The 72089-nt window shown below is 35.5% G+C and overlaps 3 protein-coding genes across 3 annotated transcripts; 1 reads left to right on the top strand and 2 right to left on the bottom strand.

The window, feature by feature from the left end:
- Positions 1-5705: 5705 nt before the first annotated feature.
- LOC108782273 (post-GPI attachment to proteins factor 2-like) lies at positions 5706-6871 on the bottom strand. Its single transcript, XM_018550495.1, has 4 exons — positions 6686-6871; positions 6330-6597; positions 5926-6123; positions 5706-5839 (listed from the first exon to the last, which is right to left on the bottom strand). Exons 1-4 carry the CDS (start codon positions 6869-6871, stop codon positions 5706-5708), a joined length of 786 nt encoding a protein of 261 aa, XP_018405997.1.
- Positions 6872-8665: 1794 nt separating this feature from the next.
- Rbm13 (RNA-binding motif protein 13) lies at positions 8666-10721 on the bottom strand. Its single transcript, XM_018550232.1, has 7 exons — positions 10592-10721; positions 10462-10508; positions 9975-10118; positions 9425-9737; positions 9095-9343; positions 8915-8992; positions 8666-8842 (listed from the first exon to the last, which is right to left on the bottom strand). Exons 1-7 carry the CDS (start codon positions 10604-10606, stop codon positions 8705-8707), a joined length of 984 nt encoding a protein of 327 aa, XP_018405734.1. The 5' UTR covers positions 10607-10721; the 3' UTR covers positions 8666-8704.
- Positions 10722-23014: 12293 nt separating this feature from the next.
- On the top strand, positions 23015-45665 carry LOC108780574 (proton-coupled amino acid transporter-like protein CG1139). The gene is made up of 11 exons (XM_018548332.1): positions 23015-23223; positions 23356-23467; positions 26880-27055; positions 27173-27376; positions 40959-41054; positions 41474-41746; positions 42445-42799; positions 43129-43307; positions 44026-44210; positions 44614-44854; positions 45244-45665. Exons 1-11 carry the CDS (start codon positions 23015-23017, stop codon positions 45248-45250), a joined length of 2037 nt encoding a protein of 678 aa, XP_018403834.1. The 3' UTR covers positions 45251-45665.
- Positions 45666-72089: the final 26424 nt, after the last annotated feature.

The following is a 72089-nucleotide window of genomic DNA, read 5'->3' as shown; positions in this document are numbered from 1 at the left end:
TGCTCTAGAGTAAAGTCAACTCTGAATTAGTAAACAATTTGTAATCGAAAAACATTATGAAATATACGAAGAAGAATAATAGAACGCTGTACAAACGTACTCGTATATTAAAAATATTCTAAAATTTACATTTTACATGTTAAATGCGTTTAAACAAATCAATTTAAGTATTAAAATCTTAAAAAATGTGTAACATAAAAATCTTCTTGTTATTTATAAGCAAGCTTTTACGTAAAAGTAAACCAGCCTGTTTAGTCCAGTGGCATTAAGCACATATAGATAAATGTTTAAACTCGCTTCTCCAGTTTAACCGAATATTTTGAAATAAAAATAAGGAAATATATGAATATAAATATATAGTATATATATATAATATATATGTGTGTGGGTATATATATTTACAGATTTGTCGATAAAAAACAGAAGCACTCAGTTATATGATTCTCCATTATTGACAAATGTTTCGCAAAAAAATAAAGATGTACCGCTCTCGACGTATTCACGAAAAAGAACTGGATCTAAGCTTTCCCGTATCTCGATTAAATGAGAAGAAGGTTAGAATTTTATCTTATTTGATTATTTCTTTTCTCCTAAAAATGTAAAAAATTATAATATGATAAAATATGACAAAATAATCATTAGACTAAGTATATAAAAATAAGATTTAATTTTGAGAAATATAAGAATCCTCGAGAGAGAGAGAGAGAGAGAGAGAGAGAGAGAGAGAGAGAGAGAGAGAGAAAAAAAAATATATATAAATATAAAAAATATATTTTTTTTGAGAGAGAGAGAGAGAGAGAGAGAGAGAGAGAGAGAGAGAGAGAGAGAATAAAAAATGTATATTAATATAATAATTATATAATATAAAAAATAATTATATTAACATTAACTCGCTAATACTTATAAAGATTGTTTAATGTATCAAAAATATTTGAATTTATCAAAATTATATTTGTTTTAATTCTTAAAAAGATATATACATCAATTATTTATAGTTTAATGAGATTTAACAAAAACATTCTCCTGGTTGTATATGATAATTTTTATTTGACAATTCTTTGTTACGCGATACAAATAGAAGTCATTCTCCTAATTGAAATCAGTGTTGTTACAAGTCATCACATATACAGAAATACACTTTTAATCACAGTATAGGACACCCGCCCTAAACCGATTACAAGAAATATACACTATATTACAAAGCGGTCGTACATGCTCATCAGAAATACATTTACATCATATAATAGCTCGACCGATTGTGTTTACATGTGTATGTATGCGAAAGTGTAGGAAAATATAGCTATTTCTTATAGTGACATAAAATCAGTAGCAGTATATATGAACAAAACGTTCGAGTCTTCGTCCAATCTTCGGCGCGACTGAAGAAAGCGACTTGTTAAATTTCGTTACGCAGAGAACGATGAAAGTTCTCGTTCGTGTCACACGATAGCCATTTAATCACGCTCGTTTATTCCCTTACATTAAGGTCAACAGAGTTCAATTACCTTCGCGGCAATGCTGTAGATTTCAACTGGATTTGAGGCTCGATTGCTCTCACTCTGATTTATAGTACACGGGATTGTGGCAGAGATAAAAAATATATCAGAGACGTTGGGCGTAAGTTTGCTTTCGACACTGTGAATATTTTCAAGTTGGAAATTTGTCGTAGACACAACGTATACATATGCGACGAAAGTAAAATAATTGATATAATATACGCAAACTATATTCGATATTTTTTGATAAAATTTCACAAAATCAGATTGTGCGTAGGAGTATTAAAGATAGCTTACAAAACTTATAAAACTAATTAATTAGAAATTTACTACTACTTATTTACTTAATTCTTTACTTCAATAACGCGATTTGTACCTACAAAAAATTCAATTTAAATATAAGAACAGGGAAAATGAATTCTGTGATAATATACAATTAAAATTTTTGGCATACTTAAATATGTATAAATAGAGTATATAGTTAAAAAAAAATGGAGTAATAGTATTCACAGAAAAAATTTAAGAAATAAACAAAGCCTAACTTATGAAATGAAATATAGCAACACTGTTTTATGCTTATTATCACAGAATTGTTAATTACTCAAATAATATATCGGGAACGCGCAGTTCCTTTGTGAGATCGTAGCACTTCGTCGGTACAATTTTAATATACATAGCAAGTAAAATAGAAAAAAAGTTTTAGTAGCAAAATAATTTCGAATAATACAAGTCTCAGAAAAAAGATAGCTGCAACTCGATAGTGAGTATTTGTAAATATTTCACTTCAAAAGCTTGTATATTTAAATTGTCATACCAATCAAGGGCGAAACATCATTTACTTAATATGCCGTTAATTTCGTCGTTTGTATAAGATAGATATATATCGTGCTAGCATTATTTACAGCGAAAGAAGAGAACTTCAATTACGATAAAAATTCTTGAGATATGTTTAATTATTATCGCCAATGTAAAATCATGCGACGAAAATTTTAAATATGCTTCCAGAACTTTCACCCTTAAAAGCTTCTACCGTAAGTGCGTGCTTATCTTACGAAAGTGAAGAAATATTTAGAGTAGATAACAATAAATCATTTTTTCTTACACTTTATAATGTAGTTTTCTCGAACGACTCTGAAGGTGTGTTGACATCTTGACCATAAATTCATGAGTATTGATAAATCGTAAAGCGATTATAAGGTACACAATCACAATCAAAATGATAATTAATTAAATAAATGTTTTTAAAAGCACAATTCCCTTTAGAAGCATTATGTTCAACATTAGCACTTATAAAATAAATATAATATTAATAGATAATACTCTTTCCATATTTTCTAACTAAATTTTTCATTTTATAATATTTTTGAAAGTTATTTTTTTGCAAGTTAACACCATATTTAAAAAAAAAACTTTCAATATATACTATTACTTTATACTTATTTAAATAAGAGACATTCGGTATTATAACTCACAATATAACTTGCGTCATTTATTATTTACCAACTAAAACATATACAGAATGCTTCATCAATCGCTTATCCTTATCTTTTTAGTTAGAATAATAGATTCCCTGAGGAATTCGAGAATAACTTTTAAAAATAATAAATTAATTGGAATCTCTCATTTAAATCAATACAATGTTAGAGACGTAAGTATTATTACAGATTATTTCATATTTAATTCCATTTTTACTGATAAGTAAATGTGCTCATTCTGTAATAAATTTTAAACTTATGTTGGTATTCTTGAAGAGTACATGCAAAGATATAGTAAATAAATTTCATAATTTCTTGAAGGGACGATCAATTTTTATTGATAAGTAAAAATGGATTGTCCCTTCAAGAAATTATGAAATTTATTTAATATATCTTTGCATGTACTCTTCAAGAATACCAACATAAGTTTACAATTCATTACAGAATGAGCACATTTTGTTATAATCGATCTAGTCATATTAATATACTTTTCTTCTTTTAAAAATAAAATATATAATGCAATATAAAAAACATTCCACAAGATCCACATGCTACAAATATGTTTGAAGAGCAAAGTGATTGCCCAACGAAGCATAAGACGCAGGTGTGATTTATTTTAGTGCATCACTTGGCACGGCCTCTGATAATGGTATCGGTAAATTAAATATGATTGTTGAATGCATCTGCTTTTTTATCTTAGTAATACATACACGAAAATGAGATTCCAATTATAATAGGAACTGAGATATTACGCTCTTCGGTAATTGCATTTGCTGCGTGTGTAGAAAAAACAAAGCGCTACTTCTTTATGATCATTACAAAAATCACCTAAAGCTTGTAGCATATCTTTGTATGATTACTCATAATTACATACTTACGAGAAACTAGCGATAAATAGATACTGACTATTCACTTTTTTCCTTTATTCAATAATGGTATACGAGGAATCTTAACAAAAAGTTGTCATATCAAAACATGCTACAATTACAATGTTCATGTGTAAAAATGTGCAAAAATGATCATTTAACTGCAGGTGCTATCTAGAGTCATACTGACACTATCGGCCTTTTACAACGAAATCCTAAAAGACACATTGCGATAACGTACCATCTGCGCTTAGTACAATAAATCTTACTTTATATTTATTGATACAATATCAAGAGATATTCTGCGCAGATATCGCAGTCTGAATGTAATCATTCCTTACCAGTCTATTCATGCACGTATGCAACTTTGTCTCAATCTTATGACCGTGAAATTTTCTTAATAAAAAATATGCACAAGATTTCTTTAAACACTTATAAAATATTAATAAAAATTTTATATAATTTTTAACAATATTTTTAATAAAACATGTTAAATCCTATCGAGCGCTTTTTTTCATTAAAAATTACTATTAAAATTCAATTAAAATTCACAATTATAGATGATTTTAAAATAATCACATCAGAAATGTGATTTTTAATATTCCAAAATTCTACAGTATTAATATTAAGTATTGATAGCTAAAAATTAAATATCAATTTAAAAAATATTACAGATAAAAAAGTTTTATGTTCTCTGAAAATCATGTACATGTCATGTATCACAAATTATTCATGTTTCAAACAAAGAAATGAATGGCGAGATTTCAGTCATAAAATTTGACAGAAATTCTTTAAACGTTTGTCTTATAAATTTATGTAAGATACTTAGATACTGATCTTACCTTTGAACCCACACTGGTCCAAACGTAATCGTTTTACGCATCCTTGTTTACGATTATGACTGCTTTAACCGTCAACGTCTCGATTTATTATTAAACTGCCGTATACTACATACAAACATAGGAGCAGTTATCCTACGTTTGTGCAGTTACAATAATGCCAAATAGATTGGCTTGTAAATATTAGTTGAATTTATTATTCCAAAATCTATACAAGATGAATTAATCTCTTACAAGGTGAATGAGTACTAACATATACACGTATGATTTTTCATTGTAAGATCTGTTAACAAGACACAACTGTACAATATCTTTGCAATAATCCAAAATTGTATATTTCATTTAATGAACTTATGATTAGAATATCTCAAAGTTCGTTTGACATAAATGTATCTTATAATCTAATTTCAACTTATTAGATAAAATAGGAGTATCATAAAGCGAATAAAAGATCGCGACTAGAATTAACATATTCGACTAGATTCTCACCTTGCAAAAGTTTCTATAAAAGAAGATTAAAAAATCTTCACAAGTAATCTCATACGATTGAGTAATAATATTTAATTTGCGCTTAATAATAAATGCTGTTTGTATGTAGGATACTTCTTCCAACTATTATTTACTATGATTGTACTCTATTACTAACAATATTAAAAGGCCGTTACATATTTCATCGCTTTGAAAGTAACCGGTGCCACATTTTGGAAGCGCTAGATATTTCATCCTTTTCACATATCCTACTACTTGGAATTATTGGTCGAATATCGTAGGTAATATTGCGAGAGAATATAAAAGTAAAGATAAAAATGATATTGGTTTCTTAAATATTGCTGGAAGCAGATTATAACAATCTCAAGAGAGAAACACAATGTAATATTGTAAATATCATAAAACTGAGACAATCGTGAAATTGTGTATCACGTGGCATGCCAAACTTTCATCTCTTAAAAACCACAATTTATAGCACTTCCATGCAGAGGCAATAGATACTTTAATATGACGATGAGAATGACGAATTATCCTATAAGGTTAATCTATTTTCACAGCAGGTAAACCGTGACCTACGATCAGTTGTTCTTCTGGAAAGTCCGAAACCACAGTGATGTGAAAGCCCATATTTGCAAAAGCTATCACATACTCACATAGCGAAAACCAACTAAATGCTGTTCAAAATAATAATAAATATTATTGTTTATGTTTTTACTTTAAACTACATAATAAATATAACATTTAGAATTATATTTCTTACCCAAATCATGACACAGCAGTCGATGTTTTAAAAAGAAAATAATAAGAAAGATTGTACTGACGAGACTCGTCATAAAAAGCACTTGTTTGTACTGAAGACTTTGTGCATTTGGAGTTATTAGACGACCCAATCTTACAGCAGTCAACATGTATGTGAGCGAGCTAATCATGAACACTATGAAAATTTTTTCGTGCACCGCTGAAATGTTTTTTTTATATCTTTTATCAAAAGTGTTACTATTAACACTATTTATGTCATTCTGTGAATGTTTTACGACTAATGAACGATGAAATTGCGATAAATACAGAATAACACAAACAGCGCTGATAGCATCAAAAGCACCTTATATGTTCTATCTTTCAATACAACATTAGTAGCAGATATTGAAATTATGAGTTACTTACAATAATTTTCTCTGTTAGAAATATATGTTACACCAGACAGAGCTGCTATCTCAGCAATGTTTAGCCAGTAGCATAGGTTTAGGAGTCTGCTCCCTGTAATTTGTAGAGGCACATCTTCAATATTCTTAAGTATCTTGTAATAATATGAATGATAAACACTGGCGATGACCAGTCTAGGACCAATATGTAATGCTATACTGATACGCCATAGATATCTCTGTGGAGATACTCCAGTAATGGCTGAGATCGATGGAAGAATATTATAGACCTAAAAGAAAACCAAAAAAGTATTACTCATGACACAAAAATACAAGTCTTGTTTCTCATCATAACAATAACATAAAACTTTCGCTTACCCTACAATGAGTTTCATGGATATCATCCTGTTGAAATATATATGCTGTGATGAAACAGAACAACAGCGATACAAGTGGTAAGCTAACTGTTGCCAAACATAGCCTACGGAACGACAGTGCAAGGTATACGGAACTTTTGTTGCTCACAACATTATTCAGTTCCATATTGACAGCACCGCTTAACATCCTGACATTTGTGCGTGAAGCTACGAAGATAACTTGAAGAGTAGATCTCAGTCAGATAATTGTGCGATTCATGTTGCTCTCCAACTGTGCAGATCCGTTCAGTGATCCATCACTCCGCACGCCACGACATCCCTGAGGCAAAGAAGACAGCAGATTATCATTCGTTGACGCCCTTGAGTCATTCGTTCGATGAGATCACACTGTAACCGTCGGAGAAATTAAGAGCAAAAATATCAGATTTAATTCCCAGCGAGGGACAACGCGCTTGCTCTGCGGACACTTGTGAATTGCGAAATCTTCATTGATAGAGATAAATCCGCATAACAAACACGTTGATAGCTACGCACCGCCTCTAGTTTATCGCACAAATTGCTCGATAAGACCATGGGATCTGCATTGCGCGGATCGAGAGAGAAATTAAATCACATACAATAAAGCACTGTAAGATGTTTTTCAACAAGAGACACGAACAACACAATGAATTATTACATCTTTGTTGTTAGCTAATGTTAAACAAGGATGAAATGATTATTGCGTTATACTGTCTCTCGCTGGAAAGTACCAGTAACATTGTGTATATTGCAATGTCAATTTGTGTTAATTCTCACGTTACTAATCACACCGTATCATTCCGGCACCGCTCATCTCGCGTTTCACTTGTGCGATTGATTTTAGAAGTAACCTGCTAGCTCTATAAATAGCGGACGAAAGGGCAAAATCGCGGTCCAGTCACCATGCTCCTGCCTCCTGGCGCGTTTAATTTGTCCAAGTTCCTGTTCCGAATCAAAATGTCAACGTGTGCATGATGATTCTCAACGAATGCGCAATGCTGAAGCACTGCGGAGTGCGGATCGAGTGACACCACCTCGCTTTGTCTCGCGGCGACGTATCGGATTCTCACGAGTTCGATCGCGGACGACCAATGGCAGGCAAACTCGCTGAGGAAGGTTTCTCCAGTTCTCGAAGATTCTCGGCGACGGACAATTGTGGCGATTCGCCTCCTCTTTCTCTCTCTCTCTCTCTCTTTGTCTCAACTTGTCTTTAACTCGTCGCGATTAATTGTATCGTCTGCTACGCTGCTACGGAAGTTTCGATTCCCCTCCCCGACGAGATATATTTTCCGTAGAGTCAAAGAAAAACTTGAGACAGGCCATGTCGGACGTTTTCTTCAAGTAAAATTGCTCGTACCCTATTGCCAGTATATATTCATTTTCGGTTTGGGAACTACGTGGCTACATCCATTTTCTGACACTGTCGATAAAATCATAGCACAGAAAATTATACTTCAAAAGTGGATGCAAACGTATATTGACTTTAATTAGTTTGATTTAAAATTGTGCTATAAATTTGCGTAATTTATATTATAGTTCTTTCTTTTTCTTTCTAAAAAATTTAAATTGAAATAGAAATTTGTAATTTGTTTTTCCAATTTTCATCTGTTATAAATAACTACAATATCGATTCGTAAATTTCGATGAACCTACAAGCATTTAATTTTTCATAACTTTTTTTAATTTATATTTTTTAAGACTAATTGCTTATTATTTAAAAATTTAATTTTTTTTCATACAATTTCTTAAAAAAAAAAAAACCATCATTTATTTTCTTCTGGTATAGCAACCAAAAGTAACCGCGACTAAGGCTATCTTTGTTTTCAGGGATCAGAAGACAAAGATAGCCTCAACCACGGTTGCTCTTGGTTGCTATACTAAAGGCACGCCAAAAATCGCCTAATATCACAATTATTTTGTCAACCAAAGTATTGGATAATAACATATACGATATTTTGTGGTTTTATTATAAAGATAATTATATTTATATAATACAATTTTGCTATGCCTGTTTATTCTGTAGACTCTCCTCTTCCACTTCATATTCAATTTCCACTCTCGCTCGAGGTTTCTTTTGCACTTTTCCTTTTTTAACAACTTTTGGTCCTTTTGTCTTACTTGTGGATGGTATGACTAAATCCTAAGGAAACACGAGCAATTTATATACGACTTGTAGTGCAACAAACTTTACTTTGGCCTTTAAAATTCTTACCTCAATATCACTAGCTTCAGATTCAAAACTATCGGATAATTCAATTTCTTCTTTCTGTCCAGAGTCACTATCTTCATCCTATGCAACATTTATAACACAATATATTATATATTATGCAATATTTATAAAAAAAATTGTATTTTAAAACAATTGTATTTCAGTGACTATTTCATTACTTACCATAGAAAGTTCGTCAATGTCGTCATCATCGTCCTCGTAATCCTCATCGTCGCTATAAGCTTCAACATATTCTCGATCATCTTGTTCAGTTTCTTTGTCGTATGCTTCTAATTCCATTTCCAACTCTTTCTCGAGTTCTTTCTCCTGTTCTTCTTCATACTCGCTTTCTGCTTCATTTTCTCCTTCAACTTCAACAGCCTCCACAGCTTTATCAAATACTCGTTGTGGGAAATTGTAAATGCCTTCATACTGAAACATGAAAAGAACAATATTTTTAAAAGATAACTAATCTTTACATAAAATTTTATAATGAATATAAAATTCTATTACCATCCCCTTCTTTAACCTCTCCATAAGCTGCTTTTCAATTGCATTTTCCAGTTTTGCAGCAATCAGAGCCTTTTCTTCCCTACGCCTTTCTCTTCTTTCAATTTTCCTCTGAAGTGGTACAATTTTCTTCTGTCGTCTTAATCTGAATTTTCTCATACGAATAAGGTACTGTGTGATTTTGAGAAATCTTTGTTTACATTTAGCTTTTATGAAACCAGGCCAGTAAAGCAGATTTTCATTAATTTGATGAATAGCTTTTTCAAAATTCCTGGATAGTTTGACTTTCTCCCAGCTATTTTTAGGTGTATGTATTCTAAATAAAAAAAAAGCTTAATTAACACTCATATTAATACTCATTAATATATGTATAAAAATAATGGATACACATATGAAGACAAGTTTATTTTATGAATGCTACAATTATGTTTGAATTAAAACTAATCCACATACTCTCTTTTATTAATATGTTCATAAAATTTATAATTTTAAGTATTATAAAAATAATATTAATGCTATAGATTAATAACTACAATTCATATATTTAACCTACCTTTCTGCAGTTCTCATGTAGAGGTAAATAATACCATTTTCCTCTCTAATTGTAGCATATTGACTGTTTGCAAGAGGACACGCAGCTCTACTACATAAACCAGTAAGATTAAATTCATTTCTGCAAAACCGCTGTGTCTTTGTACTGCAAAAAAGATGTTAAAATTATGTTAATGACAGTAAGGCTGGTAAGGTTGTTACAATAGGCTTATTCTTTTTGCCTGCATTGTCTGAACTGGTACACACAGTGTAATAAGTTGAAATGAAACATACATACATTTGCTTCACTTCAACTTATTGCACTCTGTGCATCAATTCAGTAAAAAGAACAGGCCTAATTTATTGCTCTTCAGACGTGTTCTAATTTCTATTTAGATGCTTCTCAGGTATTATGCAATCTTTGTTTAACGTTCGGTAAACAACAAGGATAACATAACATCCAGGAGGCACCCATGTGGAAATCCAAACATGCTTAAGGATATACTTACTTTACTTTGAAAGAACAGAATGATTTATTGATAACACTCCACACAACCTATAAAATTGTTTGTTATAAATAAAATCGTAATAATTACAAATATTAAAATTGAAAACTGTAGTTAGAGAGCTTTTACTTACGTCGTCATGCTGCATCTTGTATAAGGTTATAACCCAAGTTCCAGCTATCGGACTGTGTAACTCCGCAGCGAAACAGTTACTTGTTAATATGAATGACTCAAGACCAGGCCGGGCACCACGAGGCTATCTTTTAAAGGAAATTAAAGCGTCTTCAGCTCTAACCTTTAGGAAGTACCACGAGGCTATCAGAGATTTAGAGGTTATGTCTTATGTGACGCCATAGACAAAGGAAAGAGACTGAAGAGTGGCTACTACTCCAATTTTTTCATGTGACGTGTATAACCAAGTTTTCGACATAAGCGAATTGACCAATTCACAGTTGAGAACGTAGCGGCCACCGCTTACGGTCTCTACTGCGATTGGTCAATTTGCTTACTGCTTACGTCTTCTGTCTTAAGACTAATTCTATATTATACAATGTGCTTTTTGTTTCCTGTTTCTTGTCTTTTTGCCTCAAAAAGGCAAAAGACACAAACAGCAAGAAACAGGAAATAAAAAGCACATTGTAGAATTAGCCTAAAGCCTATTTTACAATGACCGTAAGCCATAAAAATTTACCAATCGTAATCGAATATGAGGAGAATAATCGATTACGATTGGTCAATTTTTACGGCTTATGGTCATATAAGCCGTAAGTCACAAATCATAAGTCATAAGCTAGAAATGGACCAATCACAGTCGTCAATTTTTAGTTTCTTACTTCCGATTTATGACTTATGGCTTATTGTAGAAGGCCCATTAGGGTTAATTTATACTGACCTGTTAACTTATGCCGTAATCTGTAAAAATTGACCAATCACAGTCGAATGAGAGGGGAATAATCGATTATAATTGACTAATTTTTACGGCATAAGTTAACAGATTACGGCTAGTATAATCCAACCCCTATGTTTGTTCCTACCTTTTACCATGGTAAGTGAGTTACCGACTACAGCTGTGATCATCTAAAGTCTAAACGATCTAAACGATGCATAAATGCATATACATATGTAAGCAAATGATTATAATAAAATCAAGGGCGTTGAATGACTCACCGCTCGGTACGATTGACTCGCGATCTGGAGGTCAGACCGTCAGAGTTCAATCCCACCACGCGCCCACTCGCGATTTTTCGCGTGTAAGGAGCCCAAAAATTGCTCCATAATTGCTTCTGTTTATTTAATTCCCTGGATATCACTATGGTCGGTATTCATAGTCAGTTCTTATATTCAAAACCGTCTTAAGTTCAGTCTTGAAGAGTTACGAACAAATCAGAGGGCTGCTTTAGCATCTTAAGACATTACTTTTAAGACAGTCTTCAAATAAGAACTGACTATATGAATACCGGTCTATGACGAGGAAAAATCCTCATCAGAAATTCTTAAAAGAAATTTGATAATTTTAGGAAATCCGTCTATATAGGTAAGTTTCCAGCGAAGAAGAGCAAAAAATCATATTTGACTCTTAATTATTATAGTTATATCTATGGACGGATTTCCTTGAATTATCAAATTTCTTTTGTTCGTAGCAATTCTGATCTCAGATGATTTTCCAAAAGTTCAATACTTTTTGTGAATTGTCTAAATCTAAATTAAAAGAATCCATAAATTTTTTGTTAATAAACTTATATTTAACAGAAATATAATTGTGCAAATTTACTTGATTTTTATTTATATCTGAAATTATGTATATTCGTTTCAAGTATTATTTTGTTTATTTACATTTTGCTTTTATAATGTATCCTTGGAAAATGCTCATTTTTGTACATTTGTTTTTTCAGCAGTCTTATATTTAAAAACAAATGTACGATTATATATACAGGATAAATGTTAAATACCTTTTACTATATGGTAATAAGTTATCGATTGCAGCTATGATGTGCTGAAAAATAGAATGCGATGTACAGTAAGTCAATTAAAAACTATTATGCAGCAAGTTAAATATAATATAATATCACATTGATGAAGCAATGCATACTCAAATATAGCACAGATGATCATTATAAACTAAAAAATAATTCACTTTTTTAAATTCTTCTTTTACATGCGAAGTCATAAGAGTATTACATAATAGGTGTACATGTTCAAGTAGAGATGGCAGCACATGGCAATAGTACATCAAATACCGCAAATTCTCCACCATTTTGATGCCAAACGCGACCATTCCAAACTTATAATTATATGCATTCATATAAACATATTTTGTGAAGAAAAATAAAGCTGTAAAAAAAGTATGTAAATCAATTTTTTTATTTGTAATCAATTTATTTATGAACAAAGAAATGTATATTAATGTTTAATTTATATATCTATTTTTTTTTAGTCTAATACGGATTCATTTGTCGTGGTGCATGAAGAGATTATACAATACGTCTGTTTTTTATTGCTACACTTTCTGAACTGGTGCACATGATGCAATGTATTGAAATGAAAACAAACGTATATTTGTTTCATTTTAATTTATTGTACTGTTCGGAAAGTGCAGCAATAAAAAATAGATCTTATATAAGTACGATTCAAAAAATAAAAGTACATATTAATTACACATATAACCACCAAAAGAGAAAATAAATTTTGTAAAAGGTAATCATATTTAGTTTGATAAAAAATGCATAGAAAGTTTTGTATATATTGAGATAATTGCACATAATAGGTCTGTTTTTTATTCCTACATTCTTTAAACTGATATGCACATGATATAGTTTGAAGTGAAGAATTCCTTTAAATTAAAATATCTTTAATTATTTTATATACTTCGAAGAAATGCATGCCTTCGCTTAGGAAAGCTACATTAGATATTGACTAAGAGTATTTAATATTTCCAGAATATTATCTGAAGAGTTGCTTGCCAGGAAGTATCGTGTAGTCCCTCACGAGCTAAGCTAATAACTAGATAATGGAGGAATTTATATTCGTGCGGTAAGACACCCCCAGCGTTGGCGAAACGTCAGGTTGTCATCGCTTCGATATTTCCGCGACTTCAGCTACGGTCAAGTTAAATTTCTTAATTAAGAAACCGTCCATCTTGAATATTTTTGTTAACTACGTGAGTTTCATGGATTTAACACAGCAATATGACAAAGATGTAAGGATATCTTGATAAAAATCAATTCTTAAGTCACAATTCAATATAGAATCTTTGAAAAAGATGACTAATTTATATTTATTTATAATTAATATATTATATCAATATAAATAATGTCGAAATTTCATAAAATTTTAAATTTCATGCCTCAAACAAATTTTCAATTTAAAATTTTATTACTACTAAAAATGTTAAATGTTAAATGTGTAATCGTAAATGTTTTAAAATTTACAACAAATAAAAGCCAAATTTATATTTAAATACTATTTTTATTTAAAAATGAGTTTATTTATTATATGCATAAATGATCTTGTTTATGGATATCGTTTTGTTTAGTTTACAAGCATCTTCTTACATTATCTGATTATAAATTCCCGTTTGATTTGAAAATGGCTACCATTCGACGAGCGACTTTGATAGGTTGATAGTATCTAACATTACATCCACGTGTGTGGGACGACAGTAAAAAAAACCGAGGATGGAATGCATGCGGAAAAAAGACACAACACAGTGGATATTCGCGAGCCCAAAGGGCGTTTACGAGTTTCCCGCCACCCCCGGTAGAGAGAGAGAGAGAGAGAGAGAGAGAGAGAGAGAGAGAGAGAGAGAGAGAAAGAGGAAGAGAAAGAGAGAGAGAACACAAGGGAGAGCAAGAGAGGGCAAGCGCTTCCGCCTGATCGCCCACATACATTTTCGTTAAAACGCGCGTGTTCCGTCCGTTTCATTAATTTTAATGCCCGCCGAGCCCGTTCTGTTCATTTCTGCGCAACATATGAATATACCACCGTACCCTCTCTCGCGCACATTTCCTAGTGTACGTACGCGTATGCTCTCTTTATCCCTGCGAGCGACACGCGCGTGTGGTAGCGTATGTGAACTCCGTGTACCATTGCACGGTTGTGTGTGTAATCCGGGCATGGGAATGTATATGTGCGTAGGTGTGTGTATGTGTGAGGTTGCGTCCCCCCCCCCCCCCCCCCCCCCCCCCCCCGCGGGTTGGTTGATATTAATTAATAATCAGAAACAGATGCGGCCTCCGCTCGCGTCGCGCCGCTCTCTGCGCGCGCTTCGAAACGATAATTATTTAAAGTGCCTCCTTTCTCATTCTCTTCCTCTCTCTCGCTTTCGGTGCCCCGTCTCCAGTGTACCGCGGGCATTTTCTTCACTGTTGTGCTAAGCGCGGCGCATGACCAATTAAAGAGCGTTCGTCGGCGAATTTTACGAAGTCTCTCTCCCTCCCTCCCTCCTCCTTCTCTCTCTCTCTCTCTCTCTCTCTCTTCCTTCCTCCCCCTTTCTCTCCCTCTCTCACTTTCTCATTATGCACGAATCGCCATCGTCATCGTCGTCATCTCCACTTTTCCCGCGGGATTAATTTGTTTGCATAGCTTGCGAAAACACTCCGGAGACCTGGTGCCACATTTTACATTCGAAACATTTCAAGCGAGGAAGCGGGAACGAATAGTGAACGATAGGAAATGCCAAAATTTTCTTTTAACATTAAAAAAATTTATGCTTAAAATTTCAATAAATTTGAAAAGGTGATTCAGACGAATTTTTTATTAATTAATATGTAGGTATAATCTAACAATAAGATATATTGCATGCCATTATTTGATATAAATATAAGATTTATTCAAGAAACGTACTGATTTAAAACTGTATAGCTTTAATTTTTAAAGAATGATTATTTTGTTATACAGTTTTATTTAAAAAAACTTATAAACTTCATAAATATTTTTAATTTTTTTAGTTATTTTTCTGAGTTATCATTATGAATAAGTTAAGTACAAAAATTCTATCAATTGTGTATAAAATTGATTTGACTCTTACTAGTTCTTTTGTATTACACAATTGTCATTTTCAAATTAAGAGTTCTTGTATTGAGATATTATTATTATTCTATCAATCATTAAAAGTAAACTAATCATTGTTTTCAAGATTTTCAAAGATATAATATTTTTTATAAGAATATATTTTTATAAATAAAAGTCTTTTACACACAGAAAATTTAGAAAAACAGTTTGGTGATTAAAGTTTAAAAATTTGAAATTGTTTCATTTTTAATTTAAACATCTTAACTTATCAAGATAAGTATATAAACTGTTAATGACATATATATTTTTTATATACATGTATATATTTCAAATTATATATTATTTTTGATAAATTATTTCAGATTTGTTATAATTTTATCAGATATCAAAATTGTTACAACTCACACACAAAAAGAGATTTTGTTACTACAAGCCAATCTGTGAGACATAAAACGGAAACGTAAAATATGCAAGTTTACACTGAAGATGAGTGAAGTACACGTCTATTCTCAATAGAATCTTGCGTTACTAATCAGTGAAATTTTCATCCATTTAATTGAAGAGAACACAGGACCTCTTCCTTATTCACACGTGTTTGAAAAATCAATATCAAACTCGCCGATACGAGCGGAAAGATCGCCGTCGGAAGTTTTTCCACGGACGCGCGTCAGAAACGCGGAAAATCGAGGGTGAGGAGGTCCCGTAGTGGCGGACCAGTGGAAAGAAGGAGGAGGAAAGAACGGGACGGATGCGACGCTCCCGGATGGCGCTTAGCCAGCGACTCTCCCAGCAGTGTCTGCCTTAATATCCGCCACTAACATTATTTCATAAAAGTATTACTATAAATCCAAACTCGCGTTATTTAAGCACCATGCCTCCCGTGCAAGCGAGGAAGCGGGAAAGGGACGACCGCGTTTCTACTCGCTCGCAGGATCCCACCACCTCCCTCTAACCGCCTCGTCCTTTCGCGGAGTTCGCCTTACATTATACCGGGCGAAGGAGCGCGGCAGGCAAGTTTTGCCACCCTCTTTTCCCTCCGCCACATTAGAGATATATTATGCAGATAGTAGAGGCGCCGCCGTCGGCCGAGGCGAAGCGATTCCAAAGAAGGGGCAGTGCGGGGGGCTGCGGAAATTTAAAACTTTATTTACCCTACGCTCCGAACGACTTTTCGCCACCCTCGATCTCCTTCCTCCATTGCCAGTGTCCACCCACCGGATGTATGCACAGGATCCGCACTCGTTACTTGGTGCTTATTTATTTATTCGTATATACGTGAATGGGATAACCGGCTCGAGAAAAACGCTGGAAGAATGGTATTCTCGTGAACTTCCTTCGTCGTAGCAAAACGATCTAAAGGTGAGTTCTTTATTTGTAATGTGTATATTATATCACATATTACGTAAAAGATAGACATATCGTTTGGAAAGGAGTAAGAAGCCTTTAAAACTGAATTTCCGTATATTATTTCGATTATCGCTGGTGGAATCACATCTATATTCATATTTCGCGTTTACTTTACCTCACGTTCATTCAATTCTCTAGCCTGAGATTAATTAATCTAGAATACCAGTCCAAAATATATAAGTCAGTTCTATATCGTTAAAAGTGAAATGGATTTTAATCCGTACTATATCTCTGTTCAATACTATTGCATATATTAAAATAAATCTATAATCATAATAAAACTGAGTTTAATAACACACTTTGATTTGTAAAATCAAAAAGAATGTAATAATAATGGTAATAAAAATTCAGAGTTGCGCCTTATTTTTCATATTTAATCAATATACAATAATAAAATATATAAATTTGTTCAAGTTTTTTCTCTCTTTAACTAGAAGCAACATGCATTTGCGCATATCGCGTATTAAACGCTTTGACAACGCTATTTTCTTGAATTTTCACACAGTCTCCGCGCGCTTTCAAACCAGTTATTATATTAATTCTTTGATCCCATACCTCCGCACACACCGCGACAAGATTCGATTTACGAGAATCTGAAGTCAGGACGTGGTGGATTCGGTAAAAATCCGAGAAAACCGTTTCCGGTTCCGGCTCTTTGAACTTACTCGTTCGGGACCGGTACTTACACCCTCCGTCGAAGGCGACACTTCGCTGTGATTGCATACGACGGAGGGTGAAGAAAGAGAAAAAGAGAAAGAGAGGGAGAGAGAAAAAAGGAAAACTCGGCCGCCCCCTTTTAAACTCCCGGCAAGGCGGCTGGGAATGAACGCGAAAGCGACGAACGGCGGAGGGAACGAAGGCGTAAACCGACGGTCGGCTGATTAGTCGCGAGACTTCGCCCGTTTTCACGATTTTCTCGACTCGATTCCGACGATTCCAACTTGCACCGCCGATTCACGGAAGAATCTTCGGCGTCGATGAAAAAGGAGCGATGGGGGATAAGTTTTTCTCTACCTCTGGCGACGCTCATTCTGCAATTCTTTCTCTTTTAAACAAAAGACAAAAAAGATTCAAGATCAACGAAGTAAAAATAAGAAAATACTGCGAAATAAAAAGCAAAAATCTCTAGACGATCAGTTTAAATCAAAATTGAAATAAATCAGTTATTTGTAAAATTGGTACAATTTTGTTCAACTTTTAATATTATAGACACGCAGGAATTTACTTGAATTAATCACAAGTTGACGAAATTAAAATGACGAATAGATTAACTGAGATCTCTAAATAAATAAAGTCATGTAATTGTAAAAAATTAAAATAGAAAATCTATTATGGCTAATATTATGTAGGTGTGTAATGTTTCCAAAATAGTTTAAAAATACGTGATACTCAGATAACATTTATGTTGCATAAGATATATGTATAAAAGACGCCTGCAAGTTATTTGAATTTTTTTATAAATCAAGGCATTTAAATGTTTTAGACTTAAGAGTAAATTATTTAATATATCTCGCTTTCAAGAAAAATTGCAGCGCAGCGAACAATAACATAAATTAAAAAATGAAAAATTGTTTAGAAGAGAGAGGAAAGAGAATTTTGTATTTAATAATTAATTATTTATTACGATAGTATTAAAGTATTATAAGTTAACTTACAGCTAATTAAAAACTGCTTGCTTTAAATTCTTTAAAAGTAATGTAGATATTAATTTTGTAATGGTGTGTTACGTTAAAATTTCTTTAAAAACTATCTCTATTTTGATTTATGTCACTTTTCTTTCGGATCTCGTTTTCGTGTGATTTAATGATTTTCTTAAAAAAAGCTTGTAGAATGTATCAATTAGATTCATGGATAATGCACAGAACAGCATTTTAGTCAAGAAACACCCATACTATACGTACATCTTTATACAATAATAAAATCTTCCAACAATTTAATTGTAAAAATATGATGATATATATTTTTCTATTTGGATAAAAAATTAAGTTTATTAAATTGTTTTACGTTCTATTTCGAATCCAAAATGCATGAAGCATTTAATACGCGCTTCAGAATGGTTTTAAGTAAAATATTTCATATATAGAAGGTGTTATTTTCTTTCGGCGATAAGGTATTCTTTAAAAATGCACAATTTCAGACGCTACTGGCCGACGCTCATTAATTTTTCGCGCTCGTCCTAAGCTCATCTCGCACACGCGTTAAGACTCGTTAGGACCTTGAGCGCCCAACGAGGCGAACTCGCGCGAACGGGAATCGCTCGCTCGCGCGAGCAACCCCATAAATATTGTAGCGACGCGAGCCGCAGGGGAGTTTTCTGACTCGTTGGCGCTAATGCGGAGCCGCACCCGCCTGCCTCTGAAGCCCGTACCGAAGGTCTGCCCTTTGCCCATTTTTGAAAACCCCACGAAACCGGGGCTAAATATAAGTTTTACGCGGTCCCCTTCGTAAATGACATTGACAATTTGCTAACGAACAAAGTTTTGACCTTAATAGTAATACCTTTGTCGTCCAAAAATCTACGACGTGTATTAACACAAATATAATAGAAATATAAATTAAATACTTTATTTTATTTTCTTATTAATATTTATTACATAATATATTAATTAATGATATCTGTTTTACATATTACACAAATAAGATGCATTTTCTGACGATAAAAGGATTAGAAATACGACTAGTTGAAACAGAATTACATATATTTCTTTAAAGTTTTATAAAACTATAAAATATGTTACAATTAGTGCGACGTGATCAAATTTTAGAAGTGTCACATCGAAAATTATTCTTGTATTACGTATATTTAAATTGTTTGAGTGAAAACGTGTTAATCTCGATATGACTGATAATTTATATATAATATACTAATAGCAAATCGATACAACTTTCTTTTTAACGATTCAACTGCTGCGTCGTGTCTTGTTGCATCGGATTGCACCGTATTGATACTCGAAAGCGAGACAAAGTGCACGAGCGGATATATCTCGAATCGTCGGCGAAGCGAATCGGCTTAAGTGAAAATCGCTCGTCGGTTTGCAAACCCGTAAATATTGTAGTGGCGAAGCCGCGGGTGGCCGAACCAGGAAGAGAGGAAGAAAAAAAGAAGTAACGGAAGAAAGAAAGAGAAACTGTGGGGAAGGTGGCAAGGAGGGGATGCGAGTGGGACGAAGTTTTTTTCCGACTGACTGTCGTCTCGGTGCAGCGGCGTTAACACGTGCCTTCTTGCCCCCCTGAAGTGGTCCGTGCGATATGGCGGAAGAATCGATTGCACACGAAGAGAGACCCGCGGAGAAGAAACGCTTAAACCTCCTTCAGTCACTTCGTCCAGTTTTGAGCAAAGCTTTCTCTCGTTCTTTCTTCCTTTCTGTCAATCAGACCTCTCGCTCGTTTTCTCTTCCGGAAGTGTACGCAGTTATTAGTCCCGCACATTTTTTCGTACCGACTGACCATTGCGTTATGATCAATAAAGCGTTTCAAATACTTTACAACAGCGTTTTCTTCCGGATTCGACTAACGCTACCGATAATTGTTTACTTTGAAGGTTTCTCGAGATACAGTGAAAAAATAGGGATAATGCGAGAATATGCACGCGCTAATATATATAGCAAATTAAATAGAATATCGATATTTACGCTTATGTTTTAAACATATATTGCTATTCAACGTATTAGATATTTTATTTAAAGTATTACGTGAACAAAGTTTTTTTACGAAAACCACATTAGGTATTGAAATTACTGAAACTGAAAGAAAATATTATATTATGGTAAGATTTTTTTATTTTACGTTGAATGTGATATTTTTTTACATTACTTGAATGATATCAAAATAATATTGCGAACATTATAATTTTGTGCCAATAGTAGACGGTGAATAATTGAATATTTAATTGTTCAAGTAAAATTAAAATAAATGATGCGTTTCGTAAAAACGTTATGCGTCTAAATAGATTAAAATAAATATCGTAAAGAAAATATATACTACGATTAAGATTATTCGATTGAGTGATTTTTTTCTAGCAATCGGAGGAGGACTTCGGTAAATCCGAGCAGCGGGGTTGCTCGGTCAGAAGAGCAAATATACGAGAATGGCGGAAAGGAATGGACAACATTCAGAGCGTACTCGCCACGACCTTTCCGCCAAGAGATATTTCAGGATGAATAGATCGCTTCCGATCAACTTCAATGTATGCATGTAGAGGCTGTATCAAAAATTGCAGCCTTCTTATCGCTTGAAAAGAGCTAAACGTTTCTGTAATAAAAATTAAACGGAGAGACAAAAGTGACAACATTAATTTTCAGTATCAAAATCTTATTGTTTATACTGTTAAATTTTGATAGAGTAAATCTGGAAAATGTATTTTTTTTAAATAAATTTTATAGTTATTAATTAATATTAATATCATGATTGTTTTTTGTTGTAATTGTAAAATAAGGCTGTAAATAAAATATTATATATGGTTCATGCTGTATATGCAAGAGTTCAGTTCTTCTATACATATATAATATATTCTTTATTTTTTCTTTCTTGAATACTGTCATGGCGTTTGAAATGTGACAAAATCGCATAGTAAGATTTGGAAATTTTGTTGCAAATATATTATTATTGCAAAAATTTATAGTATTGCTAATATACATTTTATAATACTTTATCGACTATACGTTCAGTGCAACAAAGTATATCAAATGTCTCTATAATAACTTTTAACAATTAATAATTACTGTAATTTCTTAAATGAAAAAAATTCCATTAAGTGTTATTGATTTTGTATCATTCATTAAATATTTTGTAATTAATCTTTGTATAAAATTAAAGTAATCAATTAAAGTGAGATTTATTATAAATTGATAAAGTTTATTTCATTTGTTAGCAGTTTAAACTTAATTTATAAATATATATAAAAATTTATAAATTCTTAATTGCTTAATACAGAAATTATTTTCATCTTAGCATGTACACTGCTGAAAAACTGGCTTGGATTAAATCCTTTTTCTATATATATTAAAAATATATAATTTCTTCTAAATAAAGAAAAAAGTAAAATGCATCTAAAGTTATAATTAATATTATAATTCATATCTTATATATCGCTGCATGAATTTTAAAAATCACGGTTTTTACGTTTATCCCTTGAATTTGCCTCGCGATAAATTAAAATAACACTAATTCATGACTTTTTCTAATTTCAGGATTTCTTTCCTGAAAGATTAGTTATATCGTAAATGGAAGCTGCGAACGTAACTTCAGCTACGCATTTGTGCGTTTTTGGTTCCATCATCGGTAGGAATACATAGGTAGCCATTATGTCGAATTTAGTATTGTGATTGTGTAACCGATGTGATGTGACTCCATTATAAAGTACGTCCGCGCGAGCGCTGCATTATGTTTCCGAAATAGCATTCGGTTATAATCGTCCGCTCCCTCTCTTTTTTTTCCACTGCTTTTCTATTCCCGTTCTGTTTCTCTCATTGGCAGTATGCGCCAACATTTGGCGTTTCAAGAAGAGGGACAGAGATATATGAAAAATTGTATACCGGTTTTGCGCGACAGAAGGCGCACGACCGTAAATGCGTTCTATTAAAGCTCAAGTGTAATCACATCTCGATGAAAATATTCTGAGCGTTTTGAGCGGAATTGTTTGAAGATATTGTCTTTCAATGCATAAAGTAATTAATAATTCTTTACCATCGAACAGTACATTTTAAAGAAGCAATATTTAAAGAAGACTTAATCAAATTATATAAGATTTAAACTCCATAATTAATATTGTTTCTACTACTGGCTATTTTTTTCTCTGTCAATTTTATTATTGCCTTTTTTGAAAATATCTATTTATATGTCTATATACGGGACAAGTATAAAAAACTAGAGAGAAACGGAAGTATTATAATAGAAGATGAAAGAAGAAATATATAGATGAGATAAAAATTTTATATTTTAGGTATAAACACCTAAAAGGTGATTCTTGGCGCGTACAATCGATGTTAACGAAGGAAGTTCACCGAATACGAGATCAGAGTACAAATTTGGAAGTTGCCGATTCAGTTCCATCGATGTGATCATGATTTTTGAAAAATATATATAGTTTGATCGAGACGATTCTTTAGTATAAAAAGTGGATAGGAGGAGATAAGGAAAAATGGTAAAGGAGGTAAAGAAATGGGGGTGGAGTATAAAAGCGAGCCAACATCACCACCACCAACTACCATTACCGCCCAACACGGCGGTACGATATTCCGGTGGCTTCCATCCTCCCCATCGCCGACGCTCGCCATCATACAATTTATTGGTAAACTTTGCTAGCTTGTTAGAGGGTTACGTGCGCTGGGATAAGAAATATCCAGAGTGGTATCTGCCTCCCTCCCTCCCCCCCTCCCCCGCTACCAGCATCCTCTCGCGCCCTCCTCTGGCTCCTTATACGCTCCTATACACGTCGCCGTCGCTTTCGTGTTATCACCATTCTTCGGCTGTGCACCATAGCACCAGCAGTATTGCCGGCACCAGCACGAACATCAGTATCAGCGGCGACAGCAGCAGCAGCAGCAACAGCAACAGCAGCTCCAGCGGCAGTGCCGACCCCCTTGGTTATAGGGTTAGAATACCAGGGTTGCCTCCATCGTGCCACTGGTCTGCACCACTGCCTTCGACGCTCTGCCAACCACTACCAGCAGCCAACCTCTGCCACCTTGCCCTCTCCCTACACTCTCCCCTGTGTCTTCGTCCTTCGCCAGCTGCCTCCCCCTCTCCTCCCTCTCACCCACCCTCCCCCCTCCCCCGGGGGCAGACTCCGCCGAGAATATGAATATCATACGTTGCCTCTGGATTCGCCGTTCCGCCTTCCCACGTACCCGTTCCGTCTCGAACGGAAAGTGCGGAGCACGTCGAAACGCGCGGGAACGAGCGAACGAACTCGCGGATTAAGTCTCGGGTAAGTCGGAGGTCGAAGATCTCCGACCTGAAATTCGGATCTCCCGACCTCGCAGGCGGAGCGAATTTTCGGTAACGATACCTCGCGGGTGTACCGCACTGCACGCTTGTCCCTATTCTCTCTTTGAACTTCGAAGATATGGAGCTGACTCGAGAGACTGGAGAGACTTGTATCCAAAGTACCATTTACCAAGAGTTACATTGAATCGAAGTTATACTAAGTTAGATGCAGAAATAGGGACTTAGAAAGGAAGTTATGTAGCGTTCAGTGAAAGATTAAATTAACAGTAACGCATATAATATTATGAATTCACATTTCAAATATACTAGATTTTGAGACATTTATCTTATGAGATCAATTGATTGAAAATTGAAAAACTGCATAAAGTATATCAATGATCATTATTCAATGTGTTTCATATTTTTAAAAAGATGTTTGTGATATAAAAAGGTATATTTGTCTCTTCCACCCTTACATACGATAAGTCTTCACGGGTAATCAGGGATTACGTTAATTTTCGGCACATTATCCTAAGGCTTTCATTACTTCATCAACAGCTGCAATGCGGCAGTATTCCTCGCGAGATAGAAACAAAACGCAGATTTGCGCGTAGCATGTGCACGCTCCTCTGAAAGGAGGCTGAGTGTTGAGGATACGTTTGCGAGTTTTCCTCTGCCAGTTGTCTGTGCACTTGTACGTACTACTCGGCGTTTGTGTGTATACCGGGGCAAATCTCGATGAGTCGGTGAGCAAGAGAGAGAGAGAGAGAGAGAGAAGAGAAACGGTGCCGGGGACAACAATCATAACAATCTAGTTAAACGTTATAAGGATATCTCGCGTTAAGAGGCGTGCCAAGCGTTGCATAAAATCAAATTGTACGCCGAGCCGAGAAGTTATTGTCGTTCCTCATACCTCCTTTCCCCCTTTAAGTCCCTCGTCGCCTCCACCCAACTTGTGCCGTCGCCGAAAATTTACCCGAGAATCCTCCACCTCCATCTCCGGAATTTCCCCCGCATCCCTCCAGCAACCTTCTTTCGGGGCTTTACCGGTGCGGTGTGGGAAGGGGGGGGAGGGCACATTCGCCCCCGTGAATCTTTCCACCCTCGACAAACGCAATTTTTTGCGCTCTGCATTTGTCAAGGATCTTGAATAAATTTCGAGAAAATGTGTTCGCGTGGTATCGCCGGTTGTTTGAGCCATCTTGAGTTACGTGATTAAGACGTAATAGCGATGAGAACAAACAATATGTACTCATGCTGTTTTTGTAACATTCACAATTTCTGAAAAATTAACAAATATTATGATGTTTATTATATACTTATATTACATAGAACAAAGATTAAAATTATACAAATTGTTTTTAAGGAATAAATATGATTTATTATCGTGAATCATTCCGCGCGCGAATAATTGCAATAACGCCGAAAATAGGTACACTTCGTGCCGCACACAGAGAAACCATACGAATGATTATTAAACCCACGGACTTCGCGGAACGTGGGTGGAATTAGTCATGCGCGGGAGAATTCGTAATAGAGCTTTCGTTGCCGTCAACAATATCGGATAATTACGCCTCTGTCGGGCGATCCTCGAAATAGAGTAATGGAGAACCGGCAAAATCGGCTTGAGGGGGTTAAATTGAAATTGAAATCACTTGAAATTACTTGCAGCCTCGTCGGTGATGGCGAAAGCCATCGTCGCCGGCGACATCCCGTTTCGGAAATCGAATATTGCACTTTCAACACACCAATGATTTCGCGCATATTGCACATCTGTAAAAACATCTGTAAAAGGTGACCGACGTTTAGAATTATATATTATCAAAATTCGATCCGTCTTATCAAATTTACTGAATTTTTCCTACTTTCAGAACTTATTGTGTACATTTTGTATAAATATAATCAAAGTTTTTTGCTTTTCAGAATAATTATAGATAACGTGTATAAAAATCTTTTATCTTCAAGTTTATTGTAAGCATGTGAAGTAGTGTATTGTAAATTTTCGTTTAAAATATATCCCTTGGGAGAAAATACAATTGTATATAATTGTACTTATATGTATAATATTTTTACATATATTAATACAATTAAACTACAATAAAATTTGCAATACACTTTTTTACATGTAGTATGATGTTTTTATTCTTTTTAAAACTTTTAGAGATGTTCCGTTTTTTTCTCTTAATTGCTCCTAAATTAGTCCTAAATTTTTATGTGCAAAATTACCGAGAGATATATAAATACAAATTATCGAAATATTAAATGCTTTTCGTGAATGCAATCAGAACATTTCTCGCGTGCTTGAAATTGTCGGAATTCCCACCAGCACGGCGACGAAAACGATGATGGAAAAAAAGGCGCGGGATTTGCCATAAAAAATGCTAAAGCGGCTGGGAAAAAGGGCGTTAACGACGTCTTCGTTAAGGGATACCCGCGGGGCAGAGTTAAAACGGTGAGGAATCAAAAGATCGATTAGAATCGGTCGTCACCGCGGGATTTCTCGTGCACTTCGAAGGGAGAAGTCTTGCTCTCGCGACAGGGAACGCGAGATCAGGATATGAGGGCTGTGTTTGTAAGAAATGCGAAGGGAAAGGAAGAAAAGGTGGCGCGAGAGCCACTCTCTGTTGTTCGACTTTTCACTTTGCCATTTTCGAGGGAAACGACGATGTCCATCCTCTTTCTTTTCAGCAGAAATTCAATATTTTGGCTATCGAGTTTCTTATGGCAAGGGAAAAGCGCCGTTTTTCTCTTTCCTTCTCTCATTTTATTTGTGCTGAAAGAAAGCAGATAACTTTAGAATTATTCGGTATTGAATCAAAAGATGGTAAACTAATGCGTGACCGTTTTCCTTGCGACTGAAAATTAATTGTAATGAATGATCCTTCAAAGAGAAAATAAATTTTAAATTTATTCCAAAACAAAATCATTTAAAATAAAGGATAATTTCAAAAACGAAAGGACATCCCAAAAGTTGTACAGTTTACTAATTTCTCATTTTATTGAATTGCTTTTGACTCATTTCCGCAGCTATCTCGGCCTACAATCTGCATTCCCACGTGAATCTCGGAATTAAATAGAAAGATTATCTCGTGATATTCGTGCAGAGTCTCGGTACAAGGTATAAGGAGAAAAAGAAGAGAGAGGAGAAGGAGAAGCCCAGAGTCCCACGGGCGCAAACAGGGACAAGAAACAGGAGCTCGCCTGCTGTGGCTAACAGCAAGGTAGGCGTGGCGGGAAAACATGCCGTCACAATGTTAGTTCAACTACACGACAATTATCGTCGGCGAGCTTTATAATTAAGAGGCCTTACCCTGGCCTTACCCGCGGCCAGGCATTTATATCTAGCATCTCCAGTGTGTGTATCCCGCAGCGACGATCCCGTCGGCGTGGAGCGACGCGACTTGGACGAACTATGTGCGATGAACTATGGCTATCGGCGCTTCTTTCCGCGTGTGGAAGCTGCACAACTGGTTACTGTAACCGGTATATACGCATTCTCTCTCAACGTGGCTCTTTCCTCATTGACGACGACCACGTACTGCGGTATTGTGACGCGACGATCGGAATCGGAAAGGTAAGCATTTAAAACCGGAATTCGGTGTATCGATGGAATGATTGTTTTCGTCGAAAGATTATTCGAACAATAATCTAAGATTTTTAATTTAAGATTTGATGACAATATGTTAATGTTAATATAGTGGAATTAAACATAATTATATTTGATAAAATGTAATTACGTAAACATACATACATCTACTTTTCTGTATTGAATAATAATATTGTAAAAGGTAATATTATATTTGTACATATACACATATATATTTATATATATTGTATATAGAAAGAAAGTTAAATTTATTTATTAATATAATATTAAGTAAAATATAAAATTAATTATACACACATTCATTTTGTACTATTTTATTCAAGGATGTTCTTGTTCATTTTACCGTGATGTGAAAACGTCTTAATGTCATATACATATTTTAGTATTTTTTTATAATAATCATTATTTTGGTTTTAAAATATCATATTAATATCTTTTTAAATAGAAAAACAAAATCTTAATTAATTAATTAATTAACAGGTTTATGTTGTAATAACATTTCGTTCAGAATAAATACAATTGTTACGACAAAAGCAGTTATAGACGGATACGCGATGGCGAATCTAAGGAAAACGGTTATAGAAAAGTAGGGAAACGCAGAGAAATTTTGTAGCAAATCTCCGGAATACGCAGCAGGGTTGCTGGTGGTCGTCTATTGAAATTTCACCGAGCGATACAATGTAATTCGGTTCAGGGTCATCGTGCAACACGTTGACGTGCTCTAATGCGCCCTTAACGAACCCCTTAATCCAATTTTGTACAAAGTAACGAAATTATGTGCTGGCTGACCGGAAGCCACGGCGGTGAGCTTTCAAGCTTCTCTCTCATTCGGCCCCTCTCGAGTGACTGCTATTCAAACCACTCGAGAACCCAAACGAATGTGTTTGGTCTGATCCTATTCTATTTCACTGTGATCTCCCATGAATACGTCACTTTAACGCAGTGTGTCAATTCATTAAAACGTAGCTTCAAGAATAAGAGCTAATAAAAGAGATAACAGTGTCATATTTGAAGAAAAAAAATTCGTTGACAGAGAAGAAATTTTTCTTTTGTAATTGATTCATCTTCAAAATATTAAACTGTATATAAAATGTATATTAAAAAAATCTTCAAATCAGATTTGTGCTTGTGTTAATATATGTGTAATAATTTATGTTTATAGTTACAACTGATTTATTCATTCAGAAAAGCAGAAAAATGGTAATCTTTTTACTTGATAGACGAACAGATTGACATTAGTCCGATGACAAATTCGTATAACGTGCGGAACGCGTTCTTAACTGCGAACGCGGAGATCTGTTTAACAGTCATGGGGTTCGGCCATATGTGGTCCTACGCGACACCAAGGAGGATTATCATCGGGGAGATCCGTTATCTCGGTGGCACGCGTTTCCGCGTGGAATCTCTCGCTTCTTCTCGCTCAATTCTCCGTCACTCTCATATAATCTCTCTCTCTTTCTCTCTCTCTCTCTCTCTCTCTCTCTCTCTCTCTCTCTCTCTCTCTCTCTCGTTTCCCCTATCTCGTGCCAGTCCTGCTTTATGGTCGGTACGTGATAATAGAGATGTCATCCTGTCGGTGCTTTGACAACCCCATAACGCCGGCGTTCGCGTAGCCTGTCTGTAACACGGCGTTGTGCTCCCCAGAGATCTTGGAAACTGTCGTTGTACTCACCGCAGTTTTACGCCAGGCTATTTTCAACGACTTTTCTCATTTTGTCATATCGCATGGTCCAAAAAATATTGTGATCGGGTACAAAGGGCAAATCACGTACGCTCCCGTATGCGTTAATACGTTTTTAAATTTGCGCCAACTGGTTTGTTTTTATTCCACACTCGTCCATATTGCGTTAATGTGTTCTGGTAATTAAGTTTTAAATTAAAAAATTTTAATTAAAAAGTTGGTTATAAAATTTAATTATATGATATTTTGTTTTGGTGTATCAAATTGTTTATGAAAAAAAATGATAGTTTAAAGAAAATACCGGATATGTTTCATCGTACCGCGAGGATCGTAACGTAAGATATGAATTTCAGGCAGGATTATTTATGAGAACTAACGTGCGATGATCAGGATGATCGACACGCGCGAGCCAAGTATTTAAGATCGTTGGATAACGGAGTCACGTGCGGGTAGGATCTGGCAGAACATTTATTGAGAGCACTCTCCTCTGTCTCGCCCTTCATCGCGTCGACAGCGGCGCGATGTATTGCTTTTTGAAGGACTTTAAAAGCTGCCTTATCGGATTGTCGCCACCGAATGAATCGCGTCGCGCAGCGAGCATGTATGCGTGTCCGTCGTTTTGGGCACGGTCACTTTTCCTCTTCGCTGTACCTTTTAATCTGAATGAATACTCGCCCAGAGTTGCTATTTGATCACGATGCTATGTATTTCATCGCTACATATCGATATAACGACGAATCGTGTGCGTGTAGAATATAGAATACCAGGTATTTATTACATTTAATATCGAGCTATAAAAAATGATAATTTATATAATAGTAGGCTCAACCGATTAAGTTTTACGAGATATCTGTACGCGCTTCTCGTTTTGAAATTCGTATAACTTGGACCCTAATTAAAATTTTTTAATTAGAATATTGTATATATGATATTTAGGGTTAAAAAGAATTATGTTGAAACCCTAGTCAGCGATAGAATGGAATGTCTGGAAAAAAGGTATAAAAATTGAAAGTAAAAGTAAAAAAAGTAAACAAGCTCTGCTTTTTTTTAGAAGTATTCAAGTAATACAAAGTACATAATTTTGTCTACCCCTTTTAATTAGAAATTTTAATTAAAATATTTATAAGAATTTAAATAAAAAGACGTGTAAAGTTTTTCTGGGACTTAATCAATAGTAATTATATTTCAAAATAAGTGCTATTTAATTAGAGTTACATGTACAAAAAGTATCGAATTCACAATTCATCTTGATTAAAGTTTCTTGTATTCTTTTTTTGGAGGGTAAAAAGGAAGAGGTTAAATTATAATTTCTTTGAAATAAGTACATAATAAATTATACAAATAAAAAAAATCTATGTATAAAGGTTTTATCAAAAAAATATTTGAATAGGAATTTACTCGTAGACTTTGAAAATTATTTATACACAAATATTACAAAAAAAGATTGCAAAATTTTGCCTGATTCTTTGTATTATTATATCTTTTGCGTACCTATAATTAAAGTATTTTATATAATTGATATCTTATAATTATAACCGAGATAATGTAATCGTTGCATTGTACATGGTTGTAATTACAAGGTAAAATGCTCTCTGCCTATTATCGTATTTTTTCGGGTTCACCGCGATTTCGAAAATTTGATAAGGTTCAATCCACAGCATGCTCGTGTCTCGCGTACATATATATATACACACACACAAGTGTATATATACACACACATTTATATACATGTATAAATACGTATGCACACCGGACGATATTACAAAATTATCGCAACGTCAATGTTATCGGCGCCGTCCGTGCAGAGTGGAGCACATAGATACACGAAGCGATACGCTCCTCATGGCATAATGGAGCCGATCGGATGGCGGGACCCCCGCGTGAAACGCGAGTTCCTCATAGAATAGATCTGACCCCCTCCTCCCTTTTCGTCCCCCATAGGACCAACGGTGTTCGAGATAATGCGATAACGAGCTTTACTACATGACTATCGTCGCTGCGCGGATTTGTTGCCGCGATCGATTTACGCTGGCATCCACCGAAAATAAATAGCCCCAACCCGGTAAAATTTATTAAACGCCGTTACACAACCGCCTTCTTGCACATTAACCCCTTAACGTCACATTTTTTTCGTGAATAAACACAAAAGATTCATTTACATTTTCTGAGAGAAAAGAAGAAGCCTATTTCTTATGATTGATTTTATTGCTTTTCGTTAATCTTACAATTAGTTGTAATTATAATTCTAAAAAGTAAAATGAAATGGCACAAATTAAGCAATGGTTGAAACTGAAAAATGCGAATGCATCTTTGAACGTGTAATGATACAAGTATTATAATTTGTATTTTCAAAAAAATGTAATTATTTCTTTGTTTATTTAATATTTAATGTGTTGTAAGTTAAATTTAATTTAATTTAAATCTATTATATTAGAATTAAAAATATATAATAGATATTTCGTATTTTTACTGACATTAAAATAATTTGTGTACTTTGTTCATGGTATAGGTATAATACACTTCAATAGCATGGTTTCGCTCTTCTGTATTTTATCTCATTTGCTTTTAAATTTCTCTAATTCATAACGTTGCACATAAAATTGCAGAATGCGTGTGTTAAGCGTCTCCGAAATGACGAAAGCAAAGTGGAGCAATCTATGAAACGCGTTAAGTATGCTCACTCCCCTGCGAGGAGCGTATATTGGTTGGCGCTACCTTGCGAGAAATCGCGGTGCCCCGCGTTTTGTAATGACCTCATTGTCGTGCTAGCGCGTCGACAACGCCCTCCGCCATTGTCGCTTCCTGAGAACGTTTGACTTCGCCGGTGATTGCAGGGTGAATTTCTCGGGAGTTTGCTGCATTGTCGCGCGAGAATATGAAGGGAGGCGCTTTGCGGCCACGCGGGAGGGATGCCTTGGTTATAGTTCCTTCTCGTCTTTCTCCCTCCCTTCCCAATCTCTCTTTCTCTTTCCTCTCGCGGGCCCCCAGTGCAATGCGCGTAGTTCAACGGGCCTGAGCAACCTTTCCTGAGAAGATTTCAAATTATAGGTTCCAGAAACGGCATCCCCGTCGTGGACCGTGTAACCCCCCCGTCGTGCCATCATGGAAACACGCGCGAGGCACCCCGTCTTGGTGGCGGACTATATCGCTTCCTTTTCTTCTGTTTTCTTTTTTTCTTTTTTTTTTGTTCTACTTTGCGATTTCTCTCGTGATATCTTTCTAAACTTAATTCTGTCGTTTGAAGAACGCGAAAGAAACGCGGTTCATGTGAAGAATTATTATCTAAAGCCTAAAGAGATTACAAACATTTTGAATGACAGAGATGTTATATTTAATTAATGTCACTTGTACGCTTTTTAGCAATGCTATCATAGAACGACATTTATACAATAAAAAATTGTATTTTTTTATTAGTCGTAAATTTTTCATTTTATTGCATATTTTTAGTTATCTAATGCAATACAAGAACATAGATTTACGATATAATTTACGATACATAAAAATAAAATTAATTTAATATTATTATAAGTTTTTTAATAGAATAATAAATAGAAATTCAAATAAATTTTTAAATCAGATTATTCAATCAAAAGTTGCACAAGAACGATCTAACATGTAGCTGTTTTATATATATATATATATATACATTGCAATTTTAATTGCAAATTTCTGAAAATTGTAATAAAATAAAACAAATTTGTAAATAGAATCATATTTAGGTTCATATTCAGAATTGTATTCTAAAAATCCGGGAAATAATTATCTCCGTCATCATTACGTTCAAGAAAATAGTCATGTTTTGTTGAACAGTGTTATTTTTTTTCAGTTTTTTAAGGAAAAGAGAGAATGAAGAAATTACGCTATTTTTATTAATTAATTTTAGTTATGGTTTAATTATTTATTGCTTCTTTTTCAACCCTAAATGAATTCTACACACGACGAAAAGTATTGTAAGTATCCGCCTTAATTTCTGTAGCCTTCACTCCCTGTATCGTAGTTGGAGTCTCATAATAGATAGGGACCCGTAAAAAGACTCTGTAAATGTATATATTATTAACTGGTCTTGAAGGGTGGAAACTATATACGAAAATATGTACGAGACGGCGGGAACGCGCAGCCGAGTGAAAATCGCAAACGGGGGAGCAGACACGCGCATCGTCCCTTTGACGAAGATCTCGCGTAAAGGGATGATACTTTGAACTCGCCGACAACTCTTTCGAGACCTTCGTTACGGCTCGTTTCGCGAGTATTTTTGCGTACATGTATGCCTAGGAAGAGCCCCATCCGACTATTCTTATCACCGACCCTTGTCTCAGAATGTTACCTAAATGAAACGCTTTTGCCTGCCGTTCATTACCGCAACTCTGTAAATCGACGCCTCCTTTCAAAGTAAAATACACATGGAGCAACGTAAAGAAAGATATTCAGTTGAATGTTGAATTGAAACAGAGACATCTAGCGTAAATCAGGCATTAACATCAATCTTACCGTAAAGACTGACATAGCCAATATACATGTGTCAATTGATCAATGTTCCACTACGAGCCCCGTCATGAGTACAAATTTCATATGGCTAATCAGAATCACGAATTGTCAACGTTGAATATTGAATAACACTCACTATAAAAGCAGTCTTTTTAGACAAATTAAACGAACGTTGATTTATTATGTTGGCCAAATCATAGACAATTCGTATAATAACGTATTTTTTGTAATATAATTTTGCAATATAAGATAAACGTAACAGTTTCCATTTTCCATTTCTTTTTTGTCATTTTGTTTTTTTCATTGTGTAAAAACTGCACAAGAAATAATTATGGCAGTTTCTGTGATTGCTACAATTATTAATTTTTATTTCTCATTAATTATCTTATTTAATGTTGGCCTACATTTACTAAATATGGGTCTCTCTTTATGTGACTAATTATGCATATCGTGTGGACAATTATACCGAATTATGAACTTCAGATTTTTACTCAAATGCTATTTCTGATATTATTTTGTCCTTGTTGTTTACTGAATGTTAAACAAAAATAATATAATACCTGGAAAATGCTTAAGTAAGAATCTGAACTTCTATCTAGCAAAATTACATGTAATGTATCTGTTAGTTGTAATTTTTTACTCAATAATATAACTACATAATACATGATATTACAGTTATATTATTGAGTGTAAAGTTACCTGTAACTTTTTGTTTGATGAGGATATATTAAATTATACCAGAAGGTTTGCGGGTTATCGCCGTGTTTTTCTTCATTATTAATGCCAATATGTATTAAATTATACATTTAGTATCGTGCATAACATTATACATAGATATTATTATATTACGACACACAAAATCTATTCATAATTTCGATAGAAGAATATTTGATAATTTTACGATGTCTAATCGGAGTCTACAATAGAAGTCCTTGTGGAGTCTTAAATCGTAGAAAACTGACCAATTATAATCGATTATTCTTTTCATATTCGACTGTAATTGGTTAATTTTCTACGACTTTTAAGATCCTATGATCGCTACGACTTCTATCGTAGATCTCGCATAAGATAACAGTCGAAATTTCGTCATTATCTAGTAATGCGGAAGTGAAATCGAAGCGTTTTGATACATGCCACTTCGCGTTCGCTCAAATTCGAAACACGCGATTATAATATTACTCGCGCCCTAACACGCACTTTCGCATGCAGCGTGACGTGCGATCGGGAATGCCAACTTTAACGCGAAACCGAGCGTTTTCCACAACGCGATTACGCGGGAGCGTTAATCCGTATTGTTTTTTTTTCCAGCAGATCGTGCGCGAACGCGGACGACCGGACCGGTGTGTAGAACAGTCTGAAAAAGAGATGGGAGAGAATGAGAGAAAAAGAGGCAGAACAACGGATAGATTTATTCTGTTGCGAGATGAAGAGAGAGAGAGAGAGAGAGAGAGAGAGAAAGAAGAGAGAGGATCGCATCGCATTCAAGCTCGCGCGTGTGCGTCGGGCGTTTTTAATGCGTGTTACCCGGCGGAACCGCAATCCGCTTTTGCGGCGGATGCCGGTGCTGTCCGCAGCCCGCCGGTTGGCGGTTTCCGGTAACGCGCTTTGGCGCAAACCAGCAGGCACGCCTGATTTCGAAATTGCAAAACATTTTCACACTCTTGTGGTTCCAACGCCGCCTGACGGGCCCCCGCTTGCCCCCTTCCCTTTGCGCGTTTCCCGATTTTTTTTTTTTTTTTTCGTTTCTCTACACACGCATGCACATCGCAGTTTAAAATCCCGTGTACTCCTAAAACGCGCATCGCGCGCCTGAAAAACGCGCGTCATCGCGCGAAAACGCTCCGCGCGTTCACCCAACACTGTTTACGTGAAAAAATGCTCGGGTCTGTGTAACGGAAACGAAAACGCGAGTAACATTCTGCTGGAGGTGTTCAGTTCGGGAATTCGTATCGAGAGAACAGAAAGTGTAGGCTATATTTTATATTTTATATAATTTTCTACAAATATTTTCGCCGTCGTATCTATTCCAATAAGACAAATCATATAATTTCCGCGTTATGTCGCGCATATTTTTATTCGGTACTTCTCTCAAATTAAATTGCAGTAATCTCTTTTTGGCATATTTAAGTATAGATTTATTTAAAAGAAATAACAATTATATAATTTTTTTACTTTGCTTTCGTCTGCATATTTTGATGTTTCTTCTTTCTTTTTTTTCTCTTTTTTTTTCTAAATACATTTCCAAAATTTTATACATGAAGTACCAAAGCGTCATTGTTTACGATAGGACTCTATTACGCAAAAAAGTCGGGAGTATTTATATATTTAATGACGGTGCAATCGGCATGTCACTCGTGTCTTAGCGGCACATTTTTAAACACATTAAAGAGTTTGATGATGAAATCGTTGCTAGAGCTTTCCCGGTAGTTATTCCAACGCTCATCGATGCCCCGTGATTTCGCGTTTAATTGTGAAGCGTTTAACCCAGCATCGGCCCGCGGCGACAGGCAACGCCGGAGCAATGCTCCGGGAGTCGGAGTGTGCAGTCATTAAATTATTCCGGAATATGAGCCCGATGGGTGTCCCCGATCGGTCCAACTCTAAAACGGCCCGTGTTCGACAGAAGAATCGGCCGGTACATCTGACGCGATCTATACAACTCTCTTGCACGTGTTAGACGTTGCACCAATCTTGTTTCGCGTTCGTCTCGGCGACACCTATTTTCTTTATATCCCGAGTGACCGTACTCGAGAACTAACGAGCTTGCTCGAAACTAGTTTCAAACGAAAGGAAAAAAGGGGGATCTGCTTTATTAAACATCGACTGATTGATTTATAGCAACGAACACGTTGGGAAGTAAATGAGATAGACACGTCGAATGAATAACTTTTCGTAAATAATTTCATTTTTATGATAAATTTATATTATATATAGGATGCGCGTTACAAAAAAAGATCAGAGTTAGATAATATATCTAATTAAAAAGTTTGAAGTTAAATGATAAAGTTAAAAAGTTAATATATTTAGTTATTTTCAAATAAGCGTTAACTTTCAACTTCGACTCATAATTATTTTAAACGTATTAACTTTTAATTTTTATCTAATATTAAAAGTTATTTTTCCTCCTCTTTAGGCACTAATATTTCTTTTTCAATACAATTTTTAATATTAAATATTATTAGACAATTGGTTTTCGTGACTATCATGTGACTTTGTTACTTTAAATAGAAAAAAAACGTTTTTTCTAATTATGAATATTTACAAGCAAAATTAAATGACAAAAATCTTTTAATAATACTTCAATTAAAATTTAAGAATTATAACATGTTTTTTACATTATGCAAAATTGTAATTTACTTATATTATTGTTATAAATAATTTAAAAAAAAAAATTATTCTGTATTATTTTATGTAAACTTTATTTGCAAGTAAACTATTAAATTTATGTTTTATATTACAATTTATTTTTAATTTTAACCATTTGTAGTAAAATTAGTTATACATTATAATAATTATAATTATTTTAAATTAATTTAAATAATGTTTCTAAAAATCAATTTTTAATTTAAGTTAATTTTATGTTTGTAATTTATAACTATGTTAGTTTTCTTACATACAGTTTTATTACAGTTAAAAAAAATCAGCTTTTATTAAAATCATCGGAATGTACATTTGATAACTATTCATGACTTTTATTAAATCAACAACAAAACGTTTTCATAAAAACATCTGGTAAATTTTGCTATTGTACCCTTTACCATAAAAATGAAATTATTTACGAAAAATTATTTATTCGACGTGTTTCCCTCATTTATTTCCTAGTGCGTTCGTTAAGTATAAATGAATCAGTCAATGATGTTTAATAAAGCAAATCCCCCTTTTTTCCTTTCGTCTCAAACTATTTTCGAGCAATGACCTCATTAACGGAAAAATCCAAGAGAAATGCTTGTTTCATAATATAAATCGCAATTCTTCGTTTGCTCGAGCTTTTCATTCAAGAAGACTGACGTCGCATCTATATGCCTAATCAATAATAGCTTCGATTCAAACATTTCAGAGAATATCAGCATTAATCAACGGTGCACTTTCGATCGGGTGCATATCTCATTGTGGCACGTGCAGAATCTCGAGGTACTCCCCGCGGCAGGTGGCCGAGCTCTCGGTTCTCGAACTAGGAATATGACGCGAATCAGTGACTCCGAAAAACGATCCTTCAGTACGCGGCATGGCACGGCGAGAGGGGTGAGCGAGCGTGTCGGCAAACAAAATCGGTCGGTGGAACGCCATCGGCGGCTGCAAGCCTGCAGCGGCCGGTAGTAGCGTCCAGGTTACTCTTCTCTTCGTGGCCAATGCGCACACACGTCGTCCCCGCGGGCTGAATGAAACGCAAAAACGTCAGCAGCAAGATCCTCGAATGATTTTTCGAACGCTCAACGAGCCCGCGAGCCGTCCCGCCGCATGAAACTGTTCCGCCCCGCCGTTTGTTCTGTACGCCGTTTGGTCCGAATCGAATCGAACGTTTCCCCGATAAATAACGTCGCATTTTCGGCAAAAAGGCTTTTGCGCATCGCGTTCGCCGCTGGCAACGATGCGGAAAAAGCGCGCGTCAGACATGTTAGATCTGTCCAATTGTTGCCTCCTCCTCTGCCGATACCTCTTTTACCACATTGGAAATTGCACTCGTTAGTAGTACACTCGATTATCGATATTTCATGGAAAACCATCGGCGGCTATAATTACCAATACAAGGGAGAAATTCCCCTCTCCCCCTTCGGCAACGTTCCACTATCGAACAGAAATTATAATCGAATAATTATAATTAACGAAATATAACCATTCTCGACGCGATTTCCATACTTTGTTCCACACAATAACTACAAAGTATCATATTGTTATACTTTGAATAGACTGATTTTATCATTGGGAAATAATGCATTGTCGCATTTATTATTACAATGGTCTCCATTGCTCTACTTAACTTGCGTCAAATATTACAAAGTTTGAAAGATATCGACGCGCGAAGCATTGTCTCCATCGATCTTCTTTCGCTATTAATCTCAATTTATTGTATATTAACTGCTGTTTATTGTACATACATTACTGCGGCTAATTACCGCACAGCAGTTACCCTTTGACTCGATTAATAACAACGAATGCGCCCAACGATACTCAGCCACGTGCTGTGCCGCGTTTCCAAATTTGTTCTACGGGAGTTTACGGGGTCGCCAACCGGTCCATCGAGCGAAGAGAAGCAAAAAAGGAGAAGAACCGGGATGAGGAAGGGAGGAAGGGAGGGTTCGTGAGAGGGAGACAGAAGAGGGCGATTCGTACCATTTGGCTCGACTTCGACATCGGTTAACGCAGCGGGGTTACCGCGGACGCCTCGACGGACACATTGAGGGCGCCCGCTCGACTTGATAATCGCTTGCCATTCATACACTTTTCATTGGATTGCGATTGAGCATTAAGAAACCAGAAGACCCGGGGGCTACGTCGCGTATCGCGCCCGAGCGACGTATTAGCATTAGGAGGCATCATCTCGAGTGTAAACACTGCATGGGCACCGCGGATTTAGTCACAGTCGAGAACCACGGGACGTCCCCGATATTATCGTCCCTTTTCACGTTTTTTACCTTGGCAACGTCCCTCCGCTGCACCCCAGTCGATACCTACGTCGTAAACGCGACGGAGATCCATTAACCTCCTTAGGACCGCTTTTTTTTTTTTTTTTTTAATTCGAAACGGTTTCGATCTAATGCAGTTTTGCTAGGATTTAAATTTTAAATAAGACGAGATAATTTTTAACTTCTTTGTATTAGATCTCTAGTATGTCAAATATGTATACAAATGAAATATAATATATCTTTAGGAGACGAACATTGACATAATTTATAAGAATTATTCCGACGTTTACTTCATTGTGAAGAATACCAAGATATTTTTTGGGCAAGAAAGCTCTTTCAATAAATAAAAGTGTAAGAGATAAGGAATGTAATAAGAAAAAATTTTATTTTGCAATCAAGGTACGTTATTAGACAGTATTTTTTAAAATAATCTTTTATAAATAATCATTGTCAGATTTATTAGACATTTCAACATAAATTCAATATGAAATCAATAAAATTATAATTTTTGTAACACAACGTACACATGTCTTACGTTACAAGAAGCAAGACATAAAATAAAATACACACATAAAAAAATTGTAAGTGAGTTACATCTCGCGCATTAGCTTTTCACGAGCAATCTGCGCGTTAATACGCCCGACGGATTCTGTTCTATATACATCCCTAGAACGAGATCGACCCAAAGACATCGACGAAAGAAATATCTGAAGGGAGGATCTGTCGGAACGTTGCTGACACAAGAAAGTTTCGTCTCCGAGGGGCGAGGAGAAGAAAGCGGTTTGTCGTTGGCCTTAACCGCGAGGATTCATGGTTAAAGCCCACAAGCGACGGACGTCGTCCATGATCCCCTTTATCCAATCCGTGAGGATCCGCGGGGCGTTAAATCCCTCACGGGGAAGCTCCGTAACTGAGCTCTCGCGTTCGCGCGCGCTAAGTCGGTCAGCTCGGTCCAGCCGAGCGAGAGGATCACAATACCGGCGCCGACCGCGGCCGGGCACATCCATTCCTGGCTCGCGCGTTCTCCCCGTGAAAATTAGTTGCGCGAGAAATCCATGCTAATGTCGGCTAATCGGCTGTAATCAGCCGTGAGAGCCGACGGCTGTCACGAGTCGACGTGCCGTGGAAGATCGCGACGAGAGAGGGAGATCTTTTCCTCGGGCGTCAGCGATTGCGACAGACTGACGCACAATAATATCAAGCGGATTCGTATTGAAAACGATTGTATTTCCATAATTCAAACGGCTTATTTCTGCGCGGACTGACAAGTCAAAATGTAAGTAGATCTTCGAAGTTATTTCTAAAGTGCAACTCTGTTGACGCACAACTCTATATATCTGTTGATGCGATTTATAAAATTGATAAACCAGATTTTATAACGTTTTAAACATATAAACTTTATTGATTTAAATCACATTATTGGTATATGTATTCACAATGATATTAAGTTTTCACTTTATCTATTAATATGATCAGAAAATTTGAAGAAATACAAAAAAAATATTATACTGTCTGCCATGCAAATAGATATAATTTGTAATAAAAGTATATCATTATATATAATAAAAATACATGATTGTAATGAAAAAATATAGAGTATAATCACAAATTCGTAAATAATTGTAAAATTTCTAAAACGTGTAAGATTCAATAACTATATATAGAAAGTTTTCAGAATAATTAAAACGTTTATTGATATTATTCATAACTGTATCACAAATATTTAAATTGCTTTTATTATGATGTTCCTATAATTTAGGAATGAACAAGAAGCTGAAGGACAACCGAGCAAATCTACAACTCAAGAAGAAGCTTACAATCCTCACTTGAATCGTGTTACTTATAGACCAGTGTCGTATGTTTATTTTTTTCAAACTATTTATTTAATTTGCTAATTTTAACGTGCTAATACTTATTAGCATATTGAATGCTGGATTTAATTTGTTTGCCAAGTACAAGATTAAAAGAAAAGTACAAGATTAACCTTCATAATATTCTTTTAAATATATTAAAAAATAATAAGTAGATAATTATTTGATTGTGCAATTCAATTTAAAAAATTATGAGGATAGAAGAATTAATTATTTTAAAACCATAATTAAAATTTAGGAAGAACTTAAATAGAAAAGAATCATCAATATGTATAATCATATAAAAACAATTTTTTTTTAATTATTCAAATATATTGATTTACATATATTGTATATTTTAATTCTGTTTTTCAAAGCATCTTTATTATTACAATTATTGCATAACTCTTTTCTTTTTTTGCAGAGACTTTGGATCTCTCGCAAACTTGATAAAAAGCGCAGCCGGAACGGGTCTTTTTGCTATGCCGAACGCATTCGCCTGTGTCGGGCTCTTCTTCGGGATTGTCGGTACGGCATTTATGGGATTGCTGATAACCGGATCCCTTCAGTTGCTCGTTAGAATTCACCATATGATGTGCGTTCGTCTGAGAAAACCCATCTTGGTATATGACGAGGTGGTAGTCGCCACTTTAACTACGGATGTGCGAAGACCGTGGCTCTCTCCGCGCGCTGCAACGTTCGTAATTTCAGTAATCGCGTTATTTCACGTTGGATACTTTTTTACTCTGTAAATTTCTTGGAGTGAAATTCAAAAGAGTTAAAATACCATTATTATATTTAAAAAAAAGATGAAAAATTTGCATTCTGACAAATTTTCACTTCTTTTTGGAGTAACATTCACTCCAAAAAAAGTGAGATTTCTTTCTTTTGGATTTTATTCCAAAGAGAGTGAGAATCTGTCATTTTTATTCAAGAGTGCAAATTTTTCACTCTTTTTTTAATGCTAGTATTAATAGTAATATTTTAACTCTTTTGAAGTAAGATTTTACTCCACGAAAAGAGAATAGAATATGATAAAACGCATTTTACAATATCAAAGCAATACTTGACATTAAAATGCGACAATCATAAATATAATTAAGTATAATGCAAATACGTGGTATTTTATGATATTTTACTACGAATAAATAATTACTAAATATATACCAAGAAATAATAATAATGCTCATTTCTATATCAATGTAAAATAATTTTAATCTCGATTCAACTTACTCTTCACTTTTTACTAGTTCTAAAAACATAGTAAAAAAAGACTAAAAAGAAAATGATGAAGTTAGTTAAACCGACATTAAAATTAAATTGCATTGATAAAAACGGGTATAAATTTATTTAAACATAAAAAACAGGGCGGTTTGAACTTTCATTCGTTTGTAGACTCATCGTCGATATCACTATGTTAGCATGCTACATTGGGATTGGTTCAGTTTACGTTGTATTCATTTCTGGCATAATCCAAGAATGTGTAGATAGCGAAAAAGTCATCGGTCAAAGCTACTACGCGCTCATGATATTTCCACTTCTTTTTGTAATGAACATGGCAAAAAATTTGGCGGACATCGCACCGATTTCTATTGTCGGGAACATTTTACTCTTAGCCGCTGGACTTATCGGAGTCGTATACGCTTTGAAAGATGGAATTGGCGACGAGTGGACCACAATTGGGCCGAACATAGACTTATATCCGAAGTTTATCGGCGTAGTTTTCTTCAGTATGTGTTCGCCGGGAGTGGTGAGTCTTCAATCAATCAAATTTTAATTTCAATCTTTTATAAATAGTTAATTTTAATGCTTTTTATAGAATTGTTCGTAAGTTTTCATTTAGGTTGGGAAGATATCTAAGTTGTTTTTTATTTATGTTGCTTATTTATTATAAAAATTGAGAACAAAAATATAAAATTGGAGAAAGTGATAAAATATAATATAAACAAATGAAATAGTCGAACTTATTGAACTCAATTTTTATTATACAATAAAAAATAACTTATAAGTAACTTAAAGTAACTTTCCCAACTAGTAACATGCATTTCATAGTGACATTTCAAATTGAAATATCTTCAGATATTGGCGATAGAACATAGTATGAAAAAACCTTGGAATTATGTTAAACTTTGTGGAATATTGAACTGGGGCATGGCATTTTTGGTTATAATACACATTTTCGTTGGATCTATTGGTTATTTGAAGTGGGGACCCGCTGCGCTTGGCAATTTTATTCGTAATCATGAGACGCTCGACGGGTAATATAACAAGTGTGATTCCATTAACTATAAAGACTATGATGCTAATAGATATGCAACTTTTACCTCATATAACAGATATATTAACCTATCTGACTGAATGACTGTTTTTAAAAAGAGATAGGAGATTTACACAAATTCATAAATTATGAATTTGAAGGACAAATTTGCAAATTTATTTGAGAGAAATGAATACAAACAGATTTATGGTGTTATTTATTACTATGTTTTGTATTATGTAAGAAAAATTAATTTGTAATACAGAATTTATTGAAATTGAAAGGGTGTTTTTATCAAAAACACGCTCAAAAATTTCAAATTTTAATATATTATTATAAATGTATGGTAAATAACAGAAACCATTTGTATTTTTAATAAATTTAATATTACAAATTTATTTTCTACATTAAATATAACAATATATAAATAATAATAAACGATAAAATTGCATTTGTTTATTTTTTCCCTTGAAATATATTTAATTAAAAAATTAACTAATTTTACCTCAAATTTAATTATCGTTAAGCTTTAAAGATATTATAGAAAAGTAGTAGATTTAAATATCGAGAATTAAAAATTTGCGAAAAAAGATTATAGATAAATATTTTTATAGAAAAAGGTGTTTGTTAATGTATGCAATTACAAAATCCATGATTTAAAAAAATATTTCTAAAGTATAAGTATTAATACATATCTTACCGTTTCATTGATCATTTAGACCAACATTAGCGGCTCTGATAATGCAAGCGCTGGCAATATACTTCACATATGGGTTGCAGTGTTTCATGCCTATTGGAATTCTGAAGTACGGCTACGCCATACCGGCCATTGAAGACGGCACCTGCAAAGGAACACCGTTCCTCTGGGATCTGATCATTCGTTTCGGCATCACCATCATTACGTGTAAATGATAATTTCTTCTTAAACCTCTTTTGCGCATTGTTTTACTCTCTCGTTAGCTTACAAGGTAAACTCGGCCAAGCTCGATGGACCGCGATGGATTGAATCTCCCTCCCTCTCTTTATCGCGAAGCGACCAACTTTGTAGGATCGATCAATTTGTCCGATTACGATCCGCTTTGGACCTAGATATTACTAAAGTTCAGGAATCCACTTTCGCGGAATTTGATGTAGATGCTCAATTTTGTCGAAGTTTCGTTTGACCGGAATCACTCCGGAGTTACTACAATGTTATTAACTGTGTTACTCGCTTTAATTTGCTCTAATTACGCTAATCGATACGCGCGTCGTTATTACTCTGCGAACGGAAATTTTCCGAGATAAAGTGTGATCTTTGTATTCTGCAGGTATTCTGGCAGCAGCGATTCCGAAGCTCGATCTGTTCACCGGTTTGGTCGGCGGTATATGTATATCCACATTGGCCACACTGATCCCGGTTACCTTATACATTCTCGTACATCACGAGGACTTCGGGAAGTTTAAATGGAGACTGATTCTGGGGATCTCGATGTTTTCCATCGCTTTTATTGCGGCCGTGTGTGCCGTAACGACTAATTTGATCTTAATCGTGAAATATTTTAAATATGGGTGAGCAGGCATCTTCATTATATAAATATTAGGAATTAAAATATTAAAAAATAAGAAATTAAATATCAATACTTTATAAATGTAAAATCTTACAATTTGATTTTAAATTTGACGCTTACAGTCCGGAATTTAAGAAGAGTTTAGATATGAGAAATTGCATTACACGATCTTGTTTTTAAACCGTTTCTTTGATCAAACGAAATTAATTATGTTTAAAAATAATTCAAGCAAATTTGGAGGCTTAATTACTAAAATAGTTTTTGTAGTCGTCGAATGAAGGTTTCGAGCGCGTCCGGAATCTTGATTATGAATACGGTCGGAATATATTCGTATTTATAATACGTCAACACAAAGAACGACGAGATGACAAACTTTTTTATTCTTTTCAGGGATTGAAGCCGGAGCGATGGGGGTGTTATCTTAATCTAGTCTCTGTTCGTAGTCCACAGCCCGATGCAAATACCGTCGGCGCGCCTCGTAGCGTTTTCCATTTTTGTCTTCGGGCGCAGCTCTCTAAAGCCGCCACCGTTTACGCGCGATTCAGCCTAATCACGGCAGCTGCGGCGGTGACAGCGACGACGACGGCGGCGGCTGGAAAAACCGCGAAAAAGGCGTGAAGCTCGTGAGGGACAAAAAGCGAGGAGAGCCAGAAAAAAGGAGAGAGAAAAGAGAGAATACGACGAGAGAAGCGCGCGACGTATAATCGCGTCAGATCACCGAGGCGTCAATGGCTGCTGCTGCTGCTGCTGCTGGGCTTATCACGCACACACACATGGGCCACACAGTGATAGAGAAGGAGAGGGAGGAAGAGGCAGAAATATGTGGAAACTGGTAGACACGTATCGACACGACGAATATACGGTTGTGTGGGTGCATACGAGGGCCAGGGGGACGACGTTGCGCAAACGGCGAGTGAGAGAGAGAAAGAGAGAGAGGGTGGGGGGGGGAGGACAAGGGCGCTTTCTTTCTCTCTCTATCCATAGGAAAAGGAACCAAAGGGGAGGCGGCGGCGCAGCGGCGCGGTGGTGGCGGCGGTGGTGGCGGCGGTGGTGGCGGCGGCGCGAAGAGAGCCTCAACGGGACACGGAAGGGTGCTTTCATCACATAGAGGACACAACCCCTTTTAGTAGCCACCGTCACTACTCTCCCCCACGTCCTAACCTACAATGTCCCCCGTTACTCTTCGGGGGCTGTCCTCTCTTTCTCTCTCAGATTCGCTCTTACAGACTCCCTATGCCTAGCCGCTCATCCGTTTGCCAGTTCAAGGTGGCTGCGTTCATTACCGGAGGATACACCGGGTGTGGTGTGGGACTCCACCGAACCCGTCGTCGGCTTTCCTCGCCGTACTTCCCTCGCCGGTCAGCCCCCCCGAGAGAAAACGTTGCGTTTAATAATTATATCGATGAGTTGCCAAGGACGTCGCACCGCTCAGGGTGTATTGCGTGAAAGCGCCAATTGCGAATGCTAAATTTATCGAAAAAAAATTTGAAACATCCCAAGAGAGAAATATTCTAAAAATTACGTAGTATTTTGCGATATATTCACAAATTATACGAACTAGATTGTTTTATATTGTAAATGTGCATATGCTTAATATTATAATATTGAAAATATATAATAGATTTTTTATATATACATACTTGTATATGTAAAATATATTTGAAACGTCATCTGAAATTTTTATTAGAAATTAGATTTCAAAATTTTAAATATAAGATATTTACATTAAAAATAATAATTAATAAATAATAGAAATAATAAATACATTAAATAATAAATATGTTTATTTTGTCACAATTGATAATAAGTGGTTTCAAAAATTGTTTCCAACAACGACTTGGCTTAGAAAGGTATATTTCTTAGAAAGATATCAATCATAAAGTCGTCGAAGAATGTACTTTTAAAATATTATTCGGTCATTTAGGAACAGTCAACGTATATATTTGTATAAACTGCTACACCTGTTGAAATGTGTAAAAACTATTGCGAAAGCACGTGGAAATATCAGAGCAAAATTGAACACGTGCGCGTTCCCTTTCATAAATAAGTAATGACCGACCAACCGAGAGATTGTTACTGAGATTTTCCTTTCTAATTGGAACGAAACGAAGTCCCCGCATGGAATGGCGGAGATTAACCGACCGCAAGAGCGCACGTGCACTTAAACAGCCGCTAATTGCTAAACCGAGAGAGGCGGGATCGCCGTTAAGCGCCTCATTCCGAGTTTCCCCGTTTTGCTAACAGGGAAAGTATATTTTTTACAAAAGCAGATAATTATTAACCCCCTCATTATCAGAGGGAGGATGTTAGAGTACATTCTGGTATTAAAAGACTAATATAAAACTTTATCTACATGAAAAAAAAGACATACAAAAAAGTGACATAGTTACACAAGAATTTTTTTATTGCAACATATTTAATAAGATCTTTCTACAAATTGATAACAGCAAAAGAAAAATTTAATACTTCAAGACGCAACTTTTTACAATAAATAGGAATTTCCAAATATTTTTGAGAAATTTCAATATTAACTGGTATAAGATCCGTAAATTCTATTTTTATTAAAAAGTTATTTTTTATTAATTTTCCTCTATTTCTTCTCTTCTAAATATAGCTATATATTTATAGTGAAATATTGTTTTTAGAATGTATTCATGGTTGCAGATTCATATATATAAATAACAAGAACTTTATATCTTAAATTTTGAAATAAGATTTTGTACAGAGAAATGTCAGTATTGATTAATATAAGATTTTGTAAGTTCTTTATATAAAAATTATTTATTCCCTTTTATATTTTTAAAGAAATATTGTTTCTTTCAATGTATTTGCGATTATATAATTATAATTAATATATGTAATGAAAATTTTATATTTCAAGACGTGATTTTATGCACAGAAATATCAATATTTACATAAGATTTATAGATTTTTTATTTATTTAATGTTATTTATCTTTCTCTTTCATAAAGAAATCTCGTTTCTAGAACGTATTCATGGTTGCTTACTGCAAATACATGCGAATAGCCAAGTATCTGCATATCTTCGAAGGCAGAGCGCGCACCTTCGCAGATATTCCGTAGCGACGATGACGTTGGCAAGTTCACGATACTTCGCGGAAACTAACACGACGAATAGAGTAGGAGGAAGCCGCGTAGGAAGCGAAACGGTCGAAGGAGGCGGATGGTAAGACAGGATAAGCAGATATTAACCGAGTTTACGGTGGCGGGGAGCGAGGGAAGGAGGAAAAGGACACTGCGTAGCAACCAGAAGGGTTTGCTCGCGGCTTTCCTTCCGCCGATTTCCTCCACACTCTCGTGTTGCGAGGCTAAGATGGTGAAGAGGAACGCGCGCCTTAGCCGTCGTCGTCGTTTCTCGCCGTCGGAAACAGGGAACCGGGCTTCTCTTATCTCGAGTCTGCAAGACTGCCTCCGGTAATACCGTGCGCCGCTAGAAACCCTTACGAGCGACGAGAACCCCGTGAAATATCGCTAAACGGCTTGGTACCCCTTTCCCACCCACCTCTTCCACTTCGATCTTCCACGAGCGATGATCATCCACTCCCGCCTTTTCGAACACTTTACGCCGACGACCACCCCTCCGCACGTGTACCGTAACCCCCTTCTATGGGAGGATGATATTCACTCTCACCCGCGGCGAGATAACACATATTGCGTCGATGACAATAGACGTCACGTGACTGTCAACTATCACCTCTCGTTCAGTGACAGGTGAACATCGCAGTAATTGCAATCGGTAAGTCCATCATTATCATAAGTGTAGAAAGTTATATATTCTCTTATGAGAAAGATTCTGCTTTTGTCCTCTTTTATATTTCGAGATTTATAATTCGTTAATATTTAATTTTTCCGCAATATAATTTTATAATTAGATTTAATTATTTATGATTTTGTATATACTAAAATATATTTTGTTTTGTTTCTTAACCTCTTTAAATCCTTAATTTTAATCTTTTAGCGCTATATATAGTTGTCGATTATATCTTCACGAATCTTAAGCTTTCTGGAATTTGATTTAGGTACTGACACGAGCATCTTCGCGGGACACGAAAATGGATAACAAGAAAACGTCGAGGAAACGAACGAGCGCGCTTCATTATACGCGACGCCGACACGCTTCGTTTGTCCCCGGAAGTTGTGCTTCAGGAGGGGTGACGTCGACACGAGGGCCGAGAAGGAGGGCGAGATGCGAGGAAGAGGTAGAATAGAAGGGAGAGTGAGGTGTAAATGGGATGCCGGGGCGGAGGGGACGGCTTGAATTAATACAATCACGCGGGGGTGGCTCACCACTCGCAGTCCGTGGTAAAGAGGGTGAGAAGCAACGAGAGATAACCACCCCTTTGCTTGTCATCGAAATTATACGCTGCCAACACTCGACCTCGTTTACCATGCCGACTTTCTCTCCTTTTCTTTTACACGATCCATATTTTGCTCATGCTTCGTCTTTCCTTGCTAGATACTTATATATCAAATTTTTGACAGCTAAAAATACTTGTAGACACATCAAGACGTCTGGAAATTAGAAGCCAAATGCGTCAATAACAAACATGCTTAACAACATGATCAGTGAAGTTTCAATATTATAAATTTTTGTTTTTAATTTTTTGGACTCTTAATTAGTTATCGCGGCTGTATTGGAATCGTAACGTCGTAAGTAAAAAATAATACGTTGAATTTGTAAATAAAAGAATTTGGGTACAATTCAGTATTTAATAATATTGGCTTAAAATATTTATAAAAAAATAAGCAAAAGCTATCGTTACTTCCCTGACAGTCAGTATAAAATAGTCGTAAAAGCATGTGAAGTGAAAAAGCAAAATCTATTTTTTTTTCATGTGCCTTTTATGATTATTTACTGACAGAGAAATATAGCTTCTGATGCAATTTCTTTATCACACCATCATAGCTTCATTTTTATAAGTATTTTAAAATAATCTTATTATTATGTTTTAGTTAAATTTTCTTTACAAATGGCTTACCTGTACAAAAAACTTCAACGTGTCATTTTTCGTTTATGATGTTATGATTTCAACATAACAGCAGTGACTAGGCGGGAATTTTAAAACTTTGATTTTGTGAGTTTTAATTATTTATAGGACAAATTTTTAAATTATATAAAATTTTAATTTTTATTCAATTTTAATTTATATTTTTAGTAAATTTTTAATTTTCGTTTAAAGACTTTATTTTAAATCTGAAAAGATTTAGTTTTCCTTTATTTATTATATCTTGAGACTTTGAATAAATATTTAAGTAAAAAACAGTCTATTAGATTGTTTGTAATAAAAAAATTTGATAGAATAATTTTATTCAGACAGATATCAGTTTTTAAAAATTGATATTTTGTGTTCTGTAAATTTCCCTGTAATATACAAGTACAATACATTTACTTATAAGATCTCCGGACCTGTATTTCATTACTATTGGGAAAACGATGTGACTTGGCGTGTACCATCGGGGCATCAAAAATGATCGCGCTCACCTTGCGGAAACCGAGCGAGTGCGAAAGAAACATTTTGTTCCCCGTGGGAGAGCGCGCGGAATCGGATGACGGGGGTTTTTAATAAAATCAGGCGCCCGCCGAGGCATGTCAAATGGAAATATGCACGTTTGGCCGAGAGATTTTGCGGGCGGGGTGAGGCCTGCTGCGTTTGTAAAACGGGGGTGCGACTCGATAACGATGGAATTCATCTATCCATTCATCCATCCTGCCGCGCGGAGGTGGGTACATCCTACGGCGCGGAGAAAGCGACGGAAAGAAAATTTTTTTTCTCCCTTCATTTCTTTCCGCTTCCATGGGCCTGTATCGTAATCAAGAAGACATGGAGCGAATTAGCAATTCGGTTTCGCGCGAGATTTTTCTCCGGGCATGAACTGTCCTGGGAGAATTTTCCGCGAAAGTATTGGTGTACATCGCACACCTGTCCGCCCACAGATATTTAATAAATGTTCTTAAGTATTTTATTGGATATCCAAAATCTTTAAGTTTTTGCGGTATCCTTTAACATATATTTTTAGTGTTAATAGATAAGTTATATAATATAAGATATAAACATAATAAACAGTGCTATCGTGATTATGATATTGAAAAAAAAAAGAAATCAAATCGTGCGCATTTTCTGAAAAAAATTATATATCTCCACTGTATTCTTAAAACTATACAATAAGTTCTGCTAAAGGAAACACAAAGAGTATTAAAAAAAAAAATTAATTACACATTTCTTAGATTTGTAAAACATACATCTATATTTTACTTTTTAATTTACAAAACGCTCTACATCTCCAGAGATATAATAATCAGTTGTTCCGAAAAATTTCTGATTCTCACTTTATTTTATACGTGGTCACATTTCGGAAAGAATAATTAATTATATTGCCCTGCTTTGTTTAAGTCTATCGAAAGCTTTACCATGGCACGAGTTTGGTGTTATTATCAAAACGGATGTCTCGGCTGGATAAGAGTTAAAAAGCTTTTTCACTTCTCAAAAGTATCACCCTTCATATTCTGCGATGGAGGACGGTAGGGTTCATCATGTGTCGAACTGTGTCACGGTGAAGCCGTGCGGAGTACATGGCGCGAAGTCGATAAACGTGACAAATGCGAGATACAACCCGGACGACCGACGGCGGTGTCGAAGGAGGCGTCGAAGTTGCGCCGCGAACACTTATGGGACGCCGTTCGTTTTATGGGGCTTCTTATCGGCCCGCTGCCAGACCATAAACGCATTTTCGATGTATACAAGGCGACGCGTTTACTTGCTGGTAAGTCATGTTCTTTTTTCTTTCTTTTTTTACAGAGTATCTTTAAGAAGCAAATGCGCGAAACGAATGCGTACGTACGCATCATGAAAAATACGTCCTACTGCAAAGTAACGTAAACCGTAATAAGAAATTAAATTAATATATTTGATCTCTTGGACGATTTTTTTTAAATTTGAAGGTAAATAAAATTTTGTTACTACGCGATTTCCCAACAAAAAAAATGACAAATATTATATCTGTCTGTAGTGAATATTTATTTGCCATATTCTAAAAATTCAAAACAATTGTAAAATTAGATACACATATAACCATTTATTATATATAATTTATACATATAATTGATCCCTGAGATTAATTGTTAATAAAATTGTTGAATAAATGGATATAATATAGCGATTTTATGGTAGACAAAATCATTAATCTCTGTGTTTTAATATTTATTCTTGTATACAAACAGTATTTTTATATTAAAACAAACTATTGTAAATTATTCATATAACGAGATTAAATTTTTTACTTTTGAAGTAAAAGATCTTTGTGAAAAATTACAAACGCGCGATACGTTTAATGGATTATATTATATTTATTATTTTGTAGAATTATATATATTCCTTTGACTAATGCTTGTCTGTATTAATTTGTTAATATTAATTAAATGTAGGAGACAATACAAACAAATATTTAAAAAAGCAACATATTGTGAAATATCGAAAAATCATTAATAAAAATATTTTCAGATCTATATAGTTATCTCATATTTGACAGATATTTAAGAACATTTCCCGTATTTTTGCTTCGTGCTCTTGCTACGTATTTAATAATATCGCAGAGGGATATGTAAGGGGAAACACGTATAGGACAGGAAGATTGAACAATCGCGAAAAACGGGTTCTGGAGATTAGATATCCGATGCCGAAAGCTCTTTGCTTTTGGACTTTTTCTCTTCCGACTATATAGAACTCGATCTCCGAGTTTCACGAAGCTCATCAGTCGCCACCGCCGTCGCACCCCTCCGTCTCAGATTTCTCCCCTTAGACATCGCGGCTCTCTTATCAGCGACTTGCAGGTTATCACTGGCGGTCGAAGGTTATGAATTAAAAGACGAAAAAAGGTGGGAGGAGGGATAACAACCGCCATCGTCCCGTCGTCATCTCGGCTTCGAGAGTAAAGTGTGATCGTGACAGAGAAAGGCGAGCGAGAGAGAGAGAGAGAGAGAGAGAGAGAGAGAGAGAGAGAGAGAAAGAGAGAGAGAGAAAGAGAAAGAGAGAGAGAGATGGAGGAAGGGGACAAAGAGGGACAAAGACAGAGAGGGAGAAAGCCGTCTGTCGTCTTGTATATCTACCCTCGTACGGTGGAAATTTCGCTACGGGGGTGATTTTCTGCGGGGGATGGCCAGCCCCGTCCCCGCTTTAAACCTGATTGGATGCAGAGTTATCTCGCGCTGCGTTACTTCCGGATGATTGGTCGCTGCGGTCGTCATGACTCCCTCACCGCCGCCGCCACCCACGCGAACCACCTCTGCGCGTAACTTCCTTCCCCATACTCTCACATCTTTCGTCTCGCTCCCTTTTGGCTTCCTCTCGCGTTCACTCCACGTTCGCTTATACACTCGAATAACAGGTTGCGCTTATGTGTGTACGTGTACATGTGGATGCGTGCATAACGCAATCCTTCTCTCCGCATATCTCTGCATTCTCGCCGAATCGCGTGCGAAGGCCACCCTTGATATCTTCGTTGGCCGCTGGAAAATCTATTACAAGGCTAGAATGTTTCCGAAGCTTTAAAATTAAAAATTTTAATTTTTCACGAGATACGTATGAATAATTACAGCAACCCTTATCATTCGGAATACGATAAATTGTTTCTTTTGAACGTTGAAAAATTTTTAAAACCTATATTATATTAAACAGATCCTAGTTATGATTATTTTGATAATTTAAACGGTATTCGTTCGTGTTTTAAGTGTTAGCGTTCAAACGTATTATACAATAGTATAAGTCACTCAAATCATATAAATATTATACTTGATTTAAAGAATAAGTACTTCATTATTTTATTACGAATTGAGATATATCTACTTTTCGCAGATTATTTTTCAAAAACTTTGACGTATAAATTCTATGTTTTAATGCGAGTGACCTATGCTATTTTTTTTTTCCACCGAACTGCTCATGTAAATGTAGCAGAGGAAATTTATCTCACACTGAGACGATTACTTAATAAACAAAATTGTGGATGCCAAATGCTTTCGTATTGCCTTTCTTGAAAAAAAAAAATAGGAACAGGGAGAGAGAGAGAGAGAGAGGGGGGGGGAAGAAATAAAGAAAGAGAAAGAAAAAAATGGGCTCTCATCTGAACTCAAAAATACACATGTCGATGCGAAACGTGCACGCGCGAAAAGTAACGCAACGCGGAAATCGTACTCGGACCATTGAACAACAGCGTGGCTTGTAATTCGATGCGCGGATTAATGGCGCGTATGCCTGCTGGATCGACGTTCTCGTTTCTCGTAGCATCGTTCGACATGCTAATAACAGCGGTGTTCACGGCGCCCGTTTGCGAATCGCTACGGCCGAAGCGGCGCTAACGACCGCTGCGTCGAAAACAAAATTGACGGTGAGTACGATCCGGTGGTCTCGAACGTCCGCTCGGCGAAATTCGGTGTTATGCGCGGAATAACGAGATGTTCTTATACTCAGACGATAAATCTCATTCGCACAAAACTGACTGTCACGGTCGCGAATACTCGTCATCTGTTACATTCTCTTTATTGTTTAGTTACTTGAATAGAAGGGATTTTGTGCTACGTAATTAATTTTATCTTCATTTAACATATATTAAAAGAAAATTAAAAAAAGGAATAACGTTGATTTGATTTTTTATTTTCTTTATAAGTATTAATATTATATAATTATTTTGAGAATACGTTGTATAGCACATAATTTAATAGCATACACATAACATTATTTAATTAATCAAGAATATATATTTTTATTAATTACAACGAGATATTTACGTATAAAGAATCGAATTTTTTAATAAATCATATTTAATTATTAAAAATAAGCTCATATTGAAAAATTACATATAATTAATTAAATTAGATTTCTTTTTTAGAATAGAAATTTTTTAAATATTTAAATAATGTTTTTATTATATACAAAAATTTTTTAGTACAATCAGAGAGAGTGAGAGAGAGAATATAGAGATGAAATTAAAATCTACGGTTTGTACAATTTAAATCTAACTTTGAACTTTGAACGTGGAGCCTTCGGAATTTTTGCTATCAATTTTTAGTTATTTAAAAAAAATAAATAAAACTCGATTCTGTGTACAATTAAACCTGCAAAATGTAAAAATGTAGCATCAAGTATACATACACAGCGGATAGTATTTATTTTTGCTTTTTCCATATCTAAAAGCTGAGATCCCTAGAACTCCAGTAATTCCACTGTAATATCCATTGTTGTAAAGGGTTGACATGATGACGGGTGCGTTTGCAACCGACGGACACTCACTCGGATGGCAGAAACTGTGGCAAAAACAAATTCCGTGGGAGGAACGGACGTGGATCGGTGCGACGAGCTCGATAATCGTCGCGAATCGAGCGTGGATAATGACAAGAGAGAGGATCCCGGGAACGATAAATCTCAGCGGAACGATGTGACCTACGGACAATGGGTCGCGATGGGCGTGACTACGTCGCGGGGCCCGTTTCTCATTTCCGTCGTGCCTCGCCGATGGAGATGTCAGGCATTGTGAGATTCGTCGCGGACCGCTGTCTGCTTCCCGTGTTGTATTCGCAAGTCAAGCTGGCCTTAACTGCTGGACGTGTTTGTTACGATTATGCGCGCACGCTAGACTGTTACTGGCGCGTGTTACGTGCGGTCGCAATGACTATGTCTTCATTGATGCCGGCGGGAACTCGAGAGCGAGGCGAATGCGACTTACGGTGACGAACGCGATTGATGATGACTCGTATCGAGAGAACGACTCGTGATCGAGTTATAAAGCAACAACGGAGATCTATTCTTATTAAAAAAAATTAAGTAATATATTCTATTTGCAACAATATTCTAATATAAATTTATTCTCCTATTATGTAAACATGTCTTTTCTCTTCAGACTACAAAAATATTAAAAATATTAAAAATATTGAAAATTCGTTTTAATCTCTTATTAATTTGAAGTTATAAAAACGCAGCTGGAATAATTAATATAGTTAAAAGTATATATAGGTTATTAAAAATTACCAAATTTTTTTATGTTCCAAGATTGCGCTTTTTCAAAATATTTTTTTAAACAATAGTTATGATAATTCAAATACGGTTTATTTATTCAATCAATTCTTTAATTTTTTAATAACATTTTATAATATTACGCATTAGTTTACGAAAACTTTCTTCTACTTTTAATTTTCTTTTTAAATTATAACAATAGGAGAACAAAAATTAAAAGACGTAATTCTCATGTTTAAGTGTATTTAATTTTGTAAAAAATAAAATTTTTAATGATTCCTTCTGTAAACCAAAAATGACAACTGTAGAAGTTTTTAAAACGCATACTTATTTATTTCAGATAATTACTAATGCTAAATCATCATGCAAACGTGCATGAACAACAATAATATTATTTAAGACACCATTATTGTTCATTATTTTAATATTTTTGTTGTAATTTTGTACTTGAATTTTATTTAAAAAAAATGTTTTCTCAATAAGGAAACGATCTCTCTATTTATTTATTTTTTTTAAATTTATATAATGTTGAAAAGTAGCTTATTTTTTATTTATTACGTTTTTTATAATATACTTATTTAAATAATTAATTATTTTTATATTTAAAATTCTTAAAATATCCGGTTAAATATACCTATATTTATATGGTATATAAATTATCTAATGATCCTTGAAAATAACAGATGAAAGGAATTAGACATTATCTGTCCGCAATATTCTTTTATGCGGTACTTAAGAATGCACGTATTTGTTACACGTGCGCATTCACCACGTAAGAGAATGTCACAGTGCACAATTTCATTAACATCCGTCGAACCACGAGCTCGATTGTCGATCGGTTATAGTTAGCGATCGTGTGGTATCTCGTATCACCATTACACTTATTTGCGTCGACATCTTCTTGCTTCGGCACGATTCTGTCATTTCCATGAAAAGTCGCTCTCGTAAGACAACTTATCGCGCACATACACACTAGACACGAACATAAAGTTTACGTTTATTTTCCATACCTATTAATTTTTATAACGAACATGCATATGAATCTGTCAAAATATAAATGTGAATGATTTTTTTAATACCCTATATTTGAAGTGTATTAATATTATAATAACTGGAGAAATTTCATTTTGAAATTACATAGGTATATTGATTGAACCCGAAGTAGTACTAACTGAATCTTTAGCTGAAAATGGGAATATTTAACATCATGCAATCATCGATCATCATGCAATTTAACAAGAAAACAAGAGTACGCGAGTGAAGCGACGCTCTGAGAATGAGAAATTTGTCATCGGGAGGGTGAGCCACCCAGAAGCGTAATATTACCCCGAGAACCCATGAAGCCTCCACTGCTCACGGACGAGACGGACGATGGACGGATCTCGACGAAGCGAGCCATAGACATCCCAAGGCACAAAAAAGTTTACTGCAGAGTATTGGATGACCCGACGTCGACCGGTCATGCGCCAGACCGATCGAGATATTTTATACGAAGCTGCGATATTTTCCAAGCAAACGACAGACGACGAACGATGGGAAATGGACCACCGTGAAGCAATGAAAGAATGGGTACACCTGTGCGCTGTAAAAGTTTGCCGTGAGTAAGATCGAAAGTGCATGTGAGACCGTTTATAATGTTTTTGATGAGAGATGGATATAATACATAGAGATAGATGTATAGAGATATCAGATAATAAGAAGATTATTTAAATTCTGAAATCTCTAATAATCATAAACAAAAGATTATATAAAAGTTTTAAAAACTAAGTGGATATAAAAGCAATTCCATACAATGTAGAAGCTTATAGTAATATTACTGCAATATTGCTAAAATGTAATTGCAACATTGTGGAATAATCTACGCTGTATGTGATATAATTTAATAACAAAATAATTTTTATACGCGCGTTATTGTTAGATAAAAGATTTAAGAGAAGTAACAATGGAGTAACGCGCTATAAATTGATATTCTTAATTAGATTTCGCTTGTTTTTTGCAATGTAAAGTAAAAAAAAACGGTAATAAGCTTTTTTTTTTAGCGATAATAAGATTTTGTTTATAAAATAAATTTCTAATTTACAATGTTAATACAACATAATTCTTAACAATACAAAGATATTGTAATTTAATTTTGAATAATATTAAAAACTGCCAGATTCTGTGTGAAAGAAAAAAGATAGCAGGTGTACCAACTTGAAATACTTTGATATTTATGAGTTGCTTGCTTAGACAAAAGCAGATGCACTTAAAACCCTTTTTCAGCACGACGTCTCATTTTTGTAGCTCCGTCTGGCGCACACTTTATACTTACCACACGGGTGAACAGAATCAAACGTGATACATGCAAAAGGGTCGATGTAAATCCCGAAATACTCCTTTGCGTCTTTCCTCATCGAAAACGAATGGTCGGAGCTAATTATATCGCGCGACGGCTAGAGCACTTAGCACTGTCTCTAATTACATTTCTCGTTTCTTCACTTTGAAATTGAATTGCTCCGCATCGGGAGAGAGCGGTTCTCCTCTTCTTTTTCTTCTTTGTCGCGTAAGGGCGGATGGAGCGACACGTTGGTTCACATTTAAAGACCTTCATTTTGAATTGCATACTTTTGCCGTCACAACTCGAAAGCGTGCACACCCTCGTGCTGGTTATCCCTCTCGCAGGCACAACGATGCGAAGAACGCGGTGTATTTACGCGCGCTTACGTCACAGATCTGAGAGACGAGACTTTGACGCGTCGCATCTGCGGTTACCCAAGAACACCCCGCGGTGAGATATCGTGGAAGAGAACTTTGCGTTAGGTACTCTTATAATCCCTTCGCACGCTGCGAAGGGTGCAGAGACACATTTGGTAACGCGATTTCGAGTGGAGCCCGGGATTTTAAATCCGGAACTTACCTATTCAAAGACACCCCCTCAAGCCTCCCTAGCTCCCCCGTCCTTTACTCCTTCCTGATCCGCGTGTTTCACGGGGTGGTTCGAACTGAGAGTTGAAAGCGACTAGCATTGAGACTATCTCGTTTGCTGTGCGTTCACCGTTTATTACACAAGCTTTTAAATATTATTTTGATATAGTTTATATAAACACGAGCTATTTCAGTGAGGAAAAGGAATGTATTTAATTTATACATACAAATTAAGCACAATTTTGCTGTTTAATATTGCAGAGCATATATTATTTTGCTTGTAAAGTTCTATATATAGAGTGCCTATTATGCATGTCTACATGATGATTACATTTGTATTTGTATGCATATTTAATCCCTATTCTATTATCTGCAAGCTGAAGGGTCATCTGTGCACAAAAAACGAACTATCGTATCTGTAATAAGGGACGGATTAATACCCTTCAAAGTGGGGTGCTCCATTTTAATCCACTCTTATCCTACGCATTTTCCACTCTCTCTCTTTCTTTCCCTCCCTTCGTTCAATCCCCGGACCACGGTTTGTCTTTTTCACTCTTTCACGTCGCGTCTCGGGCCTTTTGTCACTGACGACACGAATCCCACAACAGTGGTCGAAAGTCTTCATTGTGATTTCTCGCGCGACACATCCGCCTCCACGTTCGCGCGATCCCTCTTCAGCTTTATGGGAAAACTCTCAACGTCGTTTCTTAGATCTCTTGGGAAGCGATCGAATGGTGTTCTCCTCGCTTTCAGTACATGCGAGAGACAGGTGGCAAGATACTTTGGCTTTTTGGCTACTCACGTCGTTTCGTCACAATAGGTCGAGTCTCTTCTGCGTGCCTTTACGAGTTTCTCGCACGCAATTGCACGAAATGAATAATGAGGCACAATTTTGATCGAATTGAATCTTTAACAGAATTAAATAGAGTCTTAAATACTTCAAAAAAGGATATACAGTATTTTTTTTTAAGTTGGTTTATCACCCACATCAAAGAGCTACTGATACATAAATAAATTATAATACACGGAAGAAATGATTTTGTTGAAGAATATCTTAAAAATTGGACTATCAAAATCATTATGTAAAACTTACGAACACTTCAAATACAAGAAATCGATGCTTAGAGCTGTTCTGTATAATTATTATTTAAATTATCAATGATCATAATATTATTTTTTATTGAATAAATTGTCAGTTGCAGAACCAAGTAAACGCGTTATCGAACGATAACGTTTACAATCAAAACCGGACATGCATCACATATTAATTTCTTCTTTATCATTCTTGCAAAACTATTACATTTTGAAAATATAAAAAAGTCCTTTTACTATAATCGGAAGAGGAAATTGAAGATGAGTTTCTCCGCTCCACAATAAGAATGCTGAGTGTATGACGTAGTGAAATTTTTACGTTAACTTGCCAAAGAGTGGCGCGAAACGAAACACGAGCCGACTACACAGGCTAACAGTATCCTATACGCAGATATGTGAATGATCGATATACGTGACCCGGGAAAACACGCGTTCCAGCATCCGGGGCCTTTCGCATACCGGCCGTAGGACAGCATCACGCAGAATGCTTCGTGGCATCTGGCCGAGAGTGCGAGTCGGGCATTGTGATTCGTGCATAGTTCGCATTTCGTCAGTACATTTTCGGACCTCCGCTCTCTGACCAGGAACATGATTAGTGTGCGCACACTTGACCTGCTCGACCCATTGTGTCAGTGGGCAAAGGGGAACTGAGAAATACTATTATACCGATACTACTGTACACGCGGAGTCCCCATTATTCGTGCGCTGCCGAAATACGCGCAGGGTGCCGTCCTGTTCTCCGGCTTTATTATAAGCTTTCTCAACAGTCCTCGTACAAATATACATGTGTCTTCGGCTGTGCAAAATGATTGGAATCGATTATGAGATTTATGAGAATATTTTAGGGGGAAGATTGTTGTGTGTGTCTATATCTTGCACGGAAGAGGGAGTTCGGATATTTTTCATACACACTCACACTCCCGCGCGCGCGTGCACAACACACATTCGAGATTTTGAACTTAAACGCAAAATAGTCCGATTTGAATTATTATCTCCTTAGAGTAATAAAGGAAAATATATTTTTTTTCTATAGGAATTCCTCGGATGTCCGGGCAATATTCGCTATTCGGTATTATCCGGTACTTTTTTACTATCTATAGTCGGATAGCTGGATATCGTTAGTACCCGGTAATATTATATATTCGGCTGAAATTTTATATTGAAAGTTTACGTCGTTAATACAAAATAGTATTCTTTTCAGCTAAATTTCTTGCACAATTCATCTTCCCTCTTTTTCTTTACACGTTAAGAAGATAAATAAAATTATTATCGTTACTTTTTCCTTGCTTTTTTTTGGGAAGCCTTGTTTCAAATATCCAACCGAGCGATATCTGAAAAGATATCCGGTATTTGGTAATTTTACAGTCTGATGCATCCCTACACTGAAAGAAAAAATTTGCTGAATATGGCTTAGCATTTTTTGTTGATAAAAAAAAACAATTCAAAAGTGACTGTTACAGTTAATTAAAAATTCTGCGCTGTATATTTTATTATCTAAATTGCTGCAGTAGCCAATCTTTCCTTTCAGTGTGTACTTTATCTCTGTAATATATATGGTAATATTAAAAAAATCTTTTTTTTAGAGATACTTTAGAAATTGAATCTTATTGTTAGATACTTTAAAGAGAAAGGAGGAGAGAGAGAGAGAGATGATAATTATTATTATTTCTTCAAAAGAATGTAAAAGATTCGACTGTGATATAAACATCGTTTAAAAGAGAGAGTCGTCGCGTGAACTCCAGAGACAAACGAGCCATGGCCGAGGACGTTATCGGGGTAATTTTCGCAGGGTTCGCAGTAAACTACCGAAATGATGGATCGAGCCGGGAACGGAACGAAGCGGGACGGCCGCGCCGTTCGGGAGGAGAGATCGGTAATGTGTGTGAAATTTTTGAAAGCCACACGGTAAGCGCTCTCGCTCGGCCGTTCGTCGACACGGGGTGCTCGGGTTAGGTGCACACGTTGCTCCGACAATTTATGGCGTTTTGCGTATCTCTTCGTCACGTGCACGTTACGCGCCCTCCTGCACACCTATGCCCTCCTTCTCCCTTCCTCCCTCTGTCCATCCATTTCACCCTCTCGGTGCGTTCGCCACCCTTCACACGTCTCGCCCCGTCCTCAACCGCACCTCTCGTCGCTCCCTCTCGGCCTGGCTGCTGAAATCGCGTCAGCATTTAGCGTGCAGTATATTAGGCAAAATACAGGCGGATATCCTCTCACGGACCATTACTGTTACCTTTGATCACCGCATGACCGGAGAGTGGTTAACGCTGCGTCATCAGAGCATGAATTCTCTCTATCTACCCGGTATAATTTACAATCCGCGCAGCAAAGGCCCTCTCGCCAACTAAGTCCATACTCACGCGGAATCCCCTAGACATCCGTCACTCTCTCCCTTTCTCGTCCTCTTTCTTGCTTTCTTCATTGACATAATCGCTTTCGCAACAAACATTGCTTAGCTTTAGCTCTTCGTTTCTTTTTTTTTTTTTTCTTGACGTGCTCTCTTATACGTAGAATTATCATTATCGATTCACATGCAGATCACTGAAACGTTTTAAGCTTAAATATTGTGCGCTTCGAAGGAAAATTAATAATAAAAACTTTAAAAGTTATACGATAAACGGGTGTGAAAATATTTTTTATTTATTTAAGGATAACAAGTATTTTATTAATGATTACAAATTTCTAATGTAAATAGACTGTCGACAGGTAAAAAAAAGTTGCGCCATATCGATCTCCTCAAACGGCGATTTTCTTAAGTACGAATATGGACAAATTTAAAAACAAAGTGGGCAAGTTGCGCGCAATCATTCGGGTGGTTTCGGTGACCAGCCGAAAGCAGCCTGTTGCATGCCCGCATCAGGGCTGCTGACGTCACTTCCACCACCGTGTACACACCCGAACGTCGAGTAGCGGGCTTCTCGGTGGGGAGACTCCGAGCGAGCCAGGGGCGTTGATAGTGGGGTACGAGGGACAAGGGGAGTAGCGGGGAACGTAACGCTCTTGGAGGGCGTGCTTGACAAAGGCGTGGTTACCGTGTCCCCACCCAACAATAAACAAGCGACTCTGACGTTAATTTGTTTGTTTTGCCCTTCTCTACCTGGCTCTTTCTCTCGACTTCGCCCTCTCCCTCTTTCTCTTTTTACTTTTCTTATTCTTCTCTTTTTCGCTCCGTCGAATGTTTCGTCTTCTTGCTTTTCCCTTCACCTCGTTTAGTTACCTGCTTGTCCAAGAATGTGAAAATATTCTGGTAAACTAGATTACATTTAAAGAATCATTAAAGAATCACCATAGAGGGTAGAAATTTAATGATTAACAAAATTTTCAAATTATACCTATTTTCTATAAAAATGTATGTATGGATGTATTGCATATATTATGTATACATAATATTAAATATTTTTTTTAAATGTTAAATTTTTTAAACAGCATTTTATAAAAGTCATTAGTCATGTAATCACTAACATTTTTTACAGAATATTAAATAATGCCAGAATATTTATTTATTTCATTTTGTAGGAAAATTTTATATTAAAGTTACACACACACAATGACATAAATATGATAAAGTGGCAAATAACTCTTGCCTACGACACTGAAAGAGATAATAATATTACATGAAATTAAAATAAAAAATAAAATTTATTTTATTTTGATTAATGTTAAAATACATTTCGTATTTTTTGAAGTGTTCTTTAACACACTAATTAAAATAAAATTAATTTTTATTACTTCTTAAAGTTTACAAAATGTTTCATAACTTCCACAAAATAATTCTTTCGCATTTTTACTTATCATATTTACTCCTTATCGTATTGCTTATTTTGATCACGATAAACTTCTTCTTGTATAACCGACATGAGCCATCAATGAAGTAAAACATATTGATATAATAGCAGTTATGTAAAGCTGCAAACGATTCTTTTTTTTTTTTTTTTTTAAGATAGATCCAAACTTTGTAAATAGCGTTATCACGACGGTATGTTCGAGGACAGACATGTGAGAATCAGTAAATAATAACTTCTTTTTTTGCTTTTGCTTTGTTGACTTTGTCGCTATCAAAATGCTATTCTCCAGTTTGCTCAAGTGGCGATGGAGAATCACCGGATATAGACAAGCACGGAGTCGATAACAGGCTTGTTAAACATATATCGATGAAAATAGTTGCATATCTGTTTTGTGTTTACCGTGCAGGGAGAATGATATCGATATGTGAAAACAGATCTCGGAAAGTTTAAATTGATATTTAAAATATAACCTAGAAAAAAGAGGGAGAGAGAGAGAGATACAGAGAGAGAGAAAGAATAACTAAATGTACATATAATATGTACGTTTTTTTACATCTCCTTATTTCACTATATTTGTTAATATTCTTTTTAATTGCTAATTTGATCTCATTACTTATTCTATAGAATTTTATACTAATAAGTATACTGTATTACATACTTATACATATATTACTATATAGGTAATCATCTTTCTTATAATTATTAATCTCAATGCATTTTTTATTCTTTGTAGGTATATTTTAATTGAAAGTTACATATCTCCGCTGTGTGTGTGACATTATATAAAAATTATATATAGAATTATTATTATTTTATTGTTATTTATTTATAGGTGTTCGAGGTTTAAGCTTGGTACTAACATTATTTTTCATTCAACTCTTAAAGTGCAATTTTTATATTTTTTGTACTTTTTATTTTATATAATTTGCATCTCAACAAAATCATTATTAAAGAAGTGTAAAAAATGAAACAATGAAAAAGAAATTTATATTTGAGAGATATCGGAGAAGCCGCTTATTATAAAAGTAGAACAACTTTGGAAAGATATGAAGTTGATTGAAACGCGCGCCAAGATAAACTAATGCGATATCGGAAATCAATGTTAGCTTGTTTCTTGAAACTGCGTTTCATATTTTTAAAGTAAACAATTCATTATGTCAAAAATTGGCTTTTGCGTTTTATCTAATATTTCCATGGTTTAAAATTTCCGAGAATATGCTGGCATAAACACTTTAATTTATTAAAGTGCGTTAATTAACAGCAACGGCTTGGTCAAGAGCAGGTAACGTCGAGAGGTGTAAACGAAGATAATTGCGTCTCATCTAACGTCATCGTGCTCTTGTAGCGCGCTACTCTACGTATAAAATTGGTTGGAATCGATCTTAAGAGCCCTGCCCGAGTGCCGGAGGGATGCTCGGAAACGGGGAACGACTTGACCTTGGCTGGATTCACGCGTAGCTGAGCTAACGCAAAATCGAAACGCGTTACTTCCACCGCGTGGATCTCCTAAAGCCGGGTTCACATCGTGACCTGCAGCGGCAGCTTTCCGGACTCTGATACCCGCAAACGCGACTGCGCACGCAGATTCATAAGTCCCGAATAAAAAAGTCATCGAACGTTTTTCAAAAATTATTTTTCCATAACATTTATACATTTATAGTAAGCACACGAAATAAGATGATAATAAATCGATGATATAATAACTATATGACAAAGCGTGACAAATGAATAAATGCGTAAGCATGCAAATTTATAAAGCATATGGCTTTGAAAACTCAATTAACTATAATGATTAAATTATATCATGAAGGAGCATATTTATCAATCATGATTAATTTTTAATTAATTTGTCGAGTCAATTTTTTTTACAAAACTATCACAATTTGAATGAAACTTTAAAAGTTTAATTAATGTTGAGACTAGAGTAAACATATAATACTTTCTTAAAATAAAAATTTTTGTTTTAATTATTTTTATTGCTATAAGTAAAATAAACTTGATATTTACATGATACTATTTTCTGCAAATATATATAGCATTTCTACTAGAACATCGGATTTAGAACGTATTTCAATGCCCCGTTTCTTTTGATCAAAATCTCTTTTATAATCAGCAACGAGACATTTATTCAAATATAAAAAAGACATACATATTGCTGCTAAATTACTTCAAATATTTGTTGAAATTTGTTTACATTTCGAGTGCAAGTGTTACTTTCCGAAGTTTTTGCGAAGTGCAAAAATAACTTAAGCAAACTTTTCCAAGTTTCTTACGGCAAAAAAGATTGACCTTGGTAACTCATTCGGTATATATCAAATACGCGAATTAAAATGATAATAAATTGATGATAAATATTTAATTAAGATAATGTGACATAATCTTACTGTAGCTTTTAATTTATACAATTTTAATCGATATATCTCTTAAATTCAATAAATTAATCTAATTAGTTTAAATTGATAAACTGCTGTAAAGGACCATTATCAAATGATCTATTAATAGTTATTAACATGTTTTGTTCCGCATTAATTTTAAATGATTTAAGTTCTCCTCGTGCATCATCGGTGATTTACGATACTTTTATTTGCGTTTGTTTAATAATTATGTATTTGTTAAATAAGATGTATTTCATAATGTTCAAAAAAATGATAAAAATTATCTTTACAAAATGAAAGCTTTAATGTATCAATACTGCTGTATAAACATATATCATCATAATATATCCATGTATGATAAATTATTTTAAAAATTATTTTATAATTACGTTTCTTTTTATAGCAAAATATCAACGGCCTGAAAGTTCAACGTAGTGACCGATGACCTATGTGATTCTCCTTTCTCGCGGATTAGATCGATATTCTTCTAATCTCTAAAAAATATTGAATAAATCGAGAGAGATATACAAAAGTGAGATAGCATAAGAGAAAAAGAGAAGAAGGAATTAAATTTCAAGATGCAAAGATTTTATTTTATTAACGCGTAATTAATAAAAAATATGTATTGTATTCTCTTGAGATAATATTACAGATACTTGTATACCAAATTTTCGCTTTATTATTATAGATGTTATTCTTTATTTGTACCTATGCGATAACAATGCAATTTAAAATTACAAATGTTTATACAAAATACATCTTTGCGCTTTGTTGTATCATGAAAAATCATAAACGTAGCATATTTATATTTTCTGAACGGTTCATACAATGATTTTCCATGTGATAAAAGTAAATCTAATAATTAAAACGAGGTGAAGGACAATGAGAGTCAATTCGTAAGTAAACAAAAAAGCGATTATAACATTAAAAATATAATATGAATTTTAAAAGAAAAAGAATACAATAAAATACTTAGCCGCTTTTGACACAATTAAAAATTAGAATATCGGTCAATATATAATAATATAAAAAATCGCTCGATGTAAAATGTCGTAACAAGTTTCGACTCTTGGTTTGAGTCCTCTTCAGACGTTCAACAAAAAATTCCTTATTCCAATATAATTAAGACAACACATTTCTCACTGACTCCTCGATTTCTCTCTTCGTTACACAACATTGGCAATACAAGATGGCAAAGTCGTATATTGAAACAATGTATCAGCGAAAACGATTTGTCAGTTTACAATACGAAAGTTAATCTATTTGATTTTATCGTTTTTTAAAGGCAATTTATTATATCTTACTTCTACACATAGAAACAAATGTTTAAATTCCAATAAGACAAATGTCCCGACGGTGTTATTCGAATTTCTCGAAACATCTTCGATAAATCAATATAAAAGCATTTGCTCCACTTTCTTCGAACACATTATACATACCTCGTTTCATCCGAAAGCGATATAAGTCAGTTTCCAAGATCGATAGATGTCGCGTTACTTTGTTTTCGTATCCCAATTGGAAGTCGCGATACTTTTAGAACACTGTAACTTAAAATTAATCGTTTTCGAAATGAACGACTTGTGTCTCGATCACTCGCAAGGTATAATATTTTCCGTGTGAAACGAGCTTGCGGCCCTACGCACCGCGTCGACAACAGAGCGGATGCAACCACCTCTACCCTCTCTGTCTCTCGTCCCGCAAGAAAGACCGTAGGGATACATCAAGGCACATAGAGAGGGTGAATCACCCCCACGCGCGCCTGACGTACTCTGGCGTGCATAACACCCACGGTCGGTCGGTCCACGCGTGACTAGATACCGCTTTGCACGCGTAGGGGACAAACGCCAATTATATTTTAATATCCCTCCGCGCGAGACGCGCAACTTTCCCCGGCTTTCGGAGCGCGAACAATGCAAAATTCCGACGACAATGCTCGCGTTTCTCTCGTTTTCCTGGAATTCATCTCGGTGTGTCAAAAAAATTGGCAAAAATTCGAAGATATACTTAAACAAGAGATAGGTAGCGAATAAATTGCAAATAGGATTGTAAAAAATGATAGTCTTATTGTTAGAACATTTTGAAATAGTATAATCATACGATAATTATTTTGTGTTTGATATTTACAGTAACCATTCTGTGATCTTTTTTTGTGCTAATCTTAGTTTTGCAAAAATGCAAAAAATTTAAAATAACACACTGAAACGATAGATTCAATAAATATATCTTTATTTTTTTTTCTTGAATTTGTAAAAATTTCTATGAAAATTGTTTACATTTTTTAAAACACCATAGTGTCTTAAAAATTTTATTTATATATCTGTATTTTTTTCATTCTGCAATTTGTTGGAATATCAGGTTTATACGTAATTTAATAAATTTAAGACTCAAAATCAAGGAAACGAATGATGTAAAACTTAATATATACCTGAATGTGATGTAAGTCAAAAATATAATTAAAAATGGAATTATTTTAAACATTTAATAAAAAAAAAAGTATAATCTTTATTGACAAAATTTGTTTTTTTAGGCGTAATATAAATAAGATATTCAGATACGTCAATATAGAATTGAGAGCAATTCATTTTAGAAATAGTACTTTATGTAAATTTGAGGTTGCTGCTATTTTTAGCAGCAAACTGTCAAGGTTGGTGCAAGTAAGCGTAAAGATAATATAGTCTTATCTATATAAGAGAGTAATTTTTTTTATGCTATATTCATAATTAGGAACCTGGAATATATACTACAAATAAAGCCATTTATTTATGATATATATTTTTTAAAATGTATTTATTTATTTAACCCGACATGTATCGCGAACATGATATCATCCGAAATGTCATTCCTTTATATATTTAATATAATATTTTTTAATAAGTTTTAAATTATATTTATTTCAAGAGAAATTGGGACACCAGTTGTATGTATAACAACAAATGGGTATAATTTTTAAGATTCCAAGTCGTCGGTCTCGATTAACCGAGAAATGTCGGAAGAAAGTGACAGGGAGAGAAAAAAAAGTAATATAAAGTGTTAAGGGACACACAGAGAAGAAGACCGAGAGGCATATCGTTCTCGCGTTGCGGTTCGTCTCCATCTGACGCTGCCGTGTATTCCCCCCGGTCGCATACGTCCTTTTTCTCGTGCGGTGCAGTGCGCGCACGTTGCCGAGCGTGCGCACTGCGAGCGCAGCACGCGCCCTCCAATGTACCTTCCGCACGGTTGAGCATCTCCACCATTCAGAATCGATGATGTCACGAAGCGGAGCCAGGATTCCCCACTCGCGTAGCACGGCGCGAGCGCGGAGAGGGGGTCTGCGCCCACCGCCCATTGGTCGAAAACGGCAGTCGGACGTACCAACACGAGGCCGTGGCTACCACGGCGGTACGACCCAACGAGAGTCCGCGAGTCGGTGCGTGTCAGTCCGTGCGTGTGCTTTACCTAATAATATTTCCAGCGCGGCTAGTCCCGCGCTCTCGCCTCTTCTTTCGCCTGACAGCCAACACGCATCTCGCCGCCCTCTCCTCTCTCTCTCTCTCTCTCTCTCTCTCTCTGCTTTTCTCCACATCGCTATATGTATGCGTATATACAACCCTCTCTCTCTTTCTCGCTCTTCCTTGTTAGGATTTAGACGTTTGAAGGCACACCAAGCTCTTCGTATCGCGTCGCGCTGCGCCACGTTGAGTCGTCGGAACTTACCCTCCTCCGTCCCGATCTCCGACGGATCTCTCACGAAAGCAAGAGAGGAGAAGAATCACGCTGCAGAGCAGCACGTGTGCTGCACTCGCGTGGATCGGTAAGCGCGGTGCGGTTAAATAGCCATCGGCTGAGAGTCCGTCGCGCGCGACAACCGATGCGAAAGTCGTTTTGCCACCCTCGACGGACTAACCCGGTAAACGGTTTATAGCGCGCGACTAGCCGCGAGAGTGAGGGGGTGTCCTCGCGAGCGAGTATCGGTCATTACTCCGACTGGAGCGATAGATCGGAGTTTGAATCGTAGTGCCGGATCCCGCGCGAGTGACAGCGACGGATCTGCGACTCACCTCCGGGGACTGTGATTCGTATACGCGAGGTGCAACGAAAATAAGAACCGGCTAACGGATTCGCAGTGGTGCCTTCGCCGGACGTCGGAGGGAGGACGGACACCGTCGGCCGTCGGCAGCTCTTGGTACGTGATCACGTGTTTGTGAGAAAATTTTATTAAGGAGTATAAAAATATTGAGTGGAAGGGAGTAAACGTAAAGGGTTTAAACTGTGTTTCACAAATCTTTATGGGTTTTTACAATAAACCGTTATCAGAGACCTTTCAGTTTTAAGCCGTAAAAATAATCAGTCATGGTGGAATGTGAAAAAAATAATCGGCTATGTGTGATTGGTTAAGCTCTTACGGTTTAAGACTGAAGCTTAAGTAAATTATTAGGATTGATTGTAGAAAGTTCACTAATTTTTGACATCGACACGATTAGGTTGACTTATGTTCTTATTTATTTTATTTCTCCCACCGTTGATTCATTTCAATTTTAGATAATTGATTGAAAATTAAAGAAGAAACATCCCTTGTTTATAATACTGAATGATTATGAAACTTTTTTATCTTACATTTATTGTTATATAATCAAATTTGTAAAGAAGTTAGAAGAGAGATAAACATAAGATCTCTTAATCGAGCGTTAAATTTGAAATTACATTTCCAGTAAATAGATTTCATTGTCTCTAATTCTTTTATCCGTCAAAAGGTGCGTTCTCGTGCTATCGACAGCCGAAGTTCAAAGAGTCGATTAAACCTGTCGACAAACTTGCTCAGTTTTTGCGTTTTTCGTACTATCTTACGCAAGTCTTGTTTAATTTATTCGTTAACGAAGGATTATCTTAATTTAATTTCAATAAATTTTTGTTAAAGTTTTCTATTAATGTTTAAAAAAGAAATTCGGAAATAAATATTATACTATAATCGCAATATCTATTTTTTAGTTAGACGGTTCTTTTGACGTTCTTACAATATGAATAAATTTGATTTTGAGTATAAACCAACTAATGTCGAATATTATATAAATATGAGAAAAATTCGTTTTAACATGATAGAGAAATATAATATTAATTTCCCAATTTTTCTCACTCTTTTCGCAATAAAAATTAATTAAATACGATACAAAAGCAGGAATTCTTAAAATTCAATTCGCTAATAATAAGACTTAATCCATTTTTGCTTGTCCATAAAAAGCATACAAGGGATATATAAAAATATTGCCTCTCGCTCTCTTTCTGTCAGGAATCATCGATATAAATATATATAATCGCTGTGTGATCGCAAGTCGGGTTTTTTGTCCGACAGGTTGAAAATGCCAGGGTGTTGAAAGTATCTTACTTCGATAATATATCCATCGTCTTCAGGTACGAGGACGCTCGATTAATTGAACTCCGCGAACGTGGCATTAACCGCTCGCTGCGTAGCAGCAAACGTACCCGAATCCCAACGGTTCATCCTGCTGATTAACCCAGCTCGTGCGGTATCAGCCATGGCAGGCGAATGCGCGTCGCGCGCGGGAATGCAGATTGCATGCACGTAGCGTATAATACGGCTTAAAGCGTTAGGCGCTTACTCTCCCCCGCGAACTCATCGTAGTACCGGAGACGAATGCGATTGAATAGCGCGTCGAATTTCCATGACGAATGTATATATGTGTATACGAATCTCTCTGTCTCTCTCTCTCTCGTCTCGTCTTCCTTGTATATCCCATCTCGTCGTAGTATCCTTTTGGTTTGTTCCTCCTCTCTTGCCCCATGCATGTTTCTCGCACACACGCAGTCACGGTATTACGGCGTAATTAGGCGATATAGGCTTTATACGATTTGCCATGTAAAATGCGCGAGTGAAAGAGCCCTCGAGTCCGAATGTCGAGCGCCGTAAGTGTGGGACGTCCCGTGGTGACATTCGACGCGATTATTGTGAACGCTCCTTTCCAGCGACGTGACGGCGTATATTGTGCGTCGGCTACTACAGCAGTTTCTTTGCGGTAGACCCGATTCTCTAATCGGGGTAAATATACGACGGCAACGGCG

This window comes from Cyphomyrmex costatus, unplaced genomic scaffold (genome assembly GCF_001594065.2).
Source record: "Cyphomyrmex costatus isolate MS0001 unplaced genomic scaffold, Ccosl1.0 scaffold123, whole genome shotgun sequence".
Lineage (NCBI taxonomy): Eukaryota > Metazoa > Arthropoda > Insecta > Hymenoptera > Formicidae > Cyphomyrmex > Cyphomyrmex costatus.
This window is presented reverse-complemented; position numbering and strand designations above follow the sequence as displayed.

Excerpts from the sequence above, each read along its gene's own strand:
- LOC108782273 (XM_018550495.1), bottom strand. The coding sequence starts at position 6,871 with ATGTTAAGCGGTGCTGTCAATATGGAACTGAATAATGTTGTGAGCAAC. Across the intron at positions 6,598-6,685 it reads TCCATGAAACTCATTGTAGG|GTCTATAATATTCTTCCATC; the intron begins GTAAGCGAAAGT and ends GTTTTCTTTTAG. Across the intron at positions 5,840-5,925 it reads ACTGCTGTGTCATGATTTGG|CATTTAGTTGGTTTTCGCTA; the intron begins GTAAGAAATATA and ends TATTTTGAACAG.
- Rbm13 (XM_018550232.1), bottom strand. Across the intron at positions 9,738-9,974 it reads TACATGAGAACTGCAGAAAG|AATACATACACCTAAAAATA; the intron begins GTAGGTTAAATA and ends TTTTTTATTTAG. Across the intron at positions 9,344-9,424 it reads AGAGGTTAAAGAAGGGGATG|TATGAAGGCATTTACAATTT; the intron begins GTAATAGAATTT and ends TTCATGTTTCAG.
- LOC108780574 (XM_018548332.1), top strand. The coding sequence starts at position 23,015 with ATGGTAAAGGAGGTAAAGAAATGGGGGTGGAGTATAAAAGCGAGCCAA. Across the intron at positions 23,468-26,879 it reads CCGACCCCCTTGGTTATAGG|AAAGATTATCTCGTGATATT; the intron begins GTTAGAATACCA and ends GGAATTAAATAG. Across the intron at positions 27,377-40,958 it reads CGACGATCGGAATCGGAAAG|GAATGAACAAGAAGCTGAAG; the intron begins GTAAGCATTTAA and ends CCTATAATTTAG.